The 72,089-nt window shown below is 37.3% G+C and overlaps 2 protein-coding genes and 1 long non-coding RNA gene across 5 annotated transcripts; 1 reads left to right on the top strand and 2 right to left on the bottom strand.

Annotated features, from left to right (window-relative positions):
- The first annotated feature begins 46,741 nt into the window (after nucleotides 1-46,741).
- On the top strand, nucleotides 46,742-48,793 carry LOC112696585 (ras-related protein RABE1d). Its single transcript, XM_025749405.2, has 8 exons — nucleotides 46,742-46,889; nucleotides 47,227-47,299; nucleotides 47,526-47,626; nucleotides 47,737-47,802; nucleotides 47,882-47,979; nucleotides 48,076-48,138; nucleotides 48,222-48,314; nucleotides 48,404-48,793. Exons 1-8 carry the CDS (start codon nucleotides 46,811-46,813, stop codon nucleotides 48,494-48,496), a joined length of 666 nt encoding a protein of 221 aa, XP_025605190.1. The 5' UTR covers nucleotides 46,742-46,810; the 3' UTR covers nucleotides 48,497-48,793.
- LOC112696586 (ras-related protein RABC2a) lies at nucleotides 48,762-52,956 on the bottom strand. 2 transcript variants are annotated; one of them, XM_025749406.3, is made up of 7 exons: nucleotides 52,176-52,956; nucleotides 51,858-52,102; nucleotides 51,496-51,564; nucleotides 51,221-51,286; nucleotides 50,473-50,594; nucleotides 49,538-49,666; nucleotides 48,762-49,196 (listed from the first exon to the last, which is right to left on the bottom strand). In XM_025749406.3, exons 2-7 carry the CDS (start codon nucleotides 51,994-51,996, stop codon nucleotides 49,086-49,088), a joined length of 636 nt encoding a protein of 211 aa, XP_025605191.1. In that variant the 5' UTR covers nucleotides 51,997-52,102; nucleotides 52,176-52,956; the 3' UTR covers nucleotides 48,762-49,085. The 2 variants fall into 2 exon arrangements, with proteins under 2 accessions (XP_025605191.1, XP_029143355.1); XM_029287522.2 differs by lacking the exon at nucleotides 52,176-52,956 and having other exon boundaries at nucleotides 51,858-52,148.
- A 10,109-nt stretch (nucleotides 52,957-63,065) lies between these two features.
- On the bottom strand, nucleotides 63,066-65,507 carry LOC112696584 (uncharacterized). 2 transcript variants are annotated; one of them, XR_011862314.1, is made up of 5 exons: nucleotides 64,862-65,501; nucleotides 64,553-64,777; nucleotides 64,293-64,367; nucleotides 63,655-63,745; nucleotides 63,066-63,341 (listed from the first exon to the last, which is right to left on the bottom strand). It is a non-coding gene; the product is annotated as an uncharacterized lncRNA (long non-coding RNA). The 2 variants fall into 2 exon arrangements; XR_011862315.1 differs by lacking the exon at nucleotides 64,293-64,367 and having other exon boundaries at nucleotides 64,862-65,507.
- Between the last annotated feature and the right edge of the window lie 6,582 nt (nucleotides 65,508-72,089).

Genomic DNA, 72,089 nt, shown 5'->3' with positions numbered 1-72,089 from the left:
CTTAATTTTACGCCAAATATGGATTACTATATATCGTTGGAAAGCTCTGAATGTCAGCTTTCCAACGCAACTGAAAGCACATCAATTGGACGTCTGTAGCTCAAGTTATAGCCCTTTGAAGGAGGCATGGTCATGCTGTGAGCGCCCAGATTTTACCTTAGCGAAAATTCTTGCTTCCAACCTCACTTTGCATCACGATTCTGCCCTGCCCTTGGCAAGAGCAGGGCAGTGTGCGTGCTGGCTGCTTCCTTCTTTGATTTGGTCATGGGCCACGCTTTTAAAAGCGTGGCCTAAGGCTCCAAAGTGTACCCCAACTTCAAAGTGTACCCCAAAGCTCTTTTTTTCTCCTTTTTTTGTGCTTCTTTGCTTCTTTTTCTTCTTATTTTCTACAAGATTTATAAAATTAAAATATCAAGAAAATATATCATTTAAGTACAAAAGCATTCAATATTTAAGCACAAATCATCAATTTCTGGTATGAAAAAGCATAGAAAAATAGGTATATGATGACTTGTCATCATAAAGCAAACTTTTGGCAAGGTATGAGAAACTGGAAGTCCAGACTTTGTTATTCTTAGCAATAATAATGAAAGTTGAATCTTAATTCCACTTAGTTGACCTTTGCTAGAGCAAAGGAAAGTCAAGGGACTAATTAGTTTGACCTTCGAATCCTATTTATTTCCTAAGAAAAGGTTGGGATTATTGAAGTTCAGTTCAATTAGCAAAGATAACAGTTATCAATTATATTAAGCTAAGATAACTCTTGAGTTACTGATTTCTTAACCAAGACCAAAAAGGAAAGAAATTAAATCTATTGGAATAAAATATCTCAGATTGGGAATAATCAATAGCATAAACAAAAGAAAGCAATATTAAACTGAAATACCTCAAATATCATTAAATAGGGAAATCATCATGAATGTGGCATAAGCCAAATAGGCAACATAACTAATATAGGCATTCAAGTATCTGAAAATAAGAAATCAATGTAAAGTAAAAGAACATTGAACCTGGGATCGAGATTCACTCCTAAAACTAAGAGAAGTCCTAAATCCTAATTTCTAAAAACTCTACCTAAATCCTAAGAGAGAGGAGGGAACCTCTCTCTCTAAAAACTACATCTAAAATAATAAAAAGTGAATTATGAATAGCATAATTATGAATTGATGCATTCACGCACTTTATAGCCTCTAATCTATGTGTTTTGGGCTGAAAACTGGGTCAAAAACAGCCCAGAAATCACTCCCAGCGCTTTCTGGTCCGTACAGGTCGCGGAAGAGTGACGCGGAGACGTCGTCCACGCGTTAGCGTGGGTTGTGTTCCTGCCAGGTCACGTGGCCGCGTAATCCACGCATTCGCGTCGCCTGGCGTCAAGGCGGCTATGGGAAATTATATATCATTGCGAAGCCCTAGACGTTAGCTTTCCAACGCAACTGAAACCATCTCATTTGGACCTCTGTAGCTAAAGTTATAGCCGTTTGAGTGCGAAGAGGTCAGGCTGGACATCTTAACAACTTCTTCAACTTCTTGTATTCCTTCCACTTTTGCATGCTTCCTTTCCATCCTCCAAGCCATTCCTGCCCTATAATATCTGAAAACACTTAACACACATATCAAGGCATCTAATGGTAATAAAAGAGGATTAATAATAAGCAAATATAAGATCAAAGAAGCATATTTTCAATCAAAGCACATAATTAGGAAGGCAAGTGCAAAACCATCCAAATAGTATGAATAAGTGGGTAAAGGGTTGATAAAATCCACTCAATTAAGCATAATATAAACCATAAAATAGTGGTTTATCAACCTCCACACACTTAAACAATAGCATGTCCTCATGCTAAGCTCAAGAGAAACTATAAAGATGAAGAGGAATGATAGGATGTATGAAATGCAACCTATCTATATGAATGCAACTACATGCAAAAATGTTTCTACCTACTTGGTTAAAAAAAATAAGTTCTCTAAGACAAACATAAATCAGATTTCAATAATTCAAATCATATAAAATAAAGACAAGTAAACTTGTAAGAAGATAGCTCATGAAAGCGAGGAACATAGAATCAAGCATTGAACCCTCACAGGAAGTGTATATCACTCTAATCTCTCAAGTGTCTAGGGTCAATCACTCTAATCTTCCCTAGTCATGCTTTCTAAACCTTGTTCTTCATCTAACCAATCAACAAATATTTAGCATACCAATGCAAACATCATGAGGTCTTTTTAGGGTTGTAATGGGGCTGAGGTAAAGGTAAGGATATATGTATGGCCAAGTGAGTTTTATAAAGTGAACCCTAGATTAGTCTAAGATCTCACCTAACATACTTTATATAATTTTAGAATACTTTACCTAACTACCCAAATTTTTCCCACTTTTGTATTACAAACTCATGTATCAAACTTATTTTTGAATTTTGTCCCATGTGCATTGATCATTTTTATTTTGCATTTGGGGTAATATTATTTTTCTTCTCTTTTCTTTTCTTTCTCTTTTTTTTGTATCCCCTTATTTAATTACTTAATTTTTTTTTTCAATGCACATGGTAATTTAATTATTTTTATTTCACATGAGCATGCTTCCCAAAACTTTTATTTTGAAATGTCTTTATTCTTTTTAACTCTCTACCTTTGTTTTTATCATCCATGTTCCCATAAGGTTCCCCACACTTAAACAATACACAATTTCTATCATAATATAACCAAGGATTCAACATGGAATTTTTATTTTGTTTTTCTGCTTAAGGCTAGTAATGTGGTTATAAAACAAGAGGGGATTAAAAGCTCAAAGGGGCTAACAAGGGTAATGTAGAAGGTAGGCTTTATTTGGGATAAGTGAGCTAAAATCAAACAATGGCCTCAATCATATGCAAGCATATAAATATACTAAACAATGGACATATAGGCTGAAACAAAGTAAATATTGCAATTATAGGGAAGAAAACACACAAGAATAAAATATTATGGTTAAATAATGTAACCATGCAATTAAGCTCAAAATCTCATAAGTTGTGTGTTCTTTGGCTCAAAAACTATGTTCCAAATACAACTTCAAATAAATTTAAAAAAAATCAATTTAAATTAGTGAAATACTATAAAAATTTCTTGAAAAAGAAAATATTACTTCAACCAAGTAGTAACTAAATGCACAAAATCAAATAAATATGCAATCAAATATGCAAATGCAACAACTAACAAGAAGAATAAACCATTAGTGTTGAGATAGAAGAGTGACTAACCCATAGAGATCGGTATCGACCTCCCCACACTTAAAGATTGCACCGTCCTCGGTGCATGCTGAGATGTGTAGGTGGACGGGTTGTTCCAACTGATGCTTTCCTTCAAGGATTGTGCAGATGGACTTGTTTGTCTCTCCTTTTAGAAGTTCCTCCCTTTTCCCATCTTCGGTGGCCAGCCTGGAAGAAGAGAAAAAGTAGAACAGTAACCCAGAGTTAAGGATAAGAACATAAATAAAATATGGGTGTTAATGCCAAATAATAAAGGTCTCAATTACATGGTAGCTACAACATGCAAGTGAGGAAACAATAAAAGCACATGGCATACTAGTGGTGCAAAATTTTGCAACAATTAGGGAGAGTGTGGGTAAGGAGAGGTAATGTAAATTCATGTCAATGCAAAATTAATACAGGTATAAAAGATAGGCATTGATTTAAATAATATTACCTAACCAGAATAAAACAAGTCACTAAGAACCCAAAATAATTCAAGAGAAGATGCAACAGCTAAATAAGAAAATTTTAACACCAAAGGAAAAATAATGAAATTAGAAAAGAAAAGAAAAATATGCACTAACTTAAAATGTAATGAATGAAATATGCAAATAAATTAAGTAAAATAAAATGAAAAATAAAAAGAATGAGAAGAGAAAGAAGGGAAGAAGAAGTAAAGAAGAGAGGACGAAGATAGAATAAGAAAAGATAGAAAAAATTAGGATTAGAGAAGAAAAGATAAGAAAATTGGCACTGATCTGGATAGGTTGTGCGACACTGGCAACGCGGTCGCGTGGGTGACGCGGCCGCGTGGGGCGTAATAAGTTCAGGCGATGCGGACGCATGGGGCACGTGAACGCGTGGCCTGATTTGTGCGATTGGCGCGAGTGCAGCCTTGCGTTCGCGCAACTCTCTATTCGAAACTCTTTTTGCCAATTTTTAGGGTTACGCAGTCACGTGGTTGACGCGATCGCGTGGGTGGCCAAGATTGGAGGATGACGCAGACGCGTGGGGCATGCGTTTGCGTGGTAAGGCTTGTGTGTCTAGCGCTAGTCCAACCTTACTCCAGCACAACTTTCGGCCTTGCACCTTTTTGACGTCGTTTTTCATGGCACGCGGCCGCGTGCGTGACGCGGTCGCGTGGGAGGCCAAAGTTCCACATGACGTGGTCGCGTGAGCGACGAGGTCGCGTAGGGTCAAATTATGCTAATGGCGCACCTCCAGCCACGCTCTCGCGTGACTCTCTGTTCAATTCTTTTCTTCCTAACGCACTAGTGACGCGGACGTGTCAGCGACGCTGTCGCGTCACGTGCGTGTTTTTTTTATGCAGTATACAGAATGCAAATGATATGAATGTTATGAGTAATTCCAGGTTCAATGAAAAATAAAATAAAACTTGAAAACAAATAAAACTAAATAAAAATGAAAAAGGAACGGTCATACCATTGGTTGAGCTTCCTGTTATGGCGGCTTATGCTTGAATTCGTCCAGAAATCTCCACCAATGCTGGAATGCCAATATCCTCCGGGGTCCCAAACTAGGCATGTGAAGCTTCTGAGCAGCTTCAAACAGATTTTCAGACTCCCGGGGTGATGAATATCAGAATAGACTCCAGGATCCCAAACTTTTCTTCTACACCCGTCTTTGTCTTGATCTATATTGGTCCAATCGGGTGATGAGTAATCTGAATTCTCACTGTAGTGACCAAACAGCTTCCGAGATCCTTTAAATTGAGCTTGACACCAATTCTTGCACCTCAAGTTGAAGTGCGAAACCTTATTGAATCTTGCATACCAGCGTTGAGTGCGAGTCATATCCCTTTTCCTCTTAAAACCGCAGAGAGCTCTAAGCTGGCCATCTGTTTCAAGTAAACCATATTCAAGTGGAAAAGTAAAGATAAAAGGCAAAGGTGTTACCCACTTGTAGTTTGTAATTGGTGGTAATGGCCGTGGGATAGGTGTTTCCAATGGTTCTGTAAGTTCTACTCCTTTATAATCTTCTGTGAATTCTTCCACTTCAACCATATCTTGATCAGAGTCTTCAATTTCTCCCTCATCATTGCTCAAGTCATATATTGGAGGTTGAGAAAAATCTACCTCAGCATCATCTTCATATTCCCTCGGGGAAGATTCTTCTGTCTCAAAGAAATCACTTGCGGATGCAAGTTCGTCACTAAGAGAACAGGACTCGTGATCATCATCATCAAGGAAACCTGCGTCCTGGGTTATTCTGTCCAGTTCTTCATAAGATATTTGCATTGGAGGCGGTGCAAAATCCTCTTGAGCATCAATTGTAACCTCCTTGATGGAATTCTCCACAACTCTGGATTCAGGTGGTGGTTCGGCATCTCCTAAATCTTCAACCAACTCTTCTTCTTCTACAATGACAGCTTCCTCTACTTGTTCCAGTACGAAGTTATGCTCTATGCTGTTCACTGGAGCTTTAAGCATCTTCTTTGTACTGCACTCTTCATTGGATTCTCCACATAAAGCCATGGGAGTCTGTTGAGGGGCTGAAAGTCTGGAAGATGATTGATTCATTGCTTGCTCCAGTTGATGAAGGGTTGCAGTCAATTGTTTTATTGATTCTTCAAGGCGAACCTGTGATTCTGGCTTTAATGGATATGGGTATGGTGTGTGTGGGGTGGTGGTTCTTGGGAGTAATTGGATTGGTGTTGGGGTGGATAAGGATCGTATGGTGGCGAATGGTGAAAAGAAGCTTGTGAGTATGGTGGTTCGACGTTATGTTGAGAGGATGGTCTATAGGCACGGGGTGGGGCTTGTTGGTAGTTACAAGGTTGTCCACCATATCTCTCAGCTGGGTATGCATTGTACAATGGTCGTTGTCCATGATATCTTGGAGGGTGTTGTTGCCTAAAGGGTTGATTAGATCCTCTTGGCTCCATCCATCCTTGATTGGTCTGACCTTGATGCATATTCCTGCTGTGGTTTCTATTTCCTTCAACAAAGTTAGAACCAAACTCAAAGCGAGAGGGGTGAGAATTCATAGTAGATATCAAAAATAAGAGGGAAGAAGGAGAAACAAATAAACAAGTAAAAGAAAAAAAAATTTTGAAAAATATTTACAATAACCAATAATAAGGCACACGTTTGCAACTCCCCGGCATTGCCGCCATTTTGATGAGAAGACTTTTGCGTGGTCTAGAATTCAGAATAATTTCCCGTTGCAAGTATAGCTTCTAAACCAACAAAAGTCCTTTCATACAAACGTTTTGGTTGTCACAAGTAACAAACCCCTTAAAATTGATAATCGAGTATTTAAACCTCGGGTCGTCTTCTCAAGGAATTGCAGGGAGGTATGTTCTTATTATTGGTTATGGAGATTGTAAATTTGGGGTTTCAAGAATGAGGAGTGAATATGACAATTAATTTAAATAGCAATTAGAATAAATAAATACTGTAAAGCAAACTTTTGGCAAGGTATGAGAAATTGGAAGTCCAGACTTTGTTATTCTTAGCAATAATAATGGAAGTTGAATCTTAATTCCACTTAGTTGACCTTTGCTAGAGCAAAGGAAAGTCAAGGGACTAATTAGTTTGACCTTCGAATCCTATTTATTTCCTAAGAAAGGGTTGGGATTATTGAAGTTCAGTTCAATTAGCAAAGATAACAGTTATCAATTATATTGAGCTACGATAACTCCTGAGTTACTGATTTCTTAACCAAGACCAAAAAGGAAATAAATTACATCTATTGGAATAAAATATCTTAGATTGGGAATAATCAATAGCATAAACAAAAGAAAGCAATATTAAACTGAAATACCTCAAATATCATTAAATAAGGAAATCATCATGAATGTGGCATAAGCCAAATAGGCAACATAACTAATATAGGCATTCAAGTATCTGAAAATAAGAAATAAATGTAAAGTAAAAGAACATTGAACCTGAGATCGAGAGTCACTCTTAAAACTAAGAAAAGTCCTAAATCCTAATTTCTAAAAACTCTACCTAAATCCTAAGAGAGGAGGGAACCTCTCTCTCTAAAAACTACATCTAAAATAATAAAAAGTGAATTATAAATAGCATAATTATGAATGGATGCATTCCCCCACTTTATAGCCTCTAATCTGTGTGTTTTGAGCTGAAAACTGGGTCAAAACAGCCCAGAAATCACTCCCAGCGCTTTCTGGTCCGTACAGGTCGCGGAGGAGTGACGCGGAGGCGTCGTCTACACGTTAGCGTGGGTTGTGTTCCTGCCAGGTCACGCGGCCGCGTGATCCACGCGTTCGCATTGCCTTGTGTTAGGGCGGCTGTGGTAAATTATATATCATTGCGAAGCCCGGGACGTTAGCTTTCCAACACAACTGGAACCATCACATTTGGACCTCTGTAGTTAAAGTTATAGCCGTTTGAGTGCGAAGAGGTCAGGCTGGACAACTTAACAACTTCTTCAACTTCTTGTATTCCTTCCACTTTTGCATGCTTCCTTTCCATCCTCCAAGCCACTCCTGCCCTATAATATATGAAATCACTTAACACACATATCAAGGCATCTAATGGTAATAAGAGAGGATTAATAATAAGCAAATATAAGATCAAAGAAGCATGTTTCAATCAAAGCACATAATTAGGAAGGCAAGTGCAAAACCATGCAAATATTATGAATAAGTGGGTAAAGAGTTGATAAAATCCACTCAATTAAGCACAATATAAACCATAAAATAGTAGTTTATCAGTTGCCTCCCAACAAGCACTTTTTAATATCATTAGCTTGACGGACAACCCCTTTCAAGGAGGAAGATAGTCATAGAGGAATAAATATCTACTCCTTACTCGGGGCTTCCTTCCTGTGTTCTCATTGAATACCGTAATACGCTCAAGAGACAAGATCTTGTTCACTGCCTGAGGTAGGATTGGGCTTATAGCAGTATGCTGGTGTCCCTTTTTGTCACTTCCATCTTCCACAGTAAACACCTTGATGGGATAAGTTAATACCACCATCTTCCATGGTGAAAAGCCCTTAGTAGGGATATTTTTTTCTTTCCAGCCCCTAAGTATCTTCCTTTTGGGGCCTTCTTCCTTTATGGATAGTGTACATCCCACACCAAACTTACGTTTGGTCATAGGAGGGGTTGAATTAGTTTCACCCAAGGGAGGGGGCTTGGATGCTGAATCCTTTATGCAAGTGCCTCCCTTGTCAGCGGGTAATAGAGGGTCAAGAACCTTGAATACCATCCAGTCCTTATGCAAGGTAATCCTTGTTTCCTCTTGGATTCCCAGCTTCTCTATTACTATACTTGACCCTAGGTCACACAGCCTTCTCAAAGGTCATGGTGCCTATGGTGCAAGTGATCAGAAAGCGTCCAGGATCTGGAAGCTTCTGAGGTAGTTCTTGTTGAACCAAAGCATGGAATTCTTTGGTAAGTAGTGGAGATTCTTCCTCCAGAGACTTTGTGATGAGTGGATAATTTATACGCTTTTTGGCATTGTTTTTAGGTAGTTTTTAGTAGGATATAGTTACTTTTAGGGATGTTTTCATTAGTTTTTATGCTAAATTCACATTTCTGGACTTTACTATGAGTTTGTGTGTTTTTCTATGATTTCAGGTAATTTCTGGCTGAAATTGAGGGACCTGAGCAAAACTCTGATAAAAGGCTGACAAAGGACTGCTGATGTTGTTGGATTCTGACCTCCCTGAAATCGAAATGGATTTTCTAGAGCTACAGAACTCCAAATGGTGTGCTCTCAATGGCGTTGGAATTTAGACATCCAGAGCTTTCCAGCAATATATAATAGTCTATACTTTATCGTGATTAGATGACGTAAACTGGCGCTCAACGCCAGTTCCATGCTACATTCTGGAGTCAAACGCCAGAAACACATCACGAACCAGAGTTGAACGCCCAAAACATGTTACAACTTGGCGTTCAACTCCAAGATAAGTCTCAGCTCGTGTAAAGATCAAGCTCAGCCCAAGCACATACCAAGTGGGCCCCGAAAGTGGATTTCTGCATCAATTACTTACTTCTATAAACCCTAGTAGCTAGTCTAGTATAAATAGGAATTTTTATTATTGTATTAGGGATCTTTGGTCTCAATTTTATTTTATTATTCATCACTTATGTATTTTCAACGGTAGAGTTTCTACACACCATAGATTAAGGGTGTGGAGCTCTGCTGTACCTCAAGTTTCGATGCAATTACTACTATTTTCTATTCAATTCCGCTTGTTCTTATTCTAAGATATTCGTTGCACTTCAACATGATGAATGTGATGATCCATGACACTCATCATCATTCTCACATATGAACGCGTGACTAACAACCACTTCCATTCTACCTTAGACCGGGCGCATATCTCTTGGATTCCTTAATCAGAATCTTCGTAGTATAAGCTAGAATTGATGGCGGCATTCATGGGAATCCGGAAAGTCTAACCTTGTCTGTGGTATTCTGAGTAGGATTTCGGGATTGAACGACTGTGACGAGCTTCAAACTCGCGATTGCTGGGCGTGATGACAAACGCAAAAGAATTAAGGGATTCTATTCCAACATGATCGAGAACCGACAGATGATTAGCCGTGCTGTGACAGAGCATTTAGACCATTTTCACTGAGAGGATGGGATGTAGCCATTGCCAATGGTGATTCCCTACATACAGCTTGCCATAGAAAGGAGTGACAAAGATTGGATAAAAGCAGAAGGAAAGCAGAAATTCAGAAGGGACACAGCACCTCCATGCACTTATCTGAAATTCCCACCATTGAATTACATGAGTAACTCTATCTTTATTTTATGTCTATTATTTATTATTATTCGAAAATCGAATAATCAATTATTATCCATCTGACTGAGCTTGGCGTTCAACTCCAGAAACAGCCCAGGCACGTGAGAAGCTTAAGTATCAGCCCTAGCACACACCAAGTGGGCCCCAGAAGTGGATTTCTGCACTAGCCATCTTAGTTTACTCATTCTCTGTAAACCTAGGTTACTAGTTTAGTATTTAAACAACTTTTAGAGACTTATTTTGTATCTCATGACATTTTTAGATCTGAAATTTGTACCTTTTGGCAGCATGAGTCTCTAAACCCCATTGTTGGGGGTGAGGAGCTCTGCAGCGTCTCGATGAATTAATGCAATTATTTCCGTTTCCCATTCAAATATGCTTGTTTCTATCTAAGATGTTCATTCGCGCTTCACTATGAAGGAGGTGATGATCCATGACACTCATCACCTTCCTCACCCCATGAACGTGTGCCTGACAACCACCTCCGTTCTACATCAGATTGAATGAGTATCTCTTAGATTCCTTAATCAGAATCTTCGTGGTATAAGCTGGAATTGATGGCGGCATTCACGAGAATCCAGAAAGTCTAAACCTTGTCTGTGGTATTCCAAGTAGGATTCTGGGATTGGATGACTGTGACGAGCTTCAAACTCACGGGTGTTGGGCATGATGACAAACGTAAAAGAATCAATGGATTCTATTCCGACATGATCGAGAATCAACAGCTGATTAGCCGTGCTGTGACAGAGCATTTGGACCATTTTCACTGAGAGGATGGGAAGTAGCCATTGACAACGGTGACACCCTACATAGAGCCTGCCATGGAAGGAACTTTGCACATTTGCATGAGTTGAATATTATATTAAAGGAATTCAGAAGACAAAGCATCTCCAAAACTCCAACATATTCTCCATTATTGAACAACAAGTATTTATTTCACGCTCTTTTATTTTTTTTAGTAATTCAAACTGATAATTATAATTGATCTCCTGACTAAGAATAATAAAATAAACATAGCTTGCTTCAAACCAACAATCTCCGTGGGATTCGACCCTTACTCACGTAAGGTATTACTTGGACGACCCAGTGCACTTGTTGGTTAGTTGTGCGGATTGCAATTTGGCATTGTTTTTAGGTAGTTTTTAGTATGATCTAGTTACTTTTAGGGATGTTTTCATTAGTTTTTATGCTAAATTCACATTTCTGGACTTTATTATGAGTTTGCGTGTTTTTCTATGATTTCAGGTATTTTCTGGCAGAAATTGAGGGACCTGAGCAAAACTCTGATAGGAGGCTGACAAAGGACTACTAATGCTGTTGGAATCTAACCTTCTTACGCTCAAAATGAATTTTTTGGAGCTACATAACTTCAAATGAAGCGATCTCAACGGCATTGGAAAGTAGACATCTAGAGCTTTCCATCAATATATAATAGTTCATACTTTATTCGAGATTTGACGACGTAAACTGGTGCTCAACGCCAGTTCCATGCTGCATTCTGGAGTCAAACGCCAGAAACACGTCACGAACCAGAGTTGAACGCCCAAAACACGTTACAACTTGGCGTTCAACTCCAAGAGAAGCCCCAGCTCGTGGATAGATCAAGCTCAGCCCAAGCACACACCAAGTAGGCCCCAGAAGTGAATTTATGCATCAATTACTTACCTTTGTAAACCCTAGTAGCTAGTTAAGTATAAATAGAACTTTTTACTAGTTTATTAGATATCTTTGATTGTATTATTCAATCTTTGGACGTTTAGTTCTTAGATCTGGGGGCTGGCCATTCGGCCATGCCTGGACCTTTCACTTATGTATTTTCAACGGTGGAGTTTCTACACACCATAGATTAAGGGTGTGGAGCTCTGCTGTACCTCAAGTTTTAATGCAATTACTACTATCTTCTATCCAATTCGATTTATTCCTGTTCTAAGATATTCGTTGCACTTCAACTTGATGAATGTGATGATCCGTGACACTCATTATCATTCTCACCTATGAACGCGCGTGACTGACAACCACTTCCGTTCTACCTTAGACCGGACGCATATCTCTTGGATTCCTTGATCAGAATCTTCGTGGTATAAGCTATAATTGATGGCGGCATTCATGGGAATCCGGAAAGTCTAACCTTGTCTGTGGTATTCCGAGTAGGATTCCGGGATTGAATGACTATGACGAGCTTCAAACTCCTGAAGGCCGGGCGTTAGTGACAGACGCAAAAGAATCAATGGATTCTATTCCAACCTGATTGAGAACCCACAGATGATTAGCTGTGCTGTGACAGAGCATTTGGACTATTTTCACTGAGAGGATGGGATGTAGCCATTGACAATGGTGATGCCCTACATACAGCTTGCCATAGAAAGGAGTGATGAAAAACTAGAAGGAAGAAGTAGGAAAGCAGAGATTCAAAAGGAACACAGCACCTCCATACACCTATCTGAAATTCCCACCATTGAATTACATGAGTAACTTTATCTTTATGTTCTATTTATTTTATTATCTTTATTTAAACCAATAATCTCTTAATCCAGTTAGATCCGCCTGACTGGGATTTACAAGATGACCATAGCTTGCTTCATACCAACAATCTCTGTGGGATCGACCCTTACTCACGTAAGGTATTACTTGGACGACCCAGTACACTTGCTGGTTAGTTGTGCGGAGTTGTGACAAAGTGTGATTTATGTTTGAGAGCACCAAGTCTTTGGAGCCATTGCTCTTTTAGGGTCAGGCATAAATCTTATGCCACTCTCTGTAATGGAGAAGCTGGGGATCATTGAGGTACAGCCTGCCTTATTCTCATTACAATTGGCAGACAAGTCAGTAAGACAAGCTTATGGATTGGTAGAGGACGTGTTAGTGAAGGTTGAAGGCCTTTACATCCCTGCTGATTTCATAATCTTAGACACAAGGAAGGAAGAGGATAAATGCATCATCCATGGATGACCTTTCCTAGCCACAGCAGAAGCTGTGATAGATGTTAACAGAGGAGAATTAGTCCTTCAATTGAATGGGGACTACCTTGTGTTTAAAGCACATGGCTATCCTTCTGTAAAAAGAGAGTAAGCATGGAGAGCTTCTCTTAGTACAGAGTCAAACAGAGCCCCCACAATCAAACTCTAAGTTTGCTATTGGGAGGCCACAACCAAACTCTAAGTTTGGTGTTAAACCCCCATATCCAAACTCTAAATTTGGTGTTGGGAGTCCACAACATTGACCTGATCACCTTTGTGGCTCCAAGAGAGCCCACTGTCAAGCTAGTGACACTAAAAGAGCGCTTGTTGGGAGGCAACCCAATTTTTATTTATCTAATTTTATTTTATTTTCATTGTTCTTTTATGTTTTATTAGGTTCATGATCCTGTGGAGTCATGAAAAAAATATTAAAATTAAAAACAGAATCAAAAATAGCAGAAGAAAAATCACACCCTGGAGGAAGGACTTACAGGCGTTTAAACGCCAGTAAGGAGCATCTGGCTGACGTTCAACGCCAGAACAGAGCATGGATCCAGCGCTGAACGCCAGAAACAAGCAACATCCTGACGTTTGAACGCCAGTAACAAGCATGGAACTGGCATTCAACGCCAGAAACATGCTACACATGGGCGTTGAACGCCCAGAATGAGCATCACTTCGGCGTCTAAACGCCAGAATTGCATGCAAAGGCATTTTACATGCCTAATTAGTGCAGGGATGTAAATCCTTGACACCTCAGGATCTGTGGACCCCACAGGATCATCTCAGGATCTATGGACCCCACAGGATCCCTACCTACCATATGCTCACCTTACCTCCTAATAATCCTATAACATACTTTCCCAAAAACCCTTCACCAATCACCTCAATCTCTCTTCCCAATTACCCCCTTTCACCATTCACATCCTTCCACTCTTTCCCATAAACCCTCCTACCTTCAAATTCAAATTTCTTTCCCACCCAAACCCACCCTAAATGGCCGAACCTACCCCCTCTCCTCTCCCTATATAAACCCCTCTATTCTCCTTAATTTTCACACAACACAAACCTCTCTTCTCCTTCTTGGCCGAATACACCTCTCCCCCTCCCCTCCATATTTTCTTCTTATTCTTCTTCTTTTCTTTCTTCTCTTGCTCGAGGGTGAGCAATATTTTAAGTTTGGTGTGGTAAAAGCATAAGCTTTTTGTTTTTCCATTACCATTGATGGCACCTAAGGCCGGAGAATACTCTAGAAAAGGGAAAGGGAAGACAAAAGCTTCCACCTCCGAGTCATGGGAGATGGAAAGATTCATCTCCAAAGTCCATCAAAACCACTTCTATGATGTTGTGGCCAAGAAGAAGGTGATCCCCGAGGTCCATTTCAAGCTCAAGAAAAATGAGTACCCGGAGATCCGACATGAGATCCAAAGAAGAGGTTGGGAAGTTCTAACCAACCCCATCCAACAAGTCGGAATCTTAATGGTTCAAGAGTTCTATGCCAATGCATGGATCACTAGGAACCATGATCAAAGTAAGAACCCAAACCCAAAGAATTATCTTACAATGGTTCGGGTGAAATACTTAGATTTTAGTCCGGAAAATGTGAGGTTGGCGTTCAACTTACCCATGATGCAAGGAGATGCACGCCCCTACACTAGAAGGGTCAACTTTAATCAAAGGTTGGACCAAGTCCTTATGGACATATGTGGGAAGAAGCTCAAAGGAAAAGAGACTCCAAAGGCAAGCCGATTCAACTAAGAAGACTGGACCTCAAGCTTGTGGCTAGAGGATGGTTGGAGTTCATTCAACGCTCCATCATCCCCACTAGCAACCGATTTGAAGTTACTGTGGATCGGGCCATCATGATTGGAGAGGAAGTAGAAGTTCATGAAATCATCTCCCATGAATTCTACAAAATAGTCGATAAGTCATCTACTTTGGCAAGGCTAGCTTTTCCTCATCTTATTTGCCATCTATGTTACTCAGCTGGAGTTATCATAGAAGGAGACATCCTCATTAAGGAGGACAAGCCCATCACTAAGAAAAGGATAGAGCAAACAAGAGAGCCCACTCATGGAACCCAAGAGACGCATGAGGGAGCACATCACCAAGAAATCCCGGAGATGCCTCAAGGGATGCACTTTCCTCCCAACAACTATTGGGAACAACTCAACACTTCCTTAGAAGATTTGAGTTACAATGTGGATCAATTAAGGGTGGAACATCAAGAGCACTCCATCATTCTCCATGAAATTAGGGAAGATCAAAGAGCAATGAGGGAGGAGCAACAAAGGCAAGGAAAAGACATAGAAGAAGTCAAGGACATCATTGGTTCTTCAAGAAGAAAGCTCCACCATCACTAAGGTGGATTCATTCCTTGTTCTTATTTTTTCTGTTTTTTGTTTTTATCTATGTTTTGTGTCTCTACTTCATGATCATTAGTATGTAGTAACTATGACTTAAAGCTATGAATAAATTCCATAAATCCTGTACCTCTCTTAAATGAAAAATGTTTTTAATTCAAAAGAACAAAAAGTACATAAATTTCGAAAATTGTCCTTGAATTTAGTTTAATTATATTGATGTGGCGACAATACTTATTGTTTTCTGAATGAATGATTAAACAGTGCATATTTTTGATCTTGTTGTTTATGAATGTTAAAATTGTTGGCTCTTGAAAGAATGATGAACAAAGAGAAATGTTATTGATGATCTAAAAAATCATAAAACTGATTCTTGAAGCAAGAAAAAGCAGTGAAAAAAAAAACAAAAGCTTGTGAAAAAAATGGCGAAAAAAAACAAAAAAAATAATAAAAAAATAAAAAGCAAGTAGAAAAAGCCAATAGCCCTTAAAACCAAAAGGCAAGGGTAAAAAGGATCCAAGGCTTTCACCTAGTTATGTGTCTGTGGCATTTATGTATCCGGTGGTAATACTGGAAAACAAAGTGCTTAGGGCCACGGCCAAGACTCGTAAAAGTAGCTGTGTTCAAGAATCAACAAACTTAACTAGGAGAATCAATAACACTATCTGAAATTCTAAGTTCCTATAGAAGCCAATCATTCTAGACTTCAAAGGAAAAAGTGAGATGCCAAAACTGTTCAGAAGCAAAAAGATACAAGTCCCGCTCATCTAATTAGAATTAATATTCATTGATATTTTGAGATTTATAGTATATTCTCTTCTTTTTATCCTAATTGATTTTCAGTTGCTTGGGGACAAGCAACAATTTAAGTTTGGTGTTATGATGAGCGGATAATTTATATGCTTTTTGGCATTGTTTTTAGGTAGTTTTTAGTAGGATCAAGCTACTTTTAGGGATATTTTCATTAGTTTTTAGGCTAAATTCACACTTCTGGACTTTACTATGAGTTTGTGTGTTTTTCTTTGATTTCAAATATTTTCTGGCTGAAATTGAGGGACCTGAGCAAAACTCTGATAGGAGACTGACAAAGGACTGCTGATACTGTTGGAATCTGACCTCCCTGCACTCAAAATGGATTTTCTAGAGCTACAGAACTCCAAATGGCACGCTCTCAACGGTGTTGGAAAGTAGACATCCAGAGCTTTCTAGCAATATTAATAGTTCATACTTTATTAATGATTCGACGATGTAAACTGGCGCTCAACGCCAGTTCCATGTTGCTGTCTGGAGTCAAACGCCAGAAACACGTCACAAACCGGAGTTGAACGCCCAAAACATGTTACAACTTGGTGTTCAACTTCAAAAGAAGCCTCAACTCGTGGATAGATCAAGCTCAGCCTAAACATACACCAAGTGGGCCCTGGAAGTGAATTTATGCATCAATTACTTACTCCTGTAAACCCTAGTAGCTAGTCTAGTATAAATAGGATAGTTTACTATTGCATTAGACATATTGGGACGTTTAGTTCTCAGATCATGGGGGCTGGCCATTCGGCCATGCTTGGACCTTTCACTTATGTATTTTCAATGGTGGAGTTTCTATACACCATAGATTAAGGGTGTTGAGCTCTGCTGTACCTCAAGTTTCAATGCAGTTACTATTATTTTCTATCCAATTCGATTTATTCCTATTCTAAGATATTCGTTGCACTTCAACTTGATAAATGTGATGATCTGTGACACTCATCATCATTCCCACTTATGAACGCGTGTGACTGACAACCACTTCCGTTCTACCTTAGACCGGGCACATATCTCTTGGATTCCTTAATCAGAATCTTCGTGGTATAAGCTAGAATTGATGGCGGCATTCATGGGAATCCGGAAAGTCTAACCTTGTCTGTGGTATTCCGAGTAGGATTTCGGGATTGAATGACTGTGACGAGCTTCAAACTTCTGAAGGCTGGGCGTTAGTGACAGACGCAAAAGAATCACGGGATTCTATTCCAACCTGATTGAGAACCGACAGATGATTAGTCGTGCTGTGACAGAGCATTTGGACCTTTTTCACTGAGAGGATGGGATGTAGCCATTGACAACGGTGATGCCCTACATACAGCTTGCCATAGAAAGGAGTGATGAAAAACTAGAAGGAAGAAGTAGGAAAGCAGAGATTCAGAGGGAACACAGCACCTCCATACACCTATCTGAAATTCCAACCATTGAATTACATGAGTAACTTTATCTTTATTTTCTATTTATTTTATTATCTTTATTTAAACCAATAATCTCTTAATCCAGTTAGATCCGCCTGACTGGGATTTACAAGATGACCATAGCTTGCTTCATACCAACAATCTCTGTGGGATCGACCCTTACTCACGTAAGGTATTACTTGGACGACCCAGTACACTTGCTGGTTAGTTGTGTGGAGTTGTGACAAAGTGTGATTTATGTTTGAGAGCACCAAGTCTTTGGGGCCATTGTTGATGATGACAATTTCGTGCACCAATGGGATGTAGCCATTGACAACGGTGATGCCTTACATACAGCTTGCCATAGAAAGAAGTGACAAAGATTGGATAAAAGCAGAAGGAAAGTAGAGATTCAGAAGGGACACAGCACCTCCATGCACTTATCTGAAATTCCCACCATTGAATTACATGAGTAACTCTATCTTTATTTTCTATCTATTATTTATTATTATTCGAAAACCCAATAATCAATTATTATCCGCCTGACTGAGATTTACAAGGTGACCATAGCTTGCTTCATACCAACAATCTTCATGGGATCGACCCTTACTCACGTACGGTATTACTTGGATGACCCAGTGCAGTTGCTGGTTAGTTGTGTGGAGTTGTGACTAAGTGTGATTCACGTTTGAGAGCGCTACCAAGTTTTTGGCGCCATTGTTGATGATCACAATTCCGTGCACTACTTTGTACCAAATATCTTCGCATTCACCTTCATTAGAGCTCCTAGGAAATGAGTAACTTGCTCATCCCTAGTGCCCTCATCCTCATATGGGAAAGAGTAGTCATCAGATCTTATGCACTGCAGAAGTGCATTCAAAGGAACCTTAATGATTTTTATGGTTTCCTTTGGTTTTGGGATAGAGGGTTCTTGAGTGGGACTTAGGCACTCAAAAGGTGTGCTTTCACTGGCGTTTAATGCCAGCTCTGTCAGCTTATTGACTGTTGAATGCCCTTGGTGTCCACCCTAACTGGGTTAAACGCCATTCCCTTTAGTGTTTTGGCCGTTAAACGCCTAGCAGGGATATCCTTGCTAGCGTTCAACATCAGCTTCCCTAGATGTTTGGGCGTTGAACGCCCAGTGAGGGCTTCCTAACTGGCGTTCAATGCTAGGATGGCTGCCTGTTTGGGCATTGAATGCTCAGTGAGGGTTCCTCACTTGCGTTCAGCGCCAGAGTTCCTGGGTGTTCGGGCATTGAACGCCCAGCAGGGATACCCTGGCTGGCGTTCAACGCCAGCTCTACTGTCATGATGGGTGTTGAAAGCCTAGTGAGGGCTTCCTCACTGGCGTTCAGCTCCAGGCTTGCTGCCAGATTGGACGTTGAACGCCCAGTGATATGCCCTTCGCTGGCATTCAATACCTTCCCAGTCTCTCCAAACTCAGCCTCTGCCTCAGTGGAAGGTATCAGATTTAAACTTAAGCCAAGATCATACAGGGCTTTGTCAAAAATGATCTTTCCTGTAGTCTATAGGATCTGGCATCTTCCTTGGTAGCTCATGCTAAATTAGGATAATGTACTTCTTAGTAAGTATCTCTATTTCATCTCCCCTTAGGTCCTTCTTTTAAAAAAGAATACCTTTTAGATAGGCCATGTAGGGAGTATTGTTTTCCAATACCTCTGTAAAAGAGATATTGACTTGCATCTCCTTAAGGGCTGCTGGGAAATGAGCTAACTTCTCATCTGCCAGTTCTTTCTGCACGCTAAGGAAAGGTAGCTCTTTAAGCTCTCTCACCTCTGCAAGGGCATGCTCAATGGCAGCTTAGGATCCTCCTGGTCCTTGATTACCTTAAGTCCCTCAGTAACATGCTCTTGAGGTTTGGCCTCCTTGGTGAAGACTACTGTTCTACCTTCTTTTAAGGTCTCCATGTCTAGAACTTTTATCCTAGCTAGGGTCTGAACATCTGCTGCTAACTTAGCTACTCTTAGCAATAGAGAGAATCTTTTTAGAAATCTAGTAATAACCTGATCCCAGGTGTTCATACTTCCTCTTGGTGTAATATCCCACCAATCTTTTGCTCGATTTTTCAAAGAAAATGGGAATAGTTTTAGCTTGTGGAGTTTAGAGTCCACTCCATTGGTCTTTGCAGTGTTATAGAACTGCAAGAAGTCAGTGATGAATTTACTAGGGTCTTCCTGTGGATGTCCGTGAAATTGGAACTTCTGCAACACTAATGCAATATGTTGTGGGTTGTTCTCAAAGCTTCTTGCTCTGATTGGAGGTACATTGATACTTCCTCCAGAGAAATCAGGATTGTAGTCACCAAGCATCTTTCTTGCCTCTCCTCCAATTTCGTCCTTATCTTCCTTTTCTTGTTCAAAATTTTATGAAAGTTTTTCTTACGCAGTGTTGTGCTTTGATTTTTTGCAAGAAGCTCCTCCTTAAAGTCCTCTCAAGTTTAGGATCAAGATTAAAAAGAGGCTCTTTATCCCTGTTCCTGGTCATAAACAAGAAAAAAAAAAGAAAAAAGAGAAAGGAAGCTTCTATGCCAGAAGGTAGAGAACTCCCAGTGAGAAGTGAACAAAGTAGAGAAAGATAGAAGAAGAGGAAGAGGGATGATGATAAAAAGGAATAGAAGAAGAAATAGAAGTAAAAAGGATGAACAAGAAATAAAATATTTTTATTTATATTGATTAATTAATTAATTTTGAAAATTAATGTTATTAATTTAGAAGGAATTGAAAATTAGTGAGTGTACTTTCGAAAATAAAAGTGAGAGAAGAGGAAGAAGTTTTCGAAAATTGAGAGAGGAAAGAGTTAGTTAGGTAGTTTTGAAAAAGAGGAGAGAGAAGATAAGTAATTAATTAAGGATTGATTTGAATTTAAAATAAGATGAGAGATAAGATAAGAAAAGATTTAAAATTGAAATTTGAAATTAGAAAAAGATAAGAAAAATAAGATAAGATACATAAAAGATTTGAAAAAGATAGGATTTGAAACTTGATTTTGAAGAAGATTTAATTTTAAAGTTTGAATTTGAAAAATATAAGATTTTTAATTTTGAAATTTTAATTTTTGAAATTTTGAAAGTTGAAATTTTAATTTTGAAATAAGATAAGATAAGATTTTGAAAAAGATATAATTTTTTATTTTGAAAAGATTTGATTTTTGAATTTTAAAATTAAGATAAGATAAGATAAAAAATTTTAAAATTAAAATCTGAATATTTTTGTGTAAAATTTCGAAAATATAGTAAAAAGATAAGAAAATATATTATTTATTTTATTTTTGAATTTAATGATGAAAGAGAAAAACACACAAAAGACACAAAACTTAAAATTTTTAGATCACGAAAACATAAATTTTCGAAAATTAAAAGAAAAATAACAAGAAGACACCAAACTTAAAGACTTGACACAAGATTTAAACAAAGAAACTATTTTTGAAAATTTTTTTAAAGAAAGCTTTGAAGAAAACGAAAAACTCAACAAGAACAAGAACAAAAGACTCAAACAAAGAACAAAGATTAAACAAAGAAAATAAAAAATATTTTGGAAAAGCTTTTAAAATTTTTGAAAAAATAGAGAAGGAGAAAAAAGAAATAAAAGATTCAACACTAACACAAACAAAGACTCTCAAACAGAAAGTTAAGAATGCTTGAAAATAAACTTTTTGAAAAAGATTTTTGGAAAAAGTTTTAAAATTTTTGTAATTGAAAAACAAGAAAATGTAAAACTCAAAGGAACAACAATTATTAAGAACAAAAATTAAACAAAGAAAAGAAAATATTTTTGAAATTTTTTTCGAAAATTGAAGAAGAAGAAAACAAAATTAAAAGGCTCAAATAAAATAAAATAAAATAAATTACCTGATCTAGACAGCAAGACAATCCGTCAGTTTGTCCAAACTCAACAATCCCCAGCAACGGCGCCAAAAACTTGGTAGAACGAATCCCCACACTTTTTACTATTGTACCAGCAAGTGCAATGGGTCATCCAAGTAATACCTGAGCGAGTTAGTGTCGATCCTACCAAGGTTGTGGTTTGAACCAAGCTATGATTATCTTGCAGGTCTTAGTCAGGCAGATCAGAAGGTTGTTGGATACGGAATTGTATTAGGACTTTTGGATTCAGCAATAGCGATATGTTGAAGGATTGGAGTTGCTTTGTCTTTCTGAATTAACTCTGGTATTAGTATCTTCTCTGCTTGTGGATGATCTTTTTCTATGGCAGGCTGTATGTGATCAATGCCATGCGCCGTGGTCATTGATCTCCTCTGCTACATATTGAATGCCATTGGCCATGGTCATCCAATTTGACAAAGGGTGAAGCACTTAGCAAGTTATTCTCCTAGTGATCCTACTCAAACCGCCATAGACAAGGTCGAATCTTCCGGATCAGAGAACGCTGCTTCTTTGGATTCTAGCCTATACCACGGAGACCCTAATCTCCACAGAAATTGGCTGAACTGGTGTCTCGAGAAGTCCCCAACAAAGTCGTGGATTAACCGTCTGAAAAATGTATAAACATAGTTGTTGGCTCGTGCTTTCTAGTCACGTATTCACACAAACCCAAGTAGACGCGGGTGTTTGTCAAGTACATTCTTCTTAATGTGATGAACAAAGCTAATTTGTCAGACCATCCTATTCACCATGATGAAGATTGGATATACATCTTAGAAATAGATCAAACACAGATCGGAGAAGAAATAGTAATACTTTTATTAATTTATAGGACTCAGCAGGGTTCCTCCCCTCAACCTAGGAGGTTTAAAAAATTATACTGAAGTAAAAATACAGTGATAAACGTGTATGATAGTAAAAATGATGTAAAGTGTTCGAATAACATGAATTAAATCTCTTAAATACTAAACTAATGACTAGCAAGGGTAAAACAGCCTTTTTAGTGCTAAAATCCACTTTTGGAGACCACTTGGTGAGTGTTTGGGTGAAGCTTTAATGAGATCCATGTGCTATGAGGTCTTTTGGGCTTGGAACGCTAGCTAGGGAGTCTTCTCTGGGCGTTTGGACATTGGGCTTTGCTCCTTGGGCGCTGGACACCAGAAAGGCGGTAGGAAGTTGGCATTGGATGCCAGTTTTGGGCCTTCTAATCCAAAAAAATGTATAGACTATTATACATTGCTGGAAAGGTTTGGAAGTCCGCTTTCTATAGCCATTGAGAATGCTCCATTCGCACTTCTATTTCTCCAATAAATATCTTCCGAGTGCTAAGAGTTCAGATCTGGACAGCATTTGTAGTGCTTTCTCTGTCTCTGGATCAGACTTCTGCTCCAGCTCCTCAAATTCAGCCAGAAAATACCTGAAATGGTACAAAAACACAAAAACTCAACGTGGAATCCAAAAATATGAATTTAATACTAAAACCTGTAAAAACTTAATAAAACTAAATAAAACATACTAAAAACTATATGAAAATGATGTCAAAAAGCGTATAAATTATCCGCTCATCAATGCATTTTTTGGAGCTTACTCGTTTGAGGCCAATGGGAAAGTGATGAAATTCACTTTGGATGATTCCAAGAAATCCACTCTTGAAGTTTACTCTATCTTTGGTTTTGACCTAATTGAAGATTAAGTGGTTGAGCCTAGTAAGGAGCATGAAGAAGAAGATGTTGTCAAGGAGCCTAAATCATTGGACCACACGCAACCCAAGCATGCCAAGGAGTTGGAGATTTTCCTCTTTAGAAAGGTTCCAAATGATCAATGAACTCATGCAAGTCCAATTTAGGACTTTAAACCAAAGTGCAAGGTGGGAGACACCCCACCATGGTAACATTGTTCTAATCCTTTTCTTTTTGTTTATAGTTCTTTGACTTAATTGCTTTTTGTTATGTTGATTCACTTAGAATTAGTTTAATCTTTGATTTAGATAGGTTAAATTTCTTATGGGTCATGAATGTTTGAATGTTTGTATGTTTGGGGTTGAGATGTTGATTGAGCTAAGGTTAAGTACCTTAGAAATTGAGAAAAAAAATTTAGAAAAAAATAGGGCTCTGTGCATGCGCACGCAAGTGCGTGCACACAAAACTTCTATTTTCAGCATCCTATGTGTGCGCACCCACCTGTGCGCAAGCCCACTCATGGTTATGCCCTCTGTTCGCAGCGCCCGCACGGCTTGTGCGTGGGTGCTCCCCTGTTTTTCCTAGTCCTGTGTGTACGCACCTACTTGTGCGAACGCACCTACTTGTGCATATGTACACACCCAATTTTTCGCACAGTCTGTGTGAGCGCACAGGCTTGTTCATCCGCACGCCAACTTGCACCAATTCTGCTGGGAGCACTGGCACAGCCTGTGCGCATGAATCCCTCTCTCTTTCGCCTCCTGTGCATGCGCACGGACCTGTGTGCGCACGCACACATGACGTTTTGCCAAGTAAAAAAAGGGAAGAAAAGAGTTTATTCAGTACCCTGTGCGAGCGCACAACTGTGTACACCCGCACACCTCAATGCAACCTCTCTGCTAGGAGCGTTCGCATGCAATGTGCGTCCGCCCCACCTCAGTTTTGCTTCTTGTGCGTACGCAGTGGGTTGTGCGTACGCATGCATCCCTCTTTTTGCGATCCCTATGCGCGCGCATAGACTTGTGCGCCTGCACACTCTTTTACACACTATGTGCGTCCACATCCCTTTCTCTTTAGCCTCTTGTGCGTGCGCACGGACCTGTGTGCGCACGCACAAGCCTCGGCATGGGTGCTAAACAGGGCAAACACCCTATTCATCCAGCAGCTTCTTTCCTCTCTTCTTCTCCGTCGCTGTTGCACCCCTCTGCCCAGCCTCCTTCCAGCGATCCTGTCTCCGTCAGCCATTGCCACCTCTCTTTCTCTTTCTTCTCTCTTTCTTCTACCTCTCTTTTCTTTTCTTACTCTTTTCCTTCTCTGCCACCAGAGAGCTTCTTCACCTTTGTGGAACTCTGGTGTAATTCCGGCGAAGCTAACCACCGTGTGCTCGCAGTGGCTGAAACAAGTGCCATTGTTTCATCTTCTCATCTTGCTTTCTTCGTCCTTTGATTTTCAGGTTTTTATTTTCTTTTCTTGATAATTTTTGAAATTTTTTATTTTCTTTTCATGTTAATTAGATTGAGTTATTTCTTTCTTTAGTTATCTTTGTATTGCAAGTGTTAATATCTGAATTATTAGGTTGCTTTTGATTGAATTTAAGCTTAGTTGTGATAAGTTTGCACAATGCACATTAAATATTTAGTTAAATGCCTAAATGAAACTTTTGGTTGATTCATATGAGATGGCCACCATATGCTTTCAACTTGTCTCTTATTTTGCATATTCTATGATTTGTGCAACTTTAAAGATGATTGGATTAACTGAAGAGCCGACTCCCAATGTGAAGCAATCGAGAAAAGAACAATCCATTGGGAGAGGACACTGAAGGTTCCAAGAAAATACAAGGCAATTTTCCATGAAAGGATTGCCTTGCTTCATTGGGGATTTCTTGAGCAAGACCCCATTAAAATTAATGAATCCATGGTGTGGAAATTCTACGCTAACTATTAAGCTTGAGAAGCGGAGTCAGTATTCCTCTGAGCGAGGATGTTGGACATTTCCAACAAAGCTCTAGAAGCTCTTCTAAAGATTCCCCATATTTTGCTTGTGAAGGATGATTATTCGAGGATCAAGGCGGACGTGTTCAAGGGGAGGATATCCTTGGCTCCTATTATTAAGAAAATTGGCCATCCCGGTGCGTCCTGCAAATATAGCAAGTATTGCTTATTCCGACTTAAATGCCGCTAGTATTGCTTATTCCGACTTGAATGCTGAGGTACGCATTTGGCATCAGATTGTGGCCGACTATATAATTCCTAGCACCCATGCTACCCATATCAGACTTAAAGCTAATTTGCTAATTTGGGCTATTTTGGATGGAAAGAAAATAGCCATTCTGCTATTGATATGTACATCGATTTGGAAACTCGATGAAAAAAAAATGATCAACATTTCGTTTCCATTGATGGTGATGCGGCTAGCTATAGCAGCGGGGGTAGAGACGCAACCGACAGACGTTATGTTCAAGATACCAAGAGGCAACAAATTCATTTCGTGGGGAGATTTGGATGGATTGACAAAGAAGACACCCGCCAAGAGGAAAGCACCCACAGCACCATCATCAAATTCACCAACTTCATCAACTCCTCTACCATTTCTCCGGTCTCTTTCAGACTTCTTCCAAGACATAATGCATGATATCCACGACATGGAGCGACTTGAGCACAAGCGTTTTGAGTGGGTAGCAGCAATACTATAAGGAATAGACCCCAGCCCAACTCCCAAAGCTTCATCAGAGTTAGTTGGGGAGGAAGATGATGGAAGTCATCAACCCATGTCAGTGACTACCAGCTGAAGGTGGAGCCCCCAAGTTATCATTCTCCCGGATTGTGAGTATGCACGGAGGACCGTGTATTAATTAAGTGTGGGGGAGGATCGGCAACTTTGAGGGGGGGTAAAATCCTTTTCTTAAACACTTTGCAATACTTTTTACTTCTCTTTCTTCATTTTGCCATTTTGCTTTTATTTCACCTTTGCTTGGTTTGTTTGTATATATTTCTTTAGTGCCTATAGTTTTATGGTAGTAAATACTTGCATGCTGCATAGTAGAGTAAATAAGTTTGGTAAAAATGATAAGAAATTTTTCATAAAATCTTTCTTAGGGCGTGCTATTGATTGAATTGAAAATTTGTTTTTCAACTTGCTTGAAATATTCTTTTCGTATAACGTAGAAAAAGAGTTAAAACAACATACCTTGTGAAACTTGAGCTCTAATAAATAGTTGCACATTGTCAACCATAAAATTTGTTCTTGTGTGGTATACTCCTTTTTTATTGTGTCTTAGATTTGCATGAATCTTTATGTCCTGTATTTGGTGTTTGAATGCATTTAGCATGATTTAGGCCATTATTGATATTGAACTCACTAACCCATATGGCCAACCCTTACATTCACCTTTGTAATCTTTTTTTGAGCCTTTAAATCCCTTTTTGTTCTGATTATAAGAACATTATTCTCCCTAAAACGTAAAACCATTGATGTCCTTGTATTGCTCTTTGATTAGCTTGGTTGGAGTAGTGTGTGCAACTCAAAGTGTGGAGAAAATTGATGGGAAACATTGGTGATAAAGTTACATGAGATATTCATTGTGAAAATTTGGGAAATGGAAAAATACTCATGCATTGATTGTTCAAGACATTTGCATCTCTTGTTGTTGACAAAAACAAGAAATTTTGATTTTGCGAATTGTAAAAAATAAATAAATAAATAAATAAAAATTCAATCAAATTAAATTTTGTGCATAATAGCATATGAAATAAAAAGCTAAATAAAAGGATGGATATGTTTGTATTTTGGAAAGAAAATGCATGAGTAAATGTGAGATAGGAGATAAATAGGTAGTTAGGTTGTTTTGATATGTGTATATAGGGTGGTGTAGGATTTGATGGACATTTGAGCTAATCAAAGATCTAATTCACTAAGTCCACTTAACCATATTAATCTTACCTTAACCCTAGCCCCATTACAACTCTCCAAAGACCTCATGATATTTGTTTTCATGCATCAAATATTAGTTGATTGTTAGATGACTTGCAAATCTTTGAAAAACATAATTAAAGGAGAATTGAGTGATTAAACCCTAAACACTGAGTGAATAGAGTGAATACACATCCGGTGAGTTTTTCTATCGCTCAATTCTATGTTCTTGTTTCCTATATTGTATCTTCTTGCAATTGTTTATTAGTTTTTAAAATTTCAATTCAATTCCTTGGACATTGATCATAGTGCATTGATTTTTTACCTTGGCCCTAAGGCTTTCTTGGGATTGATTGGAAGTTCATGGTTTGTTTTTACCAACTTTTAGTATAATAGATATTAGTAGGTAATATCTAGGATAGTTGCATGCATATAGGTCGTACATTAAATAAATTGTTTGCCCTTTCATTCATCTCCTTTAAGTGTGATTAGCATGAGGACATGCTAGTATTTAAGTGTGGAAGAATTGATGAATCCATATTTTACTATACTTTTTTGCTAGAATTAAGCGGATTTCATTATATAAACCTACACTTATTCCATTAAATAGCATGCTTTTGAGCTTTCCTCCTAAATTGTGCTTGATTATGAAAACATACTATTTTGTGCCTTATTTAACCTAATTTTATTCCATTTGCCTTCCATTCAATGCCTTGATGCTGTTTGTGAGTGATTTCAGATGTATAAGGAAGGAATGACTTGGTGAGAATGAAAGATGAGCATGCAAGGAAAAGGAAGCATGAATAGACAAAGGAGAAGAGCAAAACGATGTGTACGTGTGCATAGCCTCTTGTGCGTACGCACAGGTAGCAAAACGAAGTGAAGTGTTCGAGCGCACAGCATCTTGTGCGTTGCACGATCATCCAAAGTATCACGAAATGTGCATGTGCACAAACTCTTGTGCGTACACACAACCTAAGATTTCGGCCAAGTGTTCGTGCGCACACATATGTGTGTACGCACAGGTACCCGTGCATGCCTTTATTAAAAACACACATGACTCGCGTTTTGAGGGGCTTGGAGGCCCAATTCTGATGGAAAAGAGCTCATATTGCAAGGGACAAACATTGTAGAACGTAGCATGTCATTATTGTAGTTTTTAGATCGTAGTAGGAGGCTTTAGGTTAGTTTTCTTTAAGTTTTCTCTCAACACCATTAAGGTTTATATTAGGATTTTATATTTCAAGTGCCATTTCCATTTTTTGATCTTGGATTTTGATAAGGGAAAAACAATTCCACACAAACTCACCGGCAAGTATACCAGGTCACATCATGTAGTAAAACTCACAAGAGTGAGATCGATCCCACGAAGATTGTATGGATTAAGCAACTTAGTTGGGTGATGAATTTAGTTAAGCTAACAAGTAATAATTTGAGTGGTTCGTGATTGACAAAAAGTAAAGTGCAAGAAATTTAAATACTGGAAGTAAAATAGCAGAAATTTAAATGGCAAGAAAGGCAAATTACTGAAACTTAAAGTGCAAGAAATTAAGGGGAACTGAATCTTAAGTTGCAGGAAAAGTAAATGACTGAATCTTAAAGTGCAGGAATTAAAAGTGCAAAAATATTAAGTAACAAGGAAAATTAAATTGCATGAATAATAAAGGGATTTGGGTTTTGGAAATCAAAACAGAACTAGACAACATAAATTGCTGGAAGTGCAGAGAAATTAAAGTGAGAGAAAATTTAAAGGAAATGATTCATCAGGGATTGGAGATATTGCAATCCTTTATGAATCAATTCGGTCTCAACCTCTTTCTCAATCAAATGCATAGATCTATGGCGGATTGAAATTTATTGGATCCCAATTCCTTGGCAATCCAATCTCTAAAATCACAATCAATCTAGCCAATTCCTTGATCTAATTGTCATGAGAGTAGTTAGAGCACATTTCTCTCAGCCATAAGCCACATTAACTCTCAAGATCTCAATTCCTCCCGAATAGTGTTGATCAAGAGAGTAGTGAAGGATAGAACTTTAGTTCTAATGAAGGTGATTCCCCTTCCTAGGCTCACACTTATATTCAATTGAATTAAACCCTCTTCCGGAGTGAATAAGTCACAATCAAAATAGAAGATACCCAATAGCTACATAATTGATGAGAAGAAGAAGAATTTCATTGATTCATTGGAATTACAATAGAGCTCCTCCCCCTAATGAAAGTGGGGTTTCGTTCATCATTGCTCTAGCACCAAAAAGAAAAGAAAAATGCAGAAGGAGATGAAGAACAGAAGGAAAATAATACTCAGATCTAAAATTCTAAAGAAAACTAAAAGAAAAGGTGAAGAAGAAAATATGCCGAAGAGCTCCCTTTTGAAATCAAATCTTCCTCTATTTATACACTTTCTAATTCAGTCATCCAGTCCTTGGAGTGGACTTTTTGGCCTTCTGATGAAGTGGGTTAGAAATGGTACTTCCATGTAGCATCAGGTGAACGTAGCGTTCTCAAAGTGAACGTAGCGTTCTTCCACCGACGCGTGCGTGTCCTATGTGCGTACGAGTCCCTTTCATTTTGCACCATCGACGCGTGCGCGTACTACATGCGTGTGCGTCGATACTGTCTTTTACCTCAACCATGCTTGCGCGTGCAACATGCGTGGGCGTCCTTTGGCAGCGTTCATTGACAAAATGCTACATTCGTGCCATGAACGCTTTTCACGCGTACGCGTCCTTTTCGCATGCGCGTCGATGATAAAACATCACTTCTGAGCCCCAGCATTATGTACACGTCTATGCCAATCACCAATAGTATCACATCGATGCGTGCGCATCATGCACACGTGCGTGTCGGTGCCCATCTTCAAATTCAAATTCTGAAAGTATCGCAGGCGTTCACTTAAAGTGAACGTAGTGTTCATTATTGGTGAATGCTGATCCTTATTCCATGCGTGCGCGCCATGCGTGCGTATGCGCGGATCTCCAAAGTTGCTTCCCTATGCGTAGCCGTCTTGTACGTGTGCACATCACTTGTGAACGTAGCGTTCATCAAATGAACGCAGAGTTCATCTGCACCTTGCACTCCTTTGTTTTTCTTTCTTCATCTTTTCACCTGTCATCAATCAAACATGCCATCAAAGTCTCAAAATCTTAAGGTTCATAATAATTAACTAAATTGTGCACAAATCTCATGATTTTGTATAAAATCAAAAATGTTCGATTGAGTCAAGATAAACATGAAATTCTACTCCAATCACTTAGTGTGCAAGAAATTGCATAAAACCTAATAAAAGTAAGGGAAAATGCTAGTAAAACTAGCATAAGATGACTTGTCATCACAACACCAAACTTAAACCTTGCTTGTCCCCAAGCAAGAAAATAATTATGCACAAAGGTTCTTTTAATTGGAATGGATTGAAGAATAACTTGTAATGCCTTGTGAATGAAGTGATTAAGTGATAGTGGGGTGAACTCTAAATTATATGCTCATGCAAGGGCTTTAGTGCTTACTAGTCCTTACATCTTGGAAGTCTTAGATCTTAGGGTTTTCATTCAAATGATATTATGGAGATCTCTCTATAGGTAATCACCTTGAAGCAGCTCATGGTTTCTGTGTTTTGGTATTAACTCTAAGTGTCATATCTCAAAGTGACTCGTTAGATAAGCTTTCAATCAATACTCCCAAACCAGTTGGTTTTAAAGTATTAGGTGTTGAAGCACCCCTTAGGATTTACTTGCCAAAGCCTCTCTCTTTGACACAATTCTACCACAAGCATTTTACTAGGATAGTAACCCTTTGTGTTCTTATTTCTTTCTTTTTCTCCTAGTAATTAATGCTCAGAGCCTTTTGCCATGTTCTTTTGTTTCTCTATTTCTTTTATTTTCTTTTATTGCTGCTTCTTGGATCAATAAATGTTTGAGAATCTCCACGATACTTCTTTAAACTTTATTTCATGCCTATGAGCTCCCATGCAAGTTTTCATAAACATGCAACCTCAATACACAATCATACAACTAGAACCACCACTTCTCTTAATATTTTGCTTGCCTCAAAATGAATTTTTGATTCCTCAATCCGTCTTTTCAAAGAATTGTTCTCTGATGCATTTTTGAGATATTGAGTGCAAGCAAGTTTTCAAGAGTCTGGTGTTATGGAATATCAAGCATCTCAGTTATTGAACTACAGAGAAGTTATACTAAGTAGACAGACAGGGGTACAATGTCACTTTCAATCATATCAGTTTTGAATATAAGTCAATCATGTAACAATACAACCTTTTGGTGTTAACTTGCTTTACTCGTCATCATCATCATTGTTGGTCTCTGTGCTCCTCCTTGTCTCTTTGGTTGATGATGCTTAATTCCTTCAAGAGATTGACTGAATTCCTGCAAAGATCTTTGAAAGTTGCTTGTCCCCAAGCACTTGAAATGTAGTTATCATACATATATGCCTATGAATTCTTGAACTACAAGTGGTGTCCGGATACCAAACTTAGTTCCTTACTTACTTCTATATTCTAAAATAGAGTTCATCTTTCATGCATGTATACAACATCATGTGCTTTAATCCTATAAGGAAATAAAATGCAAAGCTAAAAAAAATGAACAAATGACATGCAGGTTTGGTCAATTTCTATGATTGTTTGGGATTTGCGACCATTCATATTTGTCTCAAGGGTTACTCGATGCTCAATTGATGTTAGTGGTGGGACACCAAACTTAGTCTCATGCATTCACCCTCGATTTTGTTTCTCTGTTGGTGCAATCACATTGGTGCGGAACACCAAACTTAATTCCTCACAATACACAGAAATTGAACTAACCATTTATTTTGAAAAGGGTATGAAGGAGTAGTTACCTAAGGTTGGGTTGCCTCCCAACAAGCGCTCTTTTATCGTCACTAGCTTGACGGTTGTCCCTTATTAGGACGGGTGATGATCATAGTATCTTAGCCCTTCTCCTCTCACAGTGAGCTTCTTCCCAGTGTCATTCTTGATGAGTTCCACATGTTCAAGTGAGAGGATTTTGTTCACTGTGAAGTATCCAAAGAAGTGTGGGGATGTTTCCATTTGTTGGTAGGTTAGCATCATTTTATCCCCTGGTGAGAAGCCTTCAGTGGGGATTTTCTTGTTTTTTCCATCCTCTTGGCACTTTTTTCTTGGGATTCTTTCCTTTTTTAGGAGGTGGTTCAGGTTTTGGGGCCTCAATTTTTGGAGGGTCCTTGCTGAGAATCTCAAATGCAGGCTTTGGTTGTAGCTTCTCCTCTATTCCTTGAGCTTGTTGTACCACTTCTACCACTTCCTTTCCTTTCCAGCATGAGCTTAAATGCATTGGGAGTGTCTTATCAGGTGCCTCTTTCAAGTTTGGATCTTTAGAATAAATCTTCATACACTCTTCTTCTTGAGTGGAATCTTGCAAATTCTTGAAGACATAGAACACTATATGCTCTTCATGCACCCTTAGCATCAGTTCCCCTTTATCAACATCTATTAATGCTCTGTCTGTAGCTAAGAAGGGTCTCCCTAGGATGATGGGAGTGTTGTCATCTTCCTCCATGTCTAGGATGACGAAGTCAGCTGGGAGGAAAAATTTGTCCACCTTTACCAATACATTCTCCACAACCCCAAGTGCTCACTGAATAGATTTGTCCACCATTCGAAGGGCTATCTCTGTGGGTTTCAATTCATGAATTTGAAGTTTCCTTATGAGAGATAGAGGCATCAAGTTTATGCTTGCACCAAGGTCATAGAATGATTTCTCAATTGTTATGTTTCCTATGGTGCAAGGTATATAAAAGCCTTCAGGATCATCTTTCTTCTTTGGTAAGCCTCTTTGGAGGATAGTACTACACTCCATTGTCATCTCAATAATTTGTCCTTCTTTCAAGGACCTTTTCTTTGTTAGCACTTCTTTCATAAATTTGGCATGTAATGGCATATGTTCAAGTGCTTCTAAGAAGGAAATATTGATGCTGAGTGTCTTGAATATGTCTAGGAATTTTGAGTATTACTTATCCTTGTTTTCTTTCCTGAACCTTTGAGGGTATGGAAATTTGGGGATATATGGCTTCACCACTTCCTTCTTTTCTTGTAGCTGTGGTTCAAGGATATTCTTGTCTCTCTTTGATATTTGTGCATTCTTGGTTTTCTGATCCTCTTCACTTCTCTCCTCTGTCTCTTCTTGTGGAACTTCTCTGTAGTGTTTTTTCTGAATGATTGCTTTTTTCCCTAGTCTTCGCATCTGGCATTATTATTGTTTTGCACTCCTCCCATTTGATGGCTTTTCCAGTGTCTCTTGGGTTGTCTTCAGTGGTACTAGGGAGGGTATGTGTTTGCTTCTCACCTATCTATGTGATTTGTTTGGCCATTTGTCCCATCTGCCTCTCAAGATTTCTCATTGAGGCCTCTTGGTTTTTGAGTGTTAAGGCTTGATCTTATCTTGCCATTTCTTGAGTTTTGATGAATTTCTCCATCAATATATCCAGGTTAGAGATCCTTTGAGAGTTTGGATGTGATTACATGGGATGTGATGGATGTTGGTGAAAGTTGTTTGGGGCAATAAGATGGGTGTGTTGTGAGTTGTTATGGGGTGGATGATATGTGTTTTGTGGGTTTTTGTACTGGTTAGTGTTGTTGGATGAATGATTTTGGTTGTTTATGTTGCGGGAGTTGTTTTGGTTGGAGTTTCTTTGCCAATGTTGCTGATTCTGGTTCTCTCCCCGCTTCAGATTAGGATGGTTCATCCAAGAAGAGTTGTAAGTGTCTCTATGGAACTCATTCTGTCCAGCACCTTGGTTGTGCATGTATTGAACTTGTTCAGGCTGTTGCTCTACATAGCTCTCTTCTTGTTGTCCCCACACCACTAGTGGTTGAATTCTGGTACTCACTGCTGCAAGTTGTAGTCCATCCATCCTTTTTGACATCATTTCAACTTGTTGAAATTTCTGATGCATGATTTTGTTCTGAGCTAAGATTGTTGATGCCAAGGCATCTTAGGCTAGTTTCACTAGCCTTTCTCTTTGTTTTTAGTAGGTTTTATGCACTTTCTTGAGTTATAAGTAAACAAATTGGGTAGAAATTCATGTATGCCTAGATTCATTCAATCATGATTAATTTGATGTAATTTTATGAGAATTTTGCTATAATTATTTGTGCGCTAAGAATGATGAGAATTCTCATGACTTTAGCAAGGCTTTGATGCATATATTGGTTGATGACAGGTGAAGAAAGGCATGGAAAGAGTTGAAGAAGGAGCAGAAAAAAGATGTAGAAGGAGCAACGTTGGTGGCCAAGTTAGACCACCAACGTTACCTCCAACGTTGGAAGAGAAGTAGAATAAATCTCTGCATAGTTGCTAATTGCTCACGTTGGAGGGAGCGTTGGACATCCAACGTTACCCCCAACGTTGTGAGAAAATTTTCTTATCCACGCACAAGTGTGAGTCACGCGCACGCGTGGAATGGCTAAATTGACCATCCATGCGTACGCATCACAAAACGAACGTTGGAGGTCCAACGTTGCCTCAAAGGTTGCCTCCAACGTCCGTGATGCCAAGCCTAGAATTTGGAATTGAAAAACTTGAATCCACGCGTATGCGTCAGTGACGCGTACGCATCGATTAGGAAAAGGGCAACTCACGCATAAGCGTGGTGCATGCGTACGCCTGAAGAAGCAAAATCTCAGCCTTCACGCGGTACACGCATATGCGTGAAAAAGCAAAATCTCAGATTTCACGCTTAAGCGTGAAGCACGTGTACGCGTGGGTTAGCAGAACATTGGCCTTCAAACGTTGAGTCAAACACCAATGACAGCAAGCTTTCTGGTTTTTCTGGTATTGTTCTAAATGGCGTTTGAGTCAACGTTAGCCATTAAATATTGACTCCAATGTGAAGCATCAAAACTCACAATCAAACAGATCTCTTCTCAACAGCACCGAAAACCAATTGGAGCCATTTTCAACCCAATTCCATCAGGGCCAAAAGCCCAATTCAGAAATTGAAGATGAATGGAAGAAAGTGTATGAATAGCTTAAAATTTGAGTTAGAGAGGATCTTTTTCTAATTTTTCTATTTTTACTTTTCATTTTGGAATTCAGAATGTATCTTTTAATTCCAATTTCCATTTTGAAAGCTATGAACAACTAAACCCCTTTCATTAGGTTAGGGAGCTCTATTGTAATTCAATGGATCAATAGTAGTTTTCATCTTCTTTTCCTTTCTTTTCTCTTGATTTTTGTTAGAAAGCTTTCGGTCTTATTTCAATTAGATAGTTGTCTAGAGAGAGAAGCTATCCATTATTAGAATTCTTCGGATCCTTGAGAGAGGGATGAAGAATTCATGCTAGAATTGCTTTCTCACATTGGATTAGATTGGGGGTTGGATGGATATAGTGACATGTAATCCTACCTATACTTTGATCTATGAATTTGTGTGGTATAGTCAGTGACCGAACTTCAACTCTTCCCATGAGCAATTAAATCAAGACATTGGGCAATTGTTCATGCTTAGAGAGATTGGTGAGCCAAGACATTGGGATCCAATCATCTAAGATTGCCAAGCAATGTCAATGAATGCATTGATTGAGGAAGAGATGAAAATGATTTGATCCGGAGAGTTCAATATCTCCCAAAACCAAATGAATTCCCCATCTCTGATCTTATCCATTCTTTTACATTCTGCCTCTTTAATGTCATGCTCATCCCCATTCCATTTAATTTCTTGTAATTTAAGATTCTGTCATTTAATTTCTTGCAATTTAATTTCTGTTATTTAATTTCTTGCAATTTAAGTTTCCCACCAATTTACTTTCTGCAATCCCAATTCAACTCAGATTTCACTCAACTACCATAATTCTCCAATTAACATTGCTCAATCTACCAATCTCTGTGGGATTCAACCTCACTCTACAGTGAGTTTTTACTTGACGACAATCCGGTGCACTTGCCGGTAGGAAATTTGTTGAGAGACGGTTTCTGAGCGAATTAATTGTATCACCTCCTTCAAGCTCAAACACACCTCTCTTGGGGCTGCTTGTCTTTCAGAGGAGTAGAAATACTCATTGTTGGCCACCATATCTATAAGATCATGTGTCTCTTGAGCAGTTTTCTACATTTACAATGATCCTCCTGAAGAATAATCCAAGGCTTTCCTTGAACTCATCGATAGGCCTTCATAGAAATTTTAAAGTTCAAACCACTCACTTAACATTCCTTCTGGGCACCTTCTAATCAAGGCTTTATACCTCTCCCATGCTTCATATAATGATTCTCCTTCTTGCTGTCTAAAGGTTTGCACATCAGTTATTAGCTTAATGACTCTTTGAGGGGGTAGAATTTGGCTAGGAATTTGCTAACCAAATCATCCCAGTTGGTGATGCTTTCTTTAGGGAAGGTTTCTAGCCATTGTGTGGCTTTGTCTCTCAGTGAGAATGGGAATAATAAGAGCTTATAGATATCAGGGTGGACTCCATTGGTTTTAATAGTGTCACAAATCCTTAAAAACACATAGAGGTATTGGTTTGGGTCCTCCGCAGCACTTCCTCCATATTGACAATTGTTCTGGACCAGGGTAATCAATTGAGGCTTGAGTTCGAAGTTATTAGCATGGACATTGGGGGTTAAGATGCTGCTCCCACAATTCCTTGGGTTATGGATAGTGTAGGAGGCTAAAACTCTTCTCTGAGGTTGGCCATTGTTGTTGGCTACATCCTCAGGAGTATTAGGTATGTTACCCTTCATCTCTTGATCATCTTCTTCTGATTCTTCTCCAACAACTCCCTTCCCTCTTACTTCTCTTCTTAATCTCAAGAATGTTCTCTCTGGTTTAGAATCAAAAGAGGTGGATTCACCCACTTTTTCCACCTGGCATACAAACATAAACTAACCGGAAACACAAAAATAGGACACTTTGTAGCTAGAGTGAGTTTAAAGTTAGAAGAAACAAAATCTCAAACAGTTAGTGTGCTTAGTAAAAACAAAAGAAAATGCTTAATCTAGATTATCATCTTACTAAATCATTATTAATCTAAATCAATTCCCGACAACGGCGCGAAAAACTTGATGAGGGAAAAATGATTCCACACAAACTCACCGGCAAGCATACCAGGTCACATCAAGTAGTAAAACTCACAAGAGTGAGGTCAATCCCACGAGGATTGATTGGATTAAGCAACTTTAGTTGGGTGATGAATTTAGTTAAGCTAACAAGTAATAATTTGAGTGATTTGTGATTGACAGAAAGTAAAGTGCAAGAAATTTAAATACTAGAAGTAAAATAGCATAAATTTAAATGGCAAGAAAGGTAAATTACTAAAACTTAAAGTGCAAAAAATTAAAGGGAACTGAATCTTAAGTTGCAGGAAAAGTAAATGACGGAATCTTAAAGTGCAGGAATTAAAAGTGCAGAAATATTAAGTAACAAGGAAAATTAAATTGCATGAATAATAAAGGGATTTGGGTTTTGGGAATCAAATTAGAACTAGACAACATAAATTGCAGCAAGTGCAGAGAAATTAAAGTGAGAGAAAATTTAAAGGAAATGATTCATTAGGGATTGGAGATATTGCAATCCTTCATGAATCAATTGAGTCTCAACCTCTTTCTCAATCATATTCATAGATCTATGGCGGATTAAAATTGACTGGATCCTAATTCCTTGGCAATCCAAGCTCTTTAATCACAATCAATCTAGCCAATTCCTTGATCTAATTGTCATGAGAAGAGTTAGAGCACATATCTCTCATCCATAAGCCACACTAACTCTCAAGATCTCAATTCCTCCTGAATAGTGTTGATCAAGAGAGTAGTGAAGGATAGAGTTTCAGTTCTAATGAAGGTGGTTCCCCTTCCAAGGCTCACACCTACATTCAATTGAATTAAACCTCCTTCCGGAGTGAATAATTCACAATCAAAATAAAAGATACCCAATAGCTACACAATTGAATTGAGAAGAAAAAGAATTTCATTGATTCATTGGAATTACAATAGAGCTCCTCCCCCTAATGAAAGTGGGGTTTAGTTCATTATGGCTCTAGCACTAAAAAGAAAAGAAAAATGCAGAAGGAGATGAGGAACAGAGAGAAAATAATACTCAGATCTAAAATTCTAAAGAAAACTAAAAGAAAAGGTGAAGAAGAAAATATGCTGAAAATTTCCCTTTTGAAATCAAATATTCTTCAATTTATACACTTTCGAATTCAGTCATTCAGTCCTTGGAGTGGGCTTTTTGGCCTTCTGATGAAGTGGGTCAGAAATGGTACTTCCATGCACCATCAGGTGAATGTAGTATTCTCAAAGTGAACGTAACGATCTTTCACCGACGCGTGCGCGTCCTATGTGCGTGCACGTCCCTTGCACTTTTCACCATCGACACGTGCGCAACGATACTGTCTTTTGCCTCAACCATGCTTGCGCGTACCACATGCATGCGCGTCCTTTGGCAGCGTTCATTGACTGAACGCTATGTTCGCGCCATGAACACTCTTCACGCGCACGCGTCCTTTGCGCATGCGTGTGGATGATAAAACATCACTTCTGTTCCCCAGCATTATATACACGTCTGCACCAATCACCAATAGTATCACATCGACGCGTGCGCGTCATGCACATGTGCGCGTCGGTGTCCATCTTCAAATTCAAATTCTGATAGTATCGCAGGCGTTCACTCAAAGTGAACATAGCGTTCGTTGTTGGTGAATACTGATCTTCAATCCACGCATGCGCGCCATGCGTGCGTATGCGCGGATCTCCAATGTTGCTTCCATAGGCATAGGCATCTGGTACGCGTGCGCATCACTTGTGAACGTAGCGTTCATCTGCACCTTACACTCCTTTGTTTTTCTTTCTTCATCTTTTCACTTGTCATCAATCAAACATTCCATCAAAGTCTCAAAATCATAAGGTTCATAATAATTAGCTAAATTGTGCACAAATCTCATGATTTTGTATAAAATCAACAATGTTTGATTGAGTCAAGATAAACATGAAATTCTACTCCAATCACTTAGTGTGCAAGAAAGTGTATAAAACCTAATAAAAGCAAGGAAAAATGCAAGTAAAACTAGCATAAGATGACTTGTCATCAGATTTTGCTAGCCTCCATTGTAAGTATTTCTTATTTACTACTCTTTATAGTTACAATTTTGATATTATTTCTTTTTGTTAACGTTATAGTGTTAATATATACACTTTTTTCAATTTTGATCTCTTGTTGATGATTTTGACGATTGATGATTATTATATGCTTGTTTGAGTTGGTATTGTTGAATTTGATCATTTGTTGCTCATAGTTTCAAGCATTTTCTCAATTTCATCATGATTTGTGTTTATGCCCACCAAGTGTTTGTGGAAATGTCAATTTTGATTATGGGCTAAATTTCCACCTCTTGGCTTGGAAAAAATGAGCATATGGGTTCCTAGAGTTGGAATGTCCAACATTTAGTGATAATTCCTAGATTGTTAACTGTTCTTGTTTTCACTAATGCTAACTTGTTGCTAAGGCAATTAACAAGTGAGTTAGGATTTGTGGATTAAGAACAACTATACTCACTTGATCTACTCTCTAATGTAAGGGTTAATTAAGTGAGATTAATCCATTACAATTGTTATAGTTGTGGTTGCAACAAGGAAATGATTCCTTGCTCATTCCAAGCTAAGATTCTATTTATGCTTTGAATCACACACACACACATACATACATCAATCACTTTTTATATCTTGTTCATATTACATAGCTAGTTCTTTAATTCCTTTATTAGTTCATTACTTGCAATTTTGAGTGTTCTTTTATTTCTTTAATTGTTTATCTCTTTATTGTAAATCTTGTTTGCCTTCACAACCAAAATTGCACACTCATTGATCACTAGTCCTTGGGAGACAACCCGAGAATTAAAACTCCTAGAATTATATTGGTTTTGAATAGTGACAACTTTTTTACTTCCCTCATTACTTCCTCAACCTAATGGATCTTCTGGGCGTAAGAATCGATCAGAGATATGGGAACATTTCACTCCAATCGAAGGGATAGAGAAGTATGCGAGATGTAAAAACTACAATGGTCAAATAAAATATGCGGGGTGAATAAGTGCTATGCGGCAACATTGGAAGCGATGTTTTGACTTGGACAATGAACAGAGCAAGAGACAAAGGATAGAAGGGGGAACAAGTGGTCCTATATCCTTACTGAGTGTTACAAAGTTTGACCAAGCAGTATCTCAAAGTATCATCACTGAGATGTTTGTGACTAAGAGCTAGCTTTCTGAATTGTAGAAAGAAATATGTTTCGAAGGCTCTTGAAGGCTCTTGCATAGCTTGCAACCTAAGTTTAAAATCCCTTCGCATACTACATTAGCCCGTGATATACTTTCTTTTAATGATACAAAAAAATAAAGTTACAAAATTATCTCTCTCATCATTGTCAAAAAGTGTGCCTTATAACTGACACTTGGACGACATCGAGTCAAAATTTGATTTATATGTCTCTAACGGCACACTTTATTGACAATGATTGGAAGTTGCAAAAGAGGATATTGAATTTTTGTCAGGTTAAGGGTCATTCAGGAGAGGTACTTGGTAGAGCTATTGAAGGTTGTTTGGATGCTTGGAAATTGCATCAAGTTTTTACTATAACGGTTGATAATGCAACTTCTAATGATGGTGCAATTTTATACTTGAAAAAGAGATTAAATGCATGGAATAGTCTTGTTTAAAAGGAAGACTATCTTCATATGCGTTGTTGTGCTCATATCCTAAATTTGATAGTGAAAGATGGCTTGAAAGAGATTGATGATTCAATTACAAGAATTCGCAATGCAGTAAAATATGTCAAGTCATCTTCTATGAGATGTGAAAGCTTCAAAGCGTGCATTGAGCGGGAGAGCATCAATTATAAAGGGCTTGTTTCTTTGGATGTCGAAACTCGGTGGAATTTGACATATTTAATGTTGGAGGCTGCATTGAAGCTTTGAGCAGCGTTTGATTTACTTGAGTTGCAAGATGATAAATACATTAATGAGCTAAGCAAATCTTATGGTGTGCCTACAGATGATGATTGGACTAATGCGGAGTCAATTTTACCATTCTTGAAAATATTCTATGATGCTACATTGCACATTTCTGGGAGTTTGTATGTCACTAGTAATAAATACATGAAAGAAATCTTTAGCATCGGAAGAAAAATCAAGTTGCATTGTGAAAATACTGATTTGAGCATAAGATTAATGGCGTCCAAGATGCAAAGGAAATATGATAAGTATTGGGAAACTCCAAATGTCATTAACATGTTGTTAATTGCAATTGTGCTTGATCCATGTCACAAGTTGAATTTTGTAAATTAGATTTTGGATGAGTCATTTGCTGTTGAAAAGGGAGGAACTCAAGTCAAAATTGTCTACTTGCTTGAATTCCCTTTATAATCATTACCAAGGCAAAGAAGATGAATCTCAAAGTAATTAAGATGCAATGATCAATGAAGAGGATGAAGATGATATCCTGAATATTTATTTGCAGTCAATTGGACGTAATTCAAATGCTAAATTTGAACTTGACAGATATTTGAAAGAAGATTGTGAGCCTAGAAACAAGTCGGCAGAGTTGGATATTTTACGTTGGTGGAAGGGAAATTCAACCCGATTTCCTATTCTTGCACGTATGGCTCGAGAAGTTTTAGCCATACCGATTTCTACAGTTGCTTCTGAGAGTGCGTTTAGTACAGCAGGAAGGATTATTGACCCTTATCGGAGCTCCTTGACACCATATATGGTGGAAGCTCTTGTATACACTCAAGATTGGGTAATAGATGACCCTTTTAGACTAATTGAAAATTTTGAAGAGATTGAAAAAGCTGAACAAGGTAATATACTTTTTGTTTCTTATTGCTTGTTTGTTACTAATTGTTAGTTTTCTATAATTAATGAGATATTTTTTTATGTAGGGAGAAATTTTTCAACAAATGTTGGCACGCTTGTTTCTCTTGAAGATGATTAGAATATTGTAATGGGCCAAAACTGTGTTAGATTTGAATTAGTTTATTTTAACTTCATTTAGGTTAGTGTCATATTATATCATATTTTGAATGTTGTCATTGAACAAAAAGTAAGACCATGCTTTAGTTTATTAGTATATGAATATTTTATGATTCTTTCAACTTTTGATTTAGAGAGAGGGGAGAGAGAAAGTAGAAGGGAGAGAGAGAAAGATAGAGGAAGGAGAGAGAAAGGGGAAGGGAGAGAGAAAGAAAAAGAGGAGAGAGAGAGAGAGGAAAGGGGAGAGAAAGGGGGAAAGGGGGAGAGTGAGACAGGAAGAGAGAGGGGGATAGAGAGTGGAAGGGGAGAGAGAGAAAGAGAGAGAAAGGAAGGGGGAAGAGAGGGGAAGGGGAGAGAAAGAGGAGGGAGAGAGAGAGAGAGAGAGAGAGAGAAAGAGAGGATGAAGGGAGAGAGAGTGGGAAAGGGGGAGAGAGAGAGAGAGAAAGAGAGGAAGGGGAGAAAAAGGGGGGATAGAGAGAGAGAGAGAGAGAGAGAGAGAGAGAAGAAGGGAGAGAGAGTGGGAAAAGGGGGGAGAGAGAGAGAGAGAGAGGAAGGGGGAGAAAGAGAGGGACAGAGAGAGGGGAAGAGGAGAGAGAGAGGGGGGAAGGGGAGAGAGAGAGAGATGAGAGAGAGAAAGGGAGGGAGGGTAGGAGAGAGAGAGAGAGAGAGAGAGAGAAAGAGAGAGAGGAAGGGGAGAGAGAGTGTGAAAACTAGTTTTAGCCTATAAACCAGTTTAAACTGGTTTTTTTTAATTAAAACCAATTTTATTTTTATGAACTAGTTTAAACTGATGCACTGTATTATAAACTGGTTTAAAACTAGTTTTATATGTTACAAAGCAGTTTGGTTCAGTTTGTAAACCATTTAAAATGGTTTAGTGTAATTTTAGTTCAGTTTATGTAAAAGCTGAACCATGCACACCCCTAGTTACGGCCTCAGTGTGGTCAATCTTCTTAGGGTATGACTATTTTTATGGACTTTCTTGAGTCCTTTCCTCCTGCCCCATATTTCTGATACTTCTTTTAGCTTCATCAATCTATACAAGATACTCACACCTTCATTCAACACTCTGAGCATTTTACACGTTTATAATAGATCAAGGAGGGAAAGAAAGAAATGGATGAAAGCCTAAATCCAATTTCGAATAGCAAGGCAAGATGACAAATTACCTCCCACAGAAGACATCGAAAAAATAATCTGCCTAGATTCTAATTCTTTTTCTTCTTCTTGATCCTCAGTAAGAAAGATTCGTCGCTAAAAGCGCTGCCACAACATAAGGATATGGGGCTCTTTGTTTCCTGAGGTTATGCCAGGGTCTTTGTTCTTTGTTAGGGTTCCTAGAATTTCTGTGATTTTTAGAGATAAAGGGATAAAGAGTTTATATTTAATTTCACTTAAAATTTTAATTTTAAAATGATTTTATCTTATATGGCAACGAAATAGACACATCATTCATAGTAATAGTGTCATTATGGACCAAAGTTTCCCACATGTGTAGTAAAACTAACGGAAGCACACACCCATGGTCAGAAGGGTAAATGTATCCATTGGAACAAACAAATAACGTATGCGCATGATTCATTAAATAATTTGGATGCAATTGTGACCACTTCATGAATTTTCAAGTTTATTTTTGTCCATTTTTTCTTATTTTTGAAAGGTGAATTCTACCAAATTCTTTCTAAAATAACATGTAAGTTACCCTTCATGATGTGTCATATTTTAATTGGTTATTATCTTAACCATAGTTGGGTTATTTTGTAATTTATTATTTGAGATGGTTAATCATATAATTTCTTAAAATATCAAAACTCCACTCCCGTTAATTAAAGCACATTTTTACTCCTCTATTCTTTCTTCATGACGTAACTTTGGTACTTCAAAGCATCGCCGGTGTTGTCGTGACAAGAAGTGCCGACGTCCTCGCCATCTACTGTCCTCTCATGCAATCTCTCTTTCTTCAGTGCATCATCCCTTAACTACGTCATTAAATTTCCATCCCTTATAACTTTGCCATCCGTTTTAGTCTAGCCAGCGCCGACGTCGTCGCCATCTCCTGTCCTCTCATTCATCGCTCTTTATCACTTCTTACCAACATAATTAATGGCTAGTTTAGTCATTAAATTTTTTTATTAAAAAATATATCTTTATTTAATTACATGAGAGAACATATATTCATATGTTAAATATAATATAATATAATAAAATAAATCTATTCAAAGTACTTAAGAGTATAATTAAAATCAAGAGCATTTAAATATAATAGTAAAATTTGTACTCTAAACAAGGAAACATATTCTTTTATCAGATATAAATTATTTAAAAAAATAAATAAATTGTTAAAATTAATAACACAAGTTTAAAATGATAAAATTCAACTTTCTTACAAGTATTTTTATAATATTTTTATTCTTTTAATTTTTAATTTTTTATTACTTTATTATTTAATTAATGATTAAATAAATTATTTTCATGTGAAATTATTTTTTGTATTATTTTAAAGAAGAGACCAATATAATAGTTTAAAAAATAACGTAAAAATAATATTTTAAATAAAAATATTTAATATTAAAATTCTTAAATACAAAAATAAATTATATAGATATTTAAGATTATTTTAGGCTTGTATTTCATATTTATCTCTTAAATATCTATACAATTTATTGTTCATTTAAAAATTTTAATGTTAAATATTTTTTAAAATATTATTTTTACGTTATTTTTAAAGTGTTATATTAGTCTCTTCTTTAAGATAATACAAAAAATATTTCGCATGAAAATAATTTATTTAATAATTAATTAAATAATAAAATACTAATAAATTAAAAATTAAAAAAATACTATAAAAAAATACGGCAAGAATGTTGGATTTTATCATTTTAAAACTTGTGTTATTAATTTTAATAATTTATTTATTTTTAAATAATTTATGTATGATAAAAAAATATGTTTACTTATTTAGAGTTAAAATTTTACTTTTATATTTGTATATTCCTGATTTTAATTATCCTCTTAAGTACTCGAAACAGATTTATTTTATTATATTATATTTTACATATAAATATACCTTACATCATATAATTAAATAAAGATATATTTTTTAATAAAAAATTTAATAATCAAATTAACCATCAATTATGTGGATAAGGAGTGATCTACGACTGAAAGAGGCGCTAACTACCCTGGACGGAGAAGTTACGGGCGACGAAATTCAACGACCTGGTAAAATATAATGTACTGGAGAAAAAGAGATTGCGTGAGAAGGCAGTAGATGACGACGACGTCGACGTCTCAAATGCAATGACGATACTGGTAAGATACTACGTGATAAAGTGATAAAAAAAAATGGAGGAATAGAAATTTGCTTCAGCCTTCAATTAATAAAGGTGGGATTTAAATATTTTAAGAAATTATATCATTTTCAGTCTCAAATAATAAATTATAAAGTAATTTATCTATAGTTATTTTAAAGGAGTTGAATAAAATTCACCATTTTAAAATGTGGTATGACAAAATACAACTCTAACTAGTCATTGCTTGGTTAGAACACCCGAATATAGGTGGACGGTTTTGTGTAAGCTTAGTTTTAAAAGAAACTTCTAAGTGTATTAGTTAGTTCACTTTATCATAATTTAGTAACCTATTTCTAAATCCCGATGCTTGCAACTAAGTTTCTTTCTTCATTTATGAATGTGATTTTGCCAACTTCTAAGTGCGTAAGGAACATTATAATTTATTTTATAAAAATATTATTGATATATTAAAATTAGTCATTAATATATTTATATATAAATATATATAATTTAATTTATTTTTAATATATATTTTATATTAATAACTAATTTTGATAAATAATTTTAATGTACACGTTATTATATGTCAACTTTGTCCAATGGCCATATCGTGACATGACGCTTGTTGGTTACTTAGTAAACTATGCTTATTATATATCTTACGTGGATAAGAATTAATGAGGAAGGAGAATTCATCAGCTCAAAGTAGAAAGGACCAAGCGAAAAGAACACCGTACAGCAACCCAACTTAACTTTTGAATCATAATAACGTAAACACAAACAAAAGAGCAATAATAATGGAACACAGTACAGCTGGCTATGGCATTGGTGGCAACAAAATGCAGCATAAGAATACAAGGACAAGCATCGTAAAAAATGAGGGCAGAGGGGTCACTGTGGGCCTATGCACCCATGTAACCGATATTAGAAAAATGACATTTCTATTGGTAGGTTTATTTTGATATTAAATTCATTTACATAAAAGTAGTTGTTGTAAAATAATACATATTTAGTATATTCGTAAAAAGAGTTTGATTATTTTATTACAATAAGTTTGACTATTTTATCATAAAATATTTGGTTATTCTAATAATTAATTATTTAACTTTAAAAATATATAAAATAATATATATACACACATAAATATGTAATGACTAATTTTTAATGTATATATAGAACAATTCTTTGTTTTTCAACACATTGTCTTGCTCATATTTTTCAACATCAAAGACACATTCTTTATGTTTATAATAACTGTCTCTATGTTTATACCTTACTTCGACTACTAAATACAACAAACGAATAAATACAAATGACATATTCTTGCTGCTATGTAGTGTATAACAACCCTTATCCAACGTTTGCGCTGCAGCACAGCACAACACAGTCTGTCACACTTTTCCATTTATTTTTTGTTAATATATATATATATATATATATATATATATATATATATAGTGCTGGTTTTCTTTGTTATTTGTTGTGACCCTGTCTGATATTGTCTCATAAGAGAGACATGGCTCTTCCTCCTACACCTTCAAGGTCTCGTGCTGACTATGATTACCTTATCAAGCTTCTTCTTATAGGCGATAGCGGCAAGTCATCATCTTAATTCCCTTAGCTTCTTTACACCCATTTTTTTTTTGTCATTCAATATGCTCACCAATCTCAACTTCGGGGATTTCATGTTTATTTCCCATTTTTTTATTTGTTAGCTTCAAGTTCTGTTCTATACCTGGACTACTGCTTGCTAATTATAAAAACTTATATAAGTCAAAATTTTCTGTGAGTTGTTTCATTCTTAAAAGAAGTTTCTCAATTCATGTATATGCTTTTTCTTCTGCTATAAACAGTTCTTTTATATTGTTATGCTTATGTATATATGTGCTTTTAAGTTTTATTTCACTTGGCAGCTATTGACTAAACCTGCAGGAGTAGGAAAGAGTTGCTTACTATTACGTTTCACAGATGATACTTTTACTACAAGTTTCATCACCACTATCGGGTATGCGGAATATAATGAAACTAACATCTTTAGGAGGCAGCATTTGTTGTTAACAGTACGAATTAATAGTTCATGGAATTAAGGCATTGCATTACATGTGCTAAAGAAAGCAACAAAAGTTAATGAACAAGTTGTTGTTTGAGAAAAACTGGAAAAGATTTGCATGTACTTGATGGGTTTGGTTGGTGAGTCTTGAGAAATATATTGAAGACTTTCTTTCTTTCAGGATTGACTTTAAGATTAGAACAGTTGAACTTGATGGGAAGCGCATCAAATTGCAAATATGGGATACTGCTGGTCAAGAACGTTTCAGAACAATAACATCTGGTAACTCTCATCGGCATAAGAAACTTGAGATAAAGTTGTATGACCGTGGATGGATTAACTATGTACGCATGCACGTATGGTTATTTAACTTTCTTTATGGTTTCTTACAGCTTATTACAGAGGGGCCATGGGGATATTGCTGGTATATGATATAACAGATGAGTCATCTTTTGAAAGTATTGCACTGTCTCATTTTCTTTCACCTAACAGAATAGCAAATTTCATATTCATGACTATAGTTTAATATTGGTGTAGATATCAGGAACTGGATCAGGAACATAGAGGAGCATGCTTCCGACAATGTTAACAGAATATTAGTGGGAAATAAAGCTGACATAGATGAGAGCAAAAGGGTAATCAATCACTGAAACTTGTTTGGAATTGGAAGCATATATCATTGCATCATTGCATGCTTTGTTGCATCTGATTTTTCTAAGGGTTTCTTGTAGGTTGTCCCAACATCAAAAGGCCAGGCTTTGGCTAATGAATATGGTATCAAATTTTTTGAGACGGTTAGTAATTAGCATTGAATTTGTTATGCAAAATAAACTAGCTCTTTTTATTCACTTTTCATGATTGAAAATTTTCTGAGCAGAGTGCTAAAACAAATTTAAATGTGGAGAAGATCTTCCTTTCCATCTCAAGAGAAGTAAAGCATAGACTTTCAGATCGTGGTCCGAAACCAGAGGTAAATCCTTGCACTCATCTATCTTTATGAATCAGAGTATTGATTTTCTTTGCTACTATTGAGTACTGACTTTTAAGTTTGTTGCGCAGCCTCAAACTGTTGAGATCGGCAAACATGAACAAACAAGAGGTTCAACTGCTTCAGCAACCGTGTCGCATATACCAGCATGCTGCAGCTTATGAGTTCTCAAATAGTCAAATGTGAAATGTGTTGTTCATCGTTTGCAAAGGCAAACAAATGGTTTTCTATTCATATCATAATTTTGCCCAAGATTCTTTTGGATGAAACCTCTCCAGGACTCAGATTTGATGTAGCTTGACAGATTGCTTAGATAAATTTAGATAGCTTAAAATTGTGAGTATATATATATTAGATAAGTTTGTTGCAGGAATTGATTGGAGCAATACTTCTTACAGAATTTTAATTCAGAAATTGTGTACAAACTAGTGATGCAATAAAGTACCCTTATTTCATTAAAATTGTATAAGCTGGAAACAAGTGCACTTAGTTGCAAGAATCTGCAATTGCAGTATCAAAGACTTCGGACTTGGGAGTAACACATAAATGATATTCATAGGCAAACACATTTACACAAGCTAATAGCATCATTGTTGCCAACCCTAAACCCATTCTGATATTGCAAGTAATTCGGCAAGAAACAAACAATGGCAGCACAGCGCAGTAGTAAGAAACTAAAGAAGAAGCTTTACATGTACAGGATTTGTCCAAGATGTGCTAGCTAGAGAACTCAGTGTATACAAACGCAGGATTTTAAGAGCAACAACCACCATTTTGTGATGCTTGGGGTTCCTGTTTCTGCTTTAAAACATTTCTTTTAACTGATGTTGATCCTTCTTCCAAAAGACTAGGAGCTTCCATTATCTATGAAACGGTGCCATATTATTTTTTGTCAGGATTGTGCAGTAAAAAAGCATTACACAGCAGTTGATCTTTCCCTTCCACTTATGCATGCAATTTAAATTTTCATTCGTTTCTTAGCATTTTTTTAAGTCACTTTTAGGTAACAATCATTTTTTTGGTACTTCTGCATTAACAGCTGTAAATGCTATGTACCCAAATATGTTCATTGAATTATTTAGAACAAATGCCTATGATATAGCCGCTCCCACTTAATAGGACAATCTTAACTTTTTGTTGTTTATGCTTTAAACTATGTATTACCTAAAGAAGACCAGCACTGAGCCAGATATCTAAAACTGTACCTTTAGAGCAAGTTCCTCAAAGCACTGCTCCACATTTTCTCGAGTTTTAGCGCTACTTTCGAGAAGCAAACACCCCAACTCTTTGGCGAGAGCTAAACCCTCTTCTCTGCTCACAGCCCTTTCAGACTCCTATAATAGAGAAAAAAAATCGAAGAAGTCAGTGAATGAAATATGTCAAAAGAAGAGTCCTCAAAAGGAAATATAGACTTCAAATTTCAAATGCAAATCTAATATATGTGACTTGAAATGAGGTTTATGGTTAATGGCTTAGTTAGAAAGAACACGAGACATTCAATATCAGAAACTACTTTCTGTCCCAATTTTCATCCCCTTATCTCACACTTCTTTCTCAGATGATCACTCAACCATAGGCATGTCCATATACACCAACCATAGGTAGATAAGGTTTTATGCCAATCTTTGTTGGTTTCTAAGTTAGTCCTAACTCTTTTGGGATATAACTAGAAGTTGCTAAACTTGAAATGATGATGGTTTATTGTTCCAATGATAGAATATTGGATTACTGTTACAGAATACAGATCAGCTCTATGAAAGTAAGAACACAAGATTTTCTATAAAAATTCGCAGCAGAACGAAATAAAAATAATTTATGAAATCTAAGAAGACAAATAAGAAATTTAGATTATAAATAATTTAGGCATATGGAAGACAAGACTTCTTATTTCCCGTGACCTTAATAGTTAATAATAAGAAATTCAGATTATATTGGTCTAGTAGTAGATATAATTTTTGACAGGAGATGTTATCTGATCTGTGTCGCTGATCCCATCTAATGGGAAAAGGTTTAGTTGTTGTACCCGAATATAGTAAGATCAGAACCAAAAATCTTATGGTATTCCATTAACCAATTTCTCAACCAGCTTACTTAGATATATTATCAAGCACAATAGTAAAATGTAAAAGCATGGACTTACTCTGTCAACTTTGTTTCCAACTAGTATCTTCACACAATCTTGATTAGTTGAATAGAGTTCCAATTCCTTAGACCACACTTCCGATAAGTTCGTGAAGGTTTCTCTCCTCGTGACATCGTAAACTTAACAGAGACAATGGGGAAAAAAGCTCAAAGGAATTTGTAAATAGAAAGCTTTGAATAACATAACTTAAGCATATGCATATCTTATCTTACAAACTGATGGTTCCGGAAAGATCTCAATAACCCCATAAAACATCAGCTTAACAAATTCTTAATGCCAAAAAAAAACACAAAACACAATAGGATAAAATATGTTGCTGTCGCAAACTATGAAGCAAACTTGAGGAGACACTGCTTACCCTGGTTGCTATTGTAAAGGCCTAATTATAGGAATCGGAGTTTGAAGAAGGGGAAGGAGACCTTGAACAGGAACAAATGGAGGAGACTTTTGTTTGGAAACCTCAAAACCATGGTTGGATTTTCAAACAAAAAGCCTACACATGTTACTGATAATTGTTGTCACTACATAAGTTAATTTACTACATATATTTAACTCAAAATCCTAAAAGCAACCCCCTAATACTGCTTTCCACCGGGGTTCAAATAAATATTGTAATTCCTAATAAATTCTAAATTTTGAAGTTTTGTATCCAGCATCCTTCTATTCTAAGAAATGCCAAGAGCATCAACAAAACAAGTTTTAAATTCGAAAATTTTCACATATATAAAATCATTTTAGCATTTACCGAGAATGATTCCTTGCGCTCCTCTGTAATAAGAACTCGTTAGAGTCCTAAACCTTTCCTGCCCAGCTGCAATAGATGTCATGTTATTTCAAGTCAATATCTTCACTTTAATTTATTCATTTATGTCAATCCACAATCCATTCAAAAGAAAGATTCTTAGGGGCATTTTACTTTATCTGTCTAAACTTTGAACCCAATTTACTTTCTGTTAGAAATTAAGGTCTGATGTTCAAGAAACGGAAGCATAAAATTTGATTTGAAGTACGATAATTTACCAGTATCCCAAATTGTAAGCTTTAACCTCTTCCCAGCCACTGTCAACACCTTGATCTTAAAATCAACACCTGAGGATATCATAGAATTAAAAATTATATCATCTCAAACCTCAAATCAAATTGTTTATAGATTTATAGAGCAGTTAACTTATGCACAATGACATAATAAATGCAATGTAACTTGTCAACTGAAACTCAATTGAAAATCACAAATTTGACACTCAAAAACTTCAATAGTGCCAGTGAAAATGACAGATGGGCAAGAATGAGACAATGCTAAATACTAACAGTGTCTTTTTCTTCATGATGAACAAACAGAAATAAAGGGTAATAGGTAGTGACAATAATGAAAATGAAATCACCAATTGTTGGTGCAAGATCTTCAACAGAGTTGGAAATGAAGGTAACAAGAAGGCTACTTTTTCCAACACCAGAATCACCAATCAACAAGATCTTGAAGGAGAGATCATAGCCACTGCTCTGGCCTGAGGATGAACTCATTCTGTGACACAATGCTTATGTGTGTGTGCTTGTCACTGACTCCAAAAAAGTTGAGTGAAAGGAACTTGTGCTAGTTCAGGAGGAAGAAAGTAGAGAAAGAGAAAGCCTGAAATAGCAAAAAGGGTGTGTTTGAGAGAAGCCAAAGAAAAGAAAAATTAATCAAATAATGCAACGCTAACCTGTAAAAAATGCAATGGGGCATAACTCCAGTAACATGTTTCATTTATTTGCTGTTTTATGAGAGAAGGAAATAAGGAAATAACGAAATATTCAAAAAAAATTGGTGTTTTCTCATTGGATTTTACGTATTTTTTAAAACTACGGAGCAAGACAATCCGCTTTTCTTATATTTACAATATCTCCTATTATATTGTATATTATAATATACAATACAATGCGGGTATATTATCATGTTTCCACAATTTTAAAAAATATTATAAAATTCAGTGATTGAGTATTACACAAAAATTATACCAATACATAAAAAAATAAACGTCATTTTTCTTTTTTTTGTCATGAAAATATTCAAACGTTGAAAATTTTAATAATAAAATATTTAATTTTACAATATTTGATGATATTAACATCTTTCATAAGTAGAAATTTCAGTCCTCAATTCTTTTGTAGGTTCATAATTAATTATTTCTTTTAAAAATAATAATATCTAAAACATTGTGTCAACTTTATAGTATTTACCAAAATTTTAAGAATAAAAGGGAAGGAAAAATTGAAATATGACCGCAGCAAAATTTAAAGTTAGCAGGTCAGGATCATACACAAGTATGCAACCTTTGCTTGAATTCAAGAAAAAAAAAAAGGAAAAAATATCACCTGTGATGAGCAAACAGATATTTAAAAAAAATAATACTTAACATAGACCAACGTATATATTCTTTCTTTTATGATTAGATCTGTTACTTTTTTTTTTCTCTTCTTCATCTCATGTTTTGGTTTCTTTCTTCTGTTCCAAGCCTTATGCGGTGCCGTTTTTTAAGGAGTACAAGGTTGCTGTCCCCACGTGCGGTGAAGGGATTGGATTGGTGTGGTTTTCTCTGAAAGCAATGCTATTCAACCTGGTCCAAGCAAAGCATTTTTATTTATTTATTGTTTAAACAAACAAACAAACCAAAATGGAGGTAATTAAGTTACTTTGGTTTATGAGTTCAACCTTCAATCTTATTGCTTTTGTCTCTCCACTTAATCATTTATAACACGTTACTGTTCCCTCTTATGCTGCCAAAATAAGGGAATGCTAGCTGCCACTTGGTTATACTTAGCTGTTTATTGATTCTTGCCTCTCGTCCATTGTTCCATTCTCCTCTTCAAAATAATTAAACTTTTTAACATTGCTGTAACATTCACACAAAAATGTAAAAAAATATTAGTATACACTAAAATTTAACCGCCAAATTAATTATCCATTTGAATATAGCACACATATTTGTTGCATATTGTGTATTCTAATATATCTTTATATGAATAACTAATTCACTAGCTAATAGCTAATCTTTAGTATTGACAAAGGAAAAATGTCGGTAAAGATTTTTATATAAATATCCGTTACAAGTATAGTTCTAAACCGACAATTAGATCTCAATCAATATTTAAATTGTTTGTCACTTAAGTAAATCCAATAAAATTAACCGAAGTATTTAGACCTCGGGTCGTCTTTTAAGGAATTGCAGGGAAGTATGACTATTATTGGTTATGAAAAAATATATTTTTGGATTTTGTAACGAAAAACAAGAAAGTAAAAATGGCAAGAAAATAAAGCAACAACTACAAAAACTCTTAGCAAGGAAAGAGGATTAGAAATCCTATCCTTATTATCATTATCTATTATGATGATAAATATGAATTGCCTTCACTTAGTTAACCTCTAACCAATGGAGGAAAGTCAAGTGCATACAATCAACTTAAGTTCATAAGTCTTAGTCAACACATAGTGAAAGGCTAGCTTTTGTGAAGTTCAAGCTAACCGGCAATCTTTAATTACCAATCAACAAAAGATTTTTGATAACTCAAGAGTCTTTAATTGATCAATCCAAGTTAAGAACATAAAAATCTATTTTAAAATTCAACTAAACATTTTATCAAACACTTGGAAGGCATAAAATAAGAACATAGAAAATTAACAAAGAATATTAAATCTAAACAACAAATTGCAAGCATCAATGACTAACAATTAAAGAGAGTAAAACATGGAAAACATAAATTGTATTAAAAGAAATCTAACGGGACAAGAGTTCATAAACATAAAAATGGCGAAAAAGGAAAATTTACAAGAGAAGAAGATGAACTAAAGTGCTTAAACAAATAAAAGTAAGAGAAAACTAAATTAAAGGAAGATTGAACCTGAACCTAAAGAGAAATTGAAAGAAGAAACCCTAAACCTAGAGAGAAGAGTCTAGAAAACTACATTCAAAACCTAATGTGTGGATGAAAAGTGAATGAATGGATCTCCCCTTCCAGCTTCACTCTGTAGCCTCTCATCTGTATTTTCGGGCCTGAAACTGGGTCAAAAGTAGCCCAAAAATTGCCCCCAGCGAATTCGCTTTACTGAGGCACGTGACGCTCGTCACTCGTACGTATCAGCCATGCGTACGCGTCGCTGAACAAATTTCTGATCACACATACACGTCATCCACACGTACGCATCGCTTGCCTGCTGCACCAGTCACGCGTACGCGTCACCCATGCGTACGCGTTGCTGCCAGCTTCTTAAATACTTGATTTCTTGTGTTCCTTTCACTTTTGCATGCTTCTTTTCTATTCTCTAAACCATTCATTCCTTATAAATCCTGAAAACACTTAACAAACATATCACGGTATCAAATGATAGTAAGAGAGGACTAAAATTAGCAATTATAAGGACAAAGAAGCATGTTTTCAATCATAGCACAAAATTAAGAAGAATAATGTAAATTATGTAAATTATATGCATAAATGTGAGAATAAGTGACAAAATTCACTCAATTTAATACAAAATAAACCATAAAATAGTAACTCATGAGGTATACATATAATCCTACATGATTTTGCAAGAACATATAATTTTTTTTACTTTTTGTATTTTGGTTATGGGTTTTGAATTAATATGAGTAGAAATAAAAGTAAGGAAAGGGAAATGACTGTGGATTTGGGGTCATGAAGAGGCAACCCGCGTGATAGCCAATCCAATCCAAAGCCGAATGAAAGGTGAAGTGTTATTGTCAAAAGGGAGTGACACCAATATGTATGGCCCATTGTGACAAATCTAATCACTAAACTTCTCCATTTTTTATTTTTTAGTTTTTTACATTCGATGAGATGTCGATTTCCTTCTTTCATTCCATTTTTTAATGTTTCCCGCCTTTACAATTTCCTATTTTTTGATCCACGGAAATTTATCACTTAGATTCACTTTGCGAAGAAAACGGCTTCTAATTAACACACTATCCATTGAATTGGAGAAGCAAATATTCTTTTCACTTAATTGATATTTTCGGTTTGGGTGCTGAAATTAAAATGTTCGACTACAAAATAGCTTCTCAAGATATGCTTTTTTTTTTCCCTTAGATTTGTATGAGAAATCAAATATACAGAACAAAGAAGTTGACCTTATTGTTGTGATAATATATAATTAAAAGAGCCATAGGACAAGTAGGTTTATAAGAAATTTTACTGTGGATTTATAGGTCTTTAAGAAAAATAAAATACTAAATAAGTCTAAAAAAATTTTATGACAGCCTTTAAAAAGTACCGTTTTTAAATATTTGAATTTATAGGTTCTTATCTTTTTTCTCTACAAGAACGTACCACAATAGGGTTACTCCAATTGGGAGAAGCTTCAGCAGGAAGCAACTATAAACACAACTATATTAAAAACTATATAAAATTTTAACTATTTTTTACCTCTATCTTATAACCCAACATCTTTGATCATGCTTTCACCTTTTCTTTTCAAACTAGTTTATCACGTTAGTCATAAATCAATAACCACACACATCCACCAATGTCACTGTACGAAAAAAATTACACAAGATGTTACAAAGCATGTCCAACTTTTGAGGGAAGCCGATAGAAGAAAAAATAATCACTATCAAACCAAAGACGCAAAAGGAACATAAGGTAGATAGCATCAATTTATTAGTAAAAATCATATCAAACAAAGAAGTCCCATTTAGAAGTAGCAAAAAGACCATTCTGAGAATCTGGGAGAACCCATAAGGAGTTTCCATCTTTGAAGTGGGACGCAATAAAGTTTTGTAAACTGTAAGGATATGTGGAGAGGACTACAATGTTTGAAAACGGGGGCCATGGAGCATAAAATGTCATCTTCTAAATCTCCAACCATGGTCACAACATGAATCAATATCAGAGGTCAGCCACCAATACATGGAATTTTGGGTCCAGATACATGCGCTACCCTTGGAGAACTTGAACAGCCAAACCGGCAGAATCATTGGAGGCGTGATGGGGATTGTTATAAATGTGGAAGATCCAATGAGGAACCATGTGCTCGTGAGAACTTTCTTAAGGGTAGCTGTGGATATTCTCAAGCCTTTACCAACAGATTTCTATATGGTAAGGGAGAACCTCCCGAATGTCTGGGTTCATTTTAAATATGAGCACCTTTAAGATAGTTACTGTATGAATTGTGAGGTCATAGGACATAGCAAAAAAGAATGTAACAAAGAGATAGTTATGGCTTCGTGGCATCCACAGGTACCCATATATACTCCTGGGCTAGGTGTAGACCAAGCCAAATCTTTGAATACAGGAGAGGGACGAAGATGAAAGTAGAGCAAATCTTAAGAAGGAGATGAAAAGACGAAGGCGCATGACATCTAGAACAACTATGAGAGAGTGAAAGAACTACAGGAATTTGCAGCCAGCGGAGTAAGCTGAAATCTAGAAGAGATAAGGAATGAAAAAGGAAAGAAAGTAGCAATAGAAAATCAAGAGCAGTTGCAGCAAAAGGAACTCAGAGCTTCAGAGTAAGTAGAGGAAATTTCTCATAATTAGTTGGAGATGGTATAAAATCAAGGGAATTATATTAAAAGAGCTAAGAAGATACTAGAGAAAATTATGATTGTTTTGAATGAGATCAGGGCCAAAAAAGAAAGGAAAACTAATATGCCAGACTCAATAAAGAAGGGAATAGAAGTTGTGAACTGGATAGGGAAACAACAGAGAGAAGAGAAAAATATTAACTCAGAAGTAGAAAGTCCAAACAATATGGACCATACAAGCCTCATGGAAGTAAACCAACAAGATAAAAGAAAGGACAAGGAAAAAAGAGGAATGTAGAAGGTAATACAATAAAACAGAAGATGAATCGGGACCAAAAACAATAGGGGAGATTTTTAAGTCCAGTTTTGGTGCTAAAAATACAGCAAATGCAGTAGGAGGAATGGAACAACAAAACAAAGGCAAGTATTTAGAATTTAATGAGGAGGATAGCAGGAAAATTTGGGCACTTAGGGGAGTGGGAAAAGAGAAGGATGGTATGGCATAAGAGAAGAATTTAATTATATAAAAACCAGCAGGGGGAGGCACATATTTTATGGAGCTAGCTAAAGAGGAGGATGAAGATAAAAGTGGGAGAATGGAGACACAAATTACGTATGCTGAATGGGAAAAGAGACTAACAATGGAGGTCATAAGCAAATTGAATATCAAAAGGAAGACGGCTGAGCAGGACACTTTGATGATAAAAGCTACATGAGAGGAAAAAGAAGAAGAATTACTTCAAGACAACACCGAGACCAAGAGGACCAAGAAGGAAGAGGTAATAGAGAGAGACGTGGTTATAGGAAAAAAGCAAACTGTTTTCAGTAGTACAATGGTTGAGAAGGCGGGCTCATACATACCCTAACCCCAGCCATTAGTATAGTAAGTTGGAACTGTCGGAGTGTGGTGGCAACTAAGACAGATTCCGAATTAATAGATCTTTATACAAAAATCAACTTGGCCATAGTTTTCCTCATGGAAACAAGAGCTAAGAAATGCAAAATCAGAAAGTTAAAGAGAGAGCTCCATTTTGATAAATTTTTTTGTGTAGAATCCTGGGGCTTGTCCGAAGGTCTAAGTCTTTTATGGAATAAAAATATGAATCTTAAAATTTACTCTTGGTGTGATAAATTTATTAAAACTTATATTATAGATAGGAAAGAAAATAAGTGGGATTGTTATTTTGTGTTTGGAGACCCTAAATTTTGGCAAAAAAAAAAGAAACAATGGAGGGATTTAGTAGCTCAAAATTAGAATAAAAATGAACCATAGTTGTTAATTAAGAATTTTAATGATATTTTGAACCTAGAAGAAAAGGTGGGCCAACACCTAAAGCCAAAAGAGCAGGTGGAAGAATTTAGAAACTTTGTGAATGGCAATAGATTAATGGACATTGATCTTAAAGGAGGAAAATTCATGTTGTTTAGCAATCCTAGGATTGCGTTCGTTACAAGAGAGAGGCTAGACAGGGCTCTTGTCAAATGGGAATGGAGGAGATTATATCAAAACGCAACCCTTATCGCCCTCTCGGCGATAGGATCTAATTATTGCCCATTGGTATTAAGGCTAGAACCGAGAGAGAAATTTGAATGACATTTCAAGTTTGAAGCATATTGGGAAGATCATGAAGATTGTGAGAAGATCATTAAGTAAGGATGGGAGGAGCATGGGAATAAAAGGAATAAATGGAAAAAATGACAAGAAAAATTCAAGAGTTACAAGAAGGAATTGGAGCAATAGAGCAAAAGAAACTTTTCTAGAGCAGATAAGAAAATTAACCAATTTAAGGAAGAAATTTCATAATTATAGAATTAGGATTTTTCAAAACAAAAGTAGGAAAGGATCAAGAATTTAAAGGTAGAAATATCACAGCTATGGAAGAAAGAAGAAAAGTATTGGGGCCAAAGAGCAAGATTAAAGTGGCTGAATTTTAGGGACAAAAATACCCCCTTCTTCTATGCAACAACAATTCAAAGGAGAGACTTGAACAAAATTTGAGAGATTAAAGGACGCAGAGAAAAATTGGATCACAGGAAGTAAGGACATCATGGAACTTGTGAAGAGACATTTCACTAATCTACTTTTTACAACCACAAGGAGCAATGTAGAGGAAAGTACCCGAATTTTTCCGAAAAAGGCCACAAAGGAAATGAACAGGGAGCTTCTCATGTAAGTGTCAGATAAGGAAATAAGGGATGCAACCTTTAGTATGGGAAGCCTGAAAGCGCCTGGACCAGATGGTCTTAATGGTTTATTCTTTCAAAAGCATTGGGATATCATAAGTAGAGAAGTCTGTGATGTTATTAAGGAAGTTTTTGCTAGTAGGAGAATGCCAGAGGACATAGGAGAGACTACGGTGGTCCTGATACCTAAAGTTAAATAGTCAAAATGCCTCAGCCAATTAAGACCCATTAGCTGTTGTAATTACATTTCCAAGATCGTGACAAAAATCATTGTCCTTAGATTAAACAAGTTTCTGGATAGATTAATCTCACCTACCCAAAGCACTTTCATGGGAGGAAGACTCATACAAGACAACATTGTTATCATTCAGGAGGCCTTCCACAATTTAAACAAGAAAGGCAGGTTTGATTTTCAAAACATAGCTGTAAAATTTGACATGAATGATGAATCCACATTTCATGATATTTATTTGCTCTATTTGGGTGGATTTCATCAACTTTTCTTGCATAGTTTCATGATTTCTTCCTAAATTGTACTTGAAAGTAAAAATATGCCTTTTAGACCTTTTAGTTGCTAAATTTTATTCACTTTAATCCTATTTGATGCCTTGATATATTTGCTAAGTGATTTTAGGTTTCCAAGGCCAGTATGGGTTGAAGAATTGAGAAAAGAGCATGCAAAAGAGAAGAAATCATGAAAAAATGGAGTTTGGAAGTTTCAGCATCCATGCGTACGCACCTGATGTGTGCGTACGCATAATTGTTAGTGATGAGTTAGAAAAACTCTAATTTAATTTGACGATGAACAAACATTATTGAAATAATTAATTACAAAATTATTGATTTAATTTTTATCTAACATGTGTTAATTAATAATTTTGTGATGCAATTTTTTTTAATGGGCCGAACAGAAAAGAAAAATTATTGCAAGCCCAATATGCTTATAAGCATTCAGCCATGTTGAAAGTTTCCTATATCAAGTGGCTGAAGCAATTTGTGATCATTTGGGCCGGATTGAATCATTACCATAAGCCCAAATTAATATATTTGCTAAAAAGACCAAATGCATGGTCCGAATCCATTTAGCAAAGAAAGCAAAGTTCCTTTACTTCCAACAGATCTCTTTATTCATCATGTGATGGAATTCAAAATTTTATTAAGATGAATTAATTCAGACCTTGGAACCATGAGAGAGAAATGATGACTGATTTGATGGCCTCTTTAATGATGCACGCCACCGAGAAACAAAGGAAAGTGGACATTTAATTTGCTTTATCAAAATCCATTAGTTAATGTTCAAATTTCTCTTTCTTCTCTCTTAACTTTCTTCATCTCTTTCGGTCCTTACACAGCCAATCCATGGAAGCTACATTGAGCTACCGAAAAGAAGGAAAGACACGCCAAAAGACCATCACAATGATGGCAAGAAAAAGTAAACAAAAGTATGTTGTGGCTAAGATTCTCATTCACTTGTGATAAGATTTGGTGATGAGATCTTGGCTTCTTCATACCAAAAATGGTTGAAGAAGATTCGACCAGCAAGGTAAAGATCCTTGGAGGGATGGCTTGTCTCTGATTTTGCTCAACCACCACAGGAAGTAGCTTGGGTGGCTACGTGATGGAAGAAGCAGAGATTAGAGTAGATGATGCTATCATCATCATGAAGCATCAAGGGCCAGAAATTCATCTTTGAGAGCAAGCCAAGGATGGAGCGCTCGGATTGATGAAGATTGATGACCAAGGAAGGACTAGAGGTAATTGCATGTTGGGTTTTGCATGGGTTATCTCTTCTCTCTCTCTGGCCGAACCGGTTTGCATGGAGAAGAAGAAGTTGGCTTGGTTTTTGGTTTCAACTATGGAGGCTTCCCCCTTCTATAAAAAGGGAGAACAGCCACGGCTTGAAGCAAGGAGAAAGTGTGAGAGTGCAAGGCACAGAGTTCTCAGAGCTATCTGACTAACAGATTTTCTTCTCCTTCAATGTATTCTGTTTTGTATTTTTCTGTTTAATTTTGTCATGTCTTGAGTCTCATGGAAAAAGGCAAACAGTGAGGTTTGTAAGAAAAAGTCATAGAGCGAAAAAAGGCAGAGAGTGCAAAATTAAAAGAAAAAGCCATAGATGTCCTTAGAGTTCCTTTGTATATCTGTGTTGTGTATCATGATTCTGTGGGAATCCCCTTGTAAGTTGGGTTAGCACTTTATAATCTGTAATCAAGAAGATTATAGTGAAATTCCATCATTGTTGTGATGGAGACTGGATGTAGACTACACTGCACTTAGCAGCTGAACCAGGATATATCTGGGTGTTATTTTCCTTCTCTTCTACTCTATTTTCTGTTTCTGCTGCCCAGGAGATAAAACTGCAAAATATCTCGTGCCAAGTGACGAGACAAAAAGAAAAGTCTCGTGGCTAGGGACGAGACAAAAATCACCATAAGTTATTTAAAAGACAAGCAAGTGTTCTGAAGTGAAAAAGGGGCTAAGATTCAACCCCCCTTCTCTTAGCCATTGAAACCATCAGTTAGCTTATGGTGACGCGTACGCGTGAAGGTGAATTTTATCAGGTCACGCGTACGCATGACACGTGTACACGTGATCCTGGTCACGTGAGCTCATTAATTGCAATTCACTGGGGGGGAATTCTAGGCCTCCAAAACCCAATCCAACTAATTTCTGAAACTATTTCAATCCAAATTGAAGAGGAATGAAGGGGGAGCAATTAGGGTAGCTTACACTACAAGGATTTTAATCATTTGTGGCAGTTTTTTTCTTGTTTGTGGCGGTTTCAAACTCCCACAAAAAGGATCATGGCAGTTTCAAAAATCCCCAAAATTGGAGGTGCCACGAGCTCCTTTGTGGCGAATTTTCACAACCCCCACAATTCCATTTAGTGACGATTTTCTATCCCTTTTCTGGGGATTCTGTGCTAGCGTTTTGTGGCAATACTTGGTTAATCATTGTGACAATTTAGAATCTCCAGAAAAAAATTTTGAATTAAAAAAAAAGACACATTCGTGTGGGATTTTAATTTCCACAAACATATCAATATTATTCTTAAACAATTAATCTAAATACTAGAATTATATTATTATAATACTAATCAATTATCATTTAAAAGAAATATTTAAATAAGACATTAAAAATTTAGAAGGAAATTAAAATATTACATATCTGAACAAAATTTAACACAAAAATACTTTGAAATATAAAACAAGACACTTGGGTCTGTCAATATGACCTCGACTAAACTAGGTAGTAACTAATATAAGAATCCCTTCGCATCCCAATTGGATGAAATAGAGATTATATTTCAACTATATAAAGCACTAAAATCAATTTGGCTGATTAAAGCATTCTAGCTGTCATCTAAAAATATGAAGATACCCTATGCAGAGACAATCAACTATGCAATTTGTATTTTCCAGATTAATAAACATAATAATGACACTCGAATGATCTAATCTTTATTCCAAATTGTGCAACACAATTTGCAGCTAAAAAGTAAGAAGGCTGAAAGACCACACTCATAACCTCATTATTAGCATCTCAAATAAAGAAGATATGGTTACCTTTTTCAAAGATTCCTGAAGAATCTTTTGTAAAGAACCATCGTTCTTCTTGAGTAGCTGAAAGCCCATATATTTCACAAAGCCATTAGATTTTTGGAGTGACTAAAAAGTGGTAATCATTAGTTTAAATTTGTCTTTTATGTTATAAAAAGAAAAAAAAAACGTAAAAGAGAGCTTAATGATGCTGTTCAACCTTGATTAATAACAAACAAGGATGAATGTTAAAAATCTAAAATCGAAAGGATAAGAAAATTTAGATAAGATAAAATTTGAATAGAAGATAGGGAACAGTGCCAAATATAATGCAAGCAACCAAAACTGCACAGAATTGAACTTATCAAAAGCTATATTAATCATGAGAAAAAGAGAAAACAACTGAAAAAAAAAGCAATTTTTTTTATGTATTTCTAAGAGAAAAAAAATAGAATAATTCAAAAGAGATACTATTAAAACACGAAAAAAAGAATCTTAGCCAAATGAGGAAGAAGAAACAATTATAGTATACATCTTCATGGTCATCATCTTCGTCATCAAAGATGTCATCATCTTCAATCACCAATTCCTCATCGATCTCAGCAGGAGAAATATCCAGTTCCTTATCCTATCATAAAAAAATACTAAACTAGTGCAAACATCATTTCAGTAAGATATAATAAAGCATGTAATGGTGAATAAATTCAATAAAGTTTAATAAAGCATAAAAATAAAATCAAAGTTTAAAAAGCTAACAAATAAAATATGAAGGGTATGCAGATGAGTTCAAACTATCTTAAAGTGCTTTTCCATAATCATCATTGTTTGTCTCCCAATTATATCCTTAATGTGCTAACAATAAAATCAAAGTTTAAAAAGCTATGGCCAGAAGGATCATGATAGCATGGAACTAAACATTTCTTTGAAAATTAAGTACCTACCATTTGGTCGCTTTAAATCTTCTGCTGAAGATCATGACATTGCATCGCCGAGATCATCATTCTCCCTGTTATGAGCTCTAGAACCATCATCCTAGTTACATCAGCAGTATTATTCAAGATATTTTCTTGTCCTTAATAAAGCATGTAATGGTGAATACATTCAATAAAGTTCTTCATCAAAGCAATTGATAGTTGGAAGTGAATAACAATTTTCGGTTTCACAAAGCTGAATAATCAATCTAAAAGGCATCATTATATGACATATGCTTAAAAGAATTGTTCAGAAAGAGCTGATATGACTTATCAATAAAGGATGCACGTGATTCATAAATCATAAGAAATCCTTCAATTTCTTGTGCACAAGATACAAAGTAGGATTTATGACATTGAATGAAATGTCATCACTTGGGTTTGGATATGAAATCTATTAGTACAGTTGTAGGGAAGCATGATAATGACATTCAAATTTTCCCACTTAAGAGTTAATTTTTTCCATTTTTTTCACTGAAATCAATGAAACTGTTCTGTTGTTAAAAATACATATAGAGCATAAATTCCTCTTTAAATATCCTCAATAAGATATGTATTTATTGATATTCACACACAGCAATACGTTGCTCAGTAAGAAGATTACTTACCACATCAAAATGAATGCAAAAGCGATCTGATAATGACTCTACAGTACCAAATACCCAACAAAAACCACAATGACCCTAAACAATTAGCACAAGGATTAAAATGTTAACAAAGGAAAAATATACCGCAAGCAAATAATTAAATAGATAACTCTACGACATAGGAAGCGCCAGTAGTAGTCTAAATAATGTCCCTTTCAAAGTACAAGACAACAAGCCCAGCAAAAAAGGGAATGCGGTAAGATCTTAGATCTGGATATTACGATATCTTCTTAAAAAGGCCGTCCCTAGTCAGAATTGGGGTGGGTTGTCCAAAGACGATTGGGGAACTACGAGTGAGAAGGGTAATAGGCGCACTCAGGCAAGCATTTTTGCTTGGTATTTCTTCCAGATTATATCCGATTTGGGATTAGATCAAACTCTAGCCCCTTCCACATTCACTTGGTCTGCTTTCTTTGGTTGTCTCTTGTACTCAAACCAGTCAATTCCTATAATGCAGAATGTGTCATATACAATTCACATAATTTAAACCACCAAATTTAAGTCTTTACTAAACAAGAACAAATTCTCACCGTAATGACTTGGAACCACATGAGAATTAGTTCCACGAGATCTGATAGCTTCGAATGCAGCTTCAATCAAAGTTTCTAGAGACTCCAGCTTGCTCACATTCCAGATCTCCTCAGCCAGTGCCACCGAGTCGGCGAAAAAACCGCGCTCTGAGTGCTTCAAGCTGCTGGAGCAAAATCAGAACCAGCGAAAGAAGCCGCCGTCAAAGACGATGCAGAAACAAAATATCTAAGCATTACTCAACGATTTGAATGGAATCATCCCTGAAATACTATCCCGAGAGGTGAGAGCTCCACGAACTGAGAGGCTTCACAATCTCCTCGTCCTCCATTCAAAACTCCAGCGGGTGACGCGTTGACGGAGGAGACTTGGCAGCAATGGTGGCAAGGAATTGAACGGCGGTGGCGATGGAATCCATATTTTAGGGTTTCAGACTCACTCGTTCTCTCTCTCTCTCGAATAACTCTTTTATTTTTTTTTTCATTTTTGGTATGGGCTTGGTAAATATTTGTTTTTGTTGGGTTTTTTATAATTAATTGGGTTGAAAATAAACTGTGGGAGTTTTGTTAATTATTTAAAATGGTTATAAATAAAATAGATTGTGGAGGTTCTAATAACTCTCACTAGAAAACTTGCTCAAACAAATAAGAATTTTGTAGTGTTAGTATCATGTTGTAGGTTATTTTCTAGAGAGAGAAGCTCTCTCTTCTCTCTAGAATTTAGGATTTTTGTATTAGTTTCTTTTTAATTTTAGATTTTAATTATTGTTTTAATGTAGTTTTATTTTATGTTTCTATGCTTTCTTGTCTTGATCTTCTTAATTTCTTTTGTCATTTTCTCAATTTTGTCATTTTTAGTTTATGAATACTCTTGTCAATTTTGGTTTCATTAATGCAATTTTAATGTTTTATGTTTCTTTGATGCTATTTGAGTTTTGATCATTATTGTCATGCAATTGGTAGCATAGATTTTATTTTTATTGCAACTTAATATGCTTTTCCTTTTAATGCATGTTAGGTGTTTGATAAAATGTCTCTTATAGTTTTTGCATAGTTTTTCACACTCTTGGTTAGAAATTGGGTAATTAGGTGAACTTGAGTCTTTGTGGTCCATAACTAGGATAGGAATCTTCAGCATCCGAACATACACACAATTGTTAGCTTATGGCAACGTGTACGCGTGACCCACATGTACGCGTGAGGGTGAATTTCGTCAGGTCACGCATACGTACGCGTGACCCTGGTCACGTGAGCTCATTAATTGCAATTCGTTGGGGCGAATTCTGGTCCTCCAAAACCTAGTCGAACTAATTTTTGAATCTATTCCAAGCTAAATTGAAGAGGGATGAAGGAGGGAGCAATTATTGTAGCTTAGTATCATGTTGTAGGTCATTTTTTAGAGAGAGAAACTCACCCTTCTCTCTAGAATTTGGGATTTTTGTCTTAGTTTCTTTTTAATTTCAGATTTTAATTCTTATTTTAATGTAGTTTCATTTATGTTTCTTTGCTTTTTTGTCTTGATTTTCTTAATTTCTTTTGTCATTTTCTCAATTTTCTCATTTTTAGTTTATGAATACTCCTGTCAATTTTGGTTTCTGTTGATACCCTGGACCGAGCTATAAGGCCCGGGTTGAACGATGACAAAGGACCGACCTCTTTGAAAGGTTGGCCCACCAAATGACCTCTCTTGTAAAGAGGTCGGACAGTTGCCACAAAGGCCTAAAGAGGCCCAAAATGAAATGACCACTGCCTATTAGAAGGCAGTTAGCGAAAGATATGATCTCACTCGCAAAAGATAAAAATAAGATAACAAACTTATCTCAAACGAAGATCGTGAAGCACTTTTATAAATACACTGGAGCTCCCAGGTATAACACATACTCCAATTCTATAAAGCCCGTACTGACTTAAGCATCAGAGTCTCTTGCAGGTACCACCACCCTTCGGTGATTGAGGACCAGCAGCACCTCAGGCCCCAACAAGTCGGACACGACAGGCTTGACCAAACCAGAAGATCTCACCCGAGATCGATCTCAGTGTTTCAGGTAACCCTCAGAACATTGGCTCTGTTGCCGGGGATCTGGAAGTCATCCCATCGTCATGGTAGACAACCCTCCTACCAATAACCACACATCCGGATTAAAAGAAGGAACGCCAATGAAGAACACGGATGCTACACCAACCTCCCCGAAGGACGCACATCACTCCAAGGGAGACAAGTAACCCCAGAACGCTGAAATCTTAGATGCCATCCATGAGAAGCAGGATCACCACAAATAGCTCAAACAAGAAGCCGAACGACAACAAGAAGCCGAGCGAGATCTTCAGAGAGAAACAAGACAGCATCGGGAACTGGAAGAAAACCTCCTAAAACTCAAAGCCGACCTGGAAGCTAAAACCACTCGCTCTGACCGTGAAACTAGCCCCCACAAGGACCAAGATCCGTTCACGAAAGAAATCATGAAAGCTAAAGTCCCAAAAGACTTCAAAGCTCTTGACATGACCCCATATGATGGCACGTCCGACCTAAGTCATCACCTCAGCAACTTTAGGAGTCGGATGTACCTCACGGATGCCTCAGACGCTCCGACCACCCTGACCCAAATGGCAATAAAGTGGTTCGACAGCTTGCCCCCGAGATCAGTCACAAGCTTCGACGACCTCGCCAAAAAATTTCTAGCCAGGTTCTCCATACAAAAGGGTAAAGGCCAACATGCTCCAAGCCTGTTACGGATTAAACAGGGAGACCGGGAAAGCCTCTGCACCTATATGAAAAGATTCAACAAAGCATGCCTTGACATACATAACCTCCCCACAGAAGTAGCCATTTTGGGACTCATCAGCGGCCTACCGGACGGGCCATTCAGTCACTCCTTATCCATGAAGCACCCCACATCCCTAAATGAAGTACAAGAACAGGCTGAAAAAAACATCAATATCGAGGAAAAATCCTGATTAGGAGAAACCTTCAAAGCTGGGTTCTCCTACCCATCTCGGAGAAAGGATAAAGAGTCAAAGAAAAAGGAGGACCAATCCACAGAGAAGCCTAGGAACTCTTCAGGTATTTTTAGTTGACGTCTACCAGGAAATATGCAACACAGAAAAGATCCCACCTCCTTGCCCAATTAAACATAAAAGGGGAGGATGTCAGACCGAATACTGCGAATACCACCGGATCTATGGACATCCCACTAATGAATGTTACAACTTGAAGAATGTCATAGAAAAATTGGCCCGAGAAGGAAGACTAGATCGATTCCTCGCCACCAGAATGGATGAGCCAAAAAAAGAGAAGGAGTGATGAAGAGGGCGGACGAGCCGAACGTCCCCCTCACACCCCTGAAAGGAATGTCTATATGATCAACGGAGGATTCGCAGGAGGGGGAATCTCCAAATTGTGCCACAAAAGACACCTTAAAGAAGTATATCATGTCGAAGAAGGGGACAGGTCACCCGACCTTCCTACTATCACCTTCACCAAAGAAGACGCCGCAGGCATCATCCCTGGGCATGATGACCCCATGGTCATTACCAACATACTAGCTAATGGCAATGCCTACCGAACACTAGTTGATCAGGCAAGCTCTGCGAACATCCTATTTAAATCCGCCTTCGACAAGCTCGGACTACAAGAAAAAGAGCTCAGAACATATCTCAACAGCCTGTTCGGGGTAGGAGACGCTCCGATCTAGCCCCTTGGATACATCCCACTACACACGACCTTCAGAAAAGGAACCCGGTCCAGAACACTGAGCATAGACTACATTATGGTCAACGTGAACTCCGCAAACAACGACCTTATAGGACGGACGACCCTAAATCAGTCTCCGTAGTAGTCTGAACTCTACACCTATGCATGAAATTCCCAACCCTGGAAGGGATAACCACCATAAAAGGAGACCAAAAGCTCACGCGACGATGTTTTAACAAAAGCCTGAACCTTAAAGGCGACCCCAGAGGAAAATAAACCAATACCATTTAACTCGGGGGAACCTGGGCTCACGAAAAATTTTGCCCACAACCAGAAGGCGAGAGACCAAAGAGGTCCAAATCGGAGACACCAAAGATAAAACAATAAATATCGGTGCAAACCTAAAAGAAGACCTAAAGGAGCTACTAATAAAGTTCCTAAGGGACAACTCCGACCTCTTCGCATGGAAAGCCGCATACATGTCCGGCATAGATCCCGAATTAATGTGCCATAAATTGGCGGTGTACTCGGGATCCCGACCAGTGCAGCAGAAGTGCAGAAAGCTCATACCAGAAACATCACAAGTAGTTGAGGAATAGGCACAAGCCTTACTAGAGGCAGGGTTCATAAGGGAGGTCAAATACCCACTGTGGCCGGCCAAGGTCGTACTGGTCAAAAAGCCAAATAGAAACTGGCGGATGTGTGTAAACTACACCGACCGCAACAAAGCCTGCCTTAAAGACCCCCTACCCCCCTCTCGAATATCAACACCCTGGTCAATCCCTCGTCGGGATACAAGTACCTCTCCTTCATAGATGCCTACTCGGGGTACAACCAGAACCCAATGCATCAATCCGACTAAGAGAAGACCTCGTTCCTCAAACTGAAGGCAAACTATTACTATGTAGTCATGCTGTTCGGACCCAAGAACGCGGGAGCTACATATCAGAGGTTGATGAACAAAGTATTCGTCGACCACATCGAAATGCTGATAGAAGTCTATGTAGATGACATGCTGGTAAAAACCCAAAAGAGAACAAATGCTGCTACCCGACCTCGCCGAAGTATTCAGCACCATAAGAAAGCATAGGATGAGACTAAATCCCACAAAATGCACTTTTGCGGTAGAAGCTGGAAAATTCCTAGGGTTCATGCCCACCCAAAGAGGGATTGAGGCAAACCCAGACAAATGGCAAGCTATACTCAACATGAAAAGCCTGACCTGCGTCAAGGAGGTACAACAGCTAAATAGAAGACTAGCAGCCCTGTCTAGATTCCTAGCTGGATCGGCCTTAAGATCTCTCCCTTTCTATGCAACCCTAAGGAAAAGAAAAAGGTTTGAATAGACACCAGAATGCGAACAGCCTTCCAAGACTTCAAAACATTCCTGGGGCAATCACCTATCTTGACCCGACCTTGACATGGAGAAGAACTGGTACTAAACCTTGCCGTTGGAAGTCGGGCGATAGCATCAGCACTAGTCAGAGACGACAACAACGGACAACAACCCATCTACTTTATCAGCAAGGCTTTACAAGGGGCCGAACTAAACTACCAAAAGATAGAAAAGTTTACCTACGCCCTCATACTTACTTCCCGATGACTCCGACAGTACTTTCAAGCCCACACCATCAGAATACGGACCAACCAGCCCATGAAAGGGATCTTATAGAAAACCGACTTGGCTGGAAGAATTTTACAATGGGCAGTCGAGTTGTCCGAATTTGACCCCACTTATGAAGCCCGGACGGCCATCAAGTCCCAGTACCTGGCCGACTTCGTCGCAGAGTACACTGACACCATAGGATCCCCCGTTGAATGGAACCTCTACGTCGACGGCTCATCAAACAAAGCCGGAAGTGGAGCAAGCGTTATCCTGAAAAGCGATCAAGGGACCTAGCTCAAGCTCTCCTTAAGATTCGAGTTCCCCGCTTCAAACAACTAAGCCGAGTACGAAGCCCTATTGGCTGGTCTAAAGCTGGCTAGAGAAGTCAGAGCTCAAAAACTGACCATCTTCAGCGATTCACAAGTAGTCACCTCACAGATAGAAGGAAGCTACCAGGCAAAGGATTCCACCATAAAAAAATACCTAGACAAAACTAGATAATAGCTCCAGAAATTCAGGGGATATGAGTTCCGTCATATACCTCGAGAACAAAATGCCCAAGCCGACGCACTTTTAAAACTAGCCAGCACCAAACCAGGAGGCAATAATAGAAGCCTCATCTAAGAAACTCTACAAAACCCATCGACCTCAGAATAAGAGAAGATCCTAAACATATCAGATCAGGACCATGGCTGGATGACCCCCATAATCAACTACCTCAAGTCCGAAATACTTCCCACAGAAAAGAAGGAAGCAAAAAGGCTCATAAGGGACGCACAATATTACACCCTGGTACACGACATCCTATACAGAAGAGGGATCTCAACATCCTTCGTCAAGTGCGTCCCGACTTCTGCAAAAAAAGGAGGTCCTGGAGGAAGTTCACAGTGGCATATGTGGCAATTACCTCAGGGCACGGGCTTTATCCAAAAATGTCCTCTGAGCCAGCTTCTACTGGCCGACCTTACAGAAGGAAGCAACAACGTTCGTCAAAATGTGCCCCCCATGCGAGAAGCACGCCAACTTTCATATCGCACCACCTGAAGAGCTCATCTGCATTACTTCACCCTGGCCATTCGCAAAGTGGGGGCTCGACCTCCTTGGAACATTCCCCCAGGGATCAGGGCAAGTCAAATTTTTCATTGTAGGAATAGACTACTTCACCACGGACAATGGTACTCAGTTCACCGTCACGGGCTTCAGGAACCTGGCAGCTGATCTGAAAATCAAGCACGAGTTCTGACTGAAGAGCTCAGTGGAACACCCACAAGCCAATGGACAGGCGGATGCCGCCAAACGTTGACTGCAGGAAGCAAAAGGAGCCTGGGCTGAAGAGCTCCCGCAAGTCCTATGGGCATACTGGACAACGCCACACTCCACTACCGGGGAATCACCCTTCCGACATGCTTACGAAATGGAGGCAATGATCCTCGTTGAAGTAGAGGAAAGATTCCCTAGGGTGATTTTCTACAATGAGGATACCAACCCCCGAGCACAAAGGGAAGAACTTGACCTGTTTCCAGAGGTCCAAGAAAGAGCTCGGATTAGAGAGGAAGCGCTAAAGCGTCGAATAGCCTCAAGATATAACCGGAAAGTAATCCAACGAAGCTTCGCTACCAACGACCTTATCCTAATCCAAAATGATATCGGATCGGGTCGGTCAGGAGAAGGAAAACTAGCAACTAACTGGAAAGGACCGTACCGAGTTACAGAAGTACTAGGGAAAGGTTATTATAGGGTGGCCGATCCCCAGGGTGAGAGTTCCCGAGGTCTTGGCATGCCTGTAACCTAAGAAAGTACTATAGTTAGAACAAGACCTTGAGCCAAGTTGCGCTCTTTTTCCCACCAAAGGGTTTTTTTAATGAGGCACCAGGACAAGACCTAAAGAGGCCCGACTTACAGAGTAACTCCACAAACGTACCTACTCTTGTTTA

The sequence above is a fragment of the Arachis hypogaea genome, chromosome 6 (genome assembly GCF_003086295.3).
Source record: "Arachis hypogaea cultivar Tifrunner chromosome 6, arahy.Tifrunner.gnm2.J5K5, whole genome shotgun sequence".
Lineage (NCBI taxonomy): Eukaryota > Viridiplantae > Streptophyta > Magnoliopsida > Fabales > Fabaceae > Arachis > Arachis hypogaea.
The sequence above is the reverse complement of the archived record's forward strand: the minus strand, read 5'-3'. Positions and strand labels throughout refer to the sequence as shown.

Excerpts from the sequence above, each read along its gene's own strand:
- LOC112696585 (XM_025749405.2), top strand. The coding sequence starts at position 46,811 with ATGGCTCTTCCTCCTACACCTTCAAGGTCTCGTGCTGACTATGATTAC. Across the intron at positions 47,803-47,881 it reads AGATGAGTCATCTTTTGAAA|ATATCAGGAACTGGATCAGG; the intron begins GTATTGCACTGT and ends ATATTGGTGTAG. Across the intron at positions 48,139-48,221 it reads GTATCAAATTTTTTGAGACG|AGTGCTAAAACAAATTTAAA; the intron begins GTTAGTAATTAG and ends TTTTCTGAGCAG.
- LOC112696586 (XM_025749406.3), bottom strand. The coding sequence starts at position 51,996 with ATGAGTTCATCCTCAGGCCAGAGCAGTGGCTATGATCTCTCCTTCAAG. Across the intron at positions 51,287-51,495 it reads GCTTACAATTTGGGATACTG|CTGGGCAGGAAAGGTTTAGG; the intron begins GTAAATTATCGT and ends CATCTATTGCAG. Across the intron at positions 50,595-51,220 it reads AGCGCAAGGAATCATTCTCG|TTTACGATGTCACGAGGAGA; the intron begins GTAAATGCTAAA and ends GTCTCTGTTAAG.